General features: G+C 40.7%; 3 protein-coding genes across 4 annotated transcripts; 1 reads left to right on the top strand and 2 right to left on the bottom strand.

The window, feature by feature from the left end:
- The first annotated feature begins 33,267 nt into the window (after positions 1–33,267).
- On the top strand, positions 33,268–40,096 carry LOC146502426 (uncharacterized). The gene is made up of 2 exons (XM_085133352.1): positions 33,268–34,860; positions 37,179–40,096. Exons 1-2 carry the CDS (start codon positions 33,892–33,894, stop codon positions 38,160–38,162), a joined length of 1,953 nt encoding a protein of 650 aa, XP_084989478.1. The 5' UTR covers positions 33,268–33,891; the 3' UTR covers positions 38,163–40,096.
- Positions 40,097–45,453: 5,357 nt separating this feature from the next.
- On the bottom strand, positions 45,454–54,233 carry ptger3 (prostaglandin E receptor 3 (subtype EP3)). The gene is made up of 2 exons (XM_085133493.1): positions 51,068–54,233; positions 45,454–50,454 (listed from the first exon to the last, which is right to left on the bottom strand). The coding sequence occupies exons 1-2, from the start codon at positions 51,863–51,865 to the stop codon at positions 50,158–50,160; spliced, it is 1,095 nt and encodes a 364-aa protein (XP_084989619.1). The 5' UTR covers positions 51,866–54,233; the 3' UTR covers positions 45,454–50,157.
- Positions 54,234–54,354: 121 nt separating this feature from the next.
- zranb2 (zinc finger, RAN-binding domain containing 2) lies at positions 54,355–59,154 on the bottom strand. Of its 2 annotated transcripts, XM_085133495.1 has the most exons (10): positions 58,997–59,153; positions 58,320–58,372; positions 58,092–58,200; positions 57,255–57,337; positions 57,089–57,165; positions 56,809–56,961; positions 56,544–56,707; positions 56,117–56,176; positions 55,427–55,576; positions 54,355–55,205 (listed from the first exon to the last, which is right to left on the bottom strand). In XM_085133495.1, exons 1-10 carry the CDS (start codon positions 59,050–59,052, stop codon positions 55,148–55,150), a joined length of 963 nt encoding a protein of 320 aa, XP_084989621.1. In that variant the 5' UTR covers positions 59,053–59,153; the 3' UTR covers positions 54,355–55,147. The 2 variants fall into 2 exon arrangements, with proteins under 2 accessions (XP_084989621.1, XP_084989620.1); XM_085133494.1 differs by having other exon boundaries at positions 54,355–55,576; positions 58,997–59,154.
- Positions 59,155–72,089: the final 12,935 nt, after the last annotated feature.

The following is a 72,089-nucleotide window of genomic DNA, read 5'->3' as shown; positions in this document are numbered from 1 at the left end:
GAAATAAAAATGATCTCATGGGAATTTAGAAAGGCTACATTAAACTGCTTGCATTGATTTACTTGGTTAGAGGCTAAAATCAATGCACATTATCTTTCTGCTCTTGGCATTATTAATATTTTATCTAAAAGTTGCATCTTTATGGATGTAAACCTTTGACCTGCCACCTTTCATTCATTTACATATATCTTGCCTGGCTTGTCTTCTTGTAATAAACATGTTGACAGCTTTTGTTTTAATTAATAAACTGCCCACGTTTGTCTTTAAACCAATGTGCTTTTAGTCTTAAACTATGTGTTTTATTTAGTTCTAAATACTCAAATGACTGTAATCAGTTTTTGCTCATTTCACTTGTGCACGGTCGTTTTAGTGTCTGTATTACTGGTTGGTAAATTACATAAACACAGAGAAATTAATAAACACAGAGAACTTGTGAGAAAGAGCTCTGTAGTAACAACAGAACAGATCACTAACAATCACTAAGAATGCAGCGACCTTATGAGGTAACTGCTTTAGATGAATAATTGTGTCAAAGCTCAATAGAAACATTTCATCCTTTTTGTCTAAAAAACACGTTCCTTATTCTCCAAGCTCTCAAACAGGCTTGCTGTGTAACATATGCAACAAGCTATCTGCTCTGACATATCGAGAACACAATTTTTAATGGGAATTGATTGAAAAAGCTAATAAATATGAAGTGAGTCATCACCTCGCCTCAGTTTAGCCTTCAAATGTCAGTGTGCTTCTACTGTACTTCAGCCCGTAGGATAAAAACAACTGACCTGCAAGAATCCAACTGGATACGTTATTTGAGATTTTAGAGTTTTTGAAATGTGACCTGCAATAAAAGCTCCTCTCAAACTCACATTTAAAATTCAATGACACAATCCTCCCAAAAAACGAGTCAGCATACTCTGCTACGTTTGTTTTGATAACAGCCGAGACAGTTTCGGGAATAAATGCTCTCGGGAGCCACTAGACACTCTTGGCAGGGGTAATAGGATGGACTTTGATGCTGACTGCCAGACAGAGTGATGCGTTTGTGGCTTGAGATTAGATTCTTACATCGTGTACTTGAAAGGAATAAAAATGCACCGCTGATGTTTGAGGGCATGGTTCGGAAATCGCAAGGGGAAAACTCATCGGCATCATTTTGTGCGAGTGAAAAAACAAAAAGACAGATGTGACAGTTTTATGGACAAGAAGCCAAGACATATGTGTTGTGTTTACAAGTTTCCATAGACCGAAACTGAATGTTTATGTGCCTCTATGACTACTTCAGGCCAGAGGAGCCCCAGAACCAAAAAAACGAGCCACCGTCACCAACATGTAACTTCCTTTGTATAACTGAACACAGATAGTGACTGTTATTCAATTCAATTCAATTTTATTTATATAGCGCCAAATCACAACAAAAGTCGCCTCAAAGCGCTTCATAGATACAGAGAAAAACCCAACAATCATATGACCCCCTATGAGCAAGCACTTTGGCGACAGTGGGAAGGAAAAACTCCCTTTTAACAGGAAGAAACCTCTGGCAGAACCAGGCTCAGGGAGGGGCGGGGCCATCTGCTGCCACCGGTTGGGGTGAGAAAAGGAAGACAGGATAAAGACATGCTGTGGAAGAGAGACAGAGGTTAATAACAGATATGATTCAATGCTGAGAGGTCTGTTAACACATATTATGTATTTAGCCAAAGCAATATATTGTTTAGTGGGACTACTTTCACTAATAAGCAAGAGAACACCAAGTGTGTTGTATATGCGCTTTGATATGCCTGTGCCCTTCCACAAAATGTTTAATAAGGTAAGTTACTTTCAACAAAAAGGTGTTGTTACCTTACCAGTTAAGTTAAAAGAGAGAACATAACAGTGACCATGAGCATTTCGGAAGATTCTGGGTCATTACAGTACAATACAACTTTATTTAGAGAGCACATTTAAAAAGCAACGGTATACCAAAGTGCTTCACAAAAAAGACAGAAAATAAATCATAAATATTATAAACATTATAGGACATTACTGCCAAATCAGCAAATTCTTAGAATGTTTTCTGCTTGACAGTTTCTGGTCTGCATAAAAATGAGTGGTGTCAGCATTAATCTCGTCAAAATGACGTTAACGGCATAACCGCATTAACGCGGTAAATCTTCGTTAGGGAGTTAACACTGATCACCCCGTGCAAGGGGCTGCACGGTGCTAATGCGTTAACAAGCTAACTGCACTAACGCATTAACGCGTTGTTGCCGTTGAACTCACTGATTCATTTTGCTGGTCTTTCTTACCAGAAAAATGAAAATGAATGAAAATGAATTAGTCTTGCAATCAGAAGGTTGCCGGTTCGAGCCCCGGCTCGGACAGTCTTGGTCGTTGTGTCCTTGGGCAAGACACTTCACCCGTTGCCTGCTGGTGGTGGTCAGAGGGCCCGGTGGCGCCAGTGTCCGGCAGCCTCGCCTCTGTCAGTGCGCCCCAGGGTGGCTGTGGCTACAATGTAGCTGCCATCACCAGTGTGTGAATGTGTGTGTGACTGGATATGTAAAGCGCTTTGGGGTCCTTAGGGACTAGTAAAGCGCTATACAAATACAGGCCATTTACCATTAAAGTAAAACAGGAAGCACGACACATAGACAAAGACAGACTCAAAGACACCAGCTTAACGCTGAGATATGACTGACTCTGGAACAGAAGGAACAGCGACACGGCTAACTAGACATGAGATGTGTGACCAGGAGAGGCACAGAGAAAACATGAGAACAGAGACTAAACAGAGACTAAGAAACATCCAAAAGAAGGAAGAATTAAGATCACTAAGCACAAATAAAAGAAGAACTAGTGAAAGTTCTGGATGCCACATAGTTGAAGTTCACAATATTGCAGAAAAACGCATGTAGAAAACTTTTAAACGTGAAATTCTTAATAAAAAAAAAAGAAGAAGATAATACCATTTTAATTAAGTTTATTACTAAAAAAAATAACTTAAATATGTGAATATTGTTTCATTATAAGGATGGGCTCATTAATCATCAACTTTTCACAGTATTTTCTTTATAAGGTTTTTATGCAAATCAGACAGTTGAGCAGAATGATGTTTCTTTTTATTGCTCTTCATCTACTTGAGTTTGCATCTTTAAATGACATGTGTCCTGTGTGTATTTACTGCTGAGCTAAAGCTATAGACGAACATCACTCTTCAGTAGAAGATGATGTTTAGATCAGATTGTCAGTGCACATCTGTTGTTTTTCCCCATCCTATTTTACCACCGTGCAAACATTGATTTGAATTCATTAAATAAGAGATGAGTGGATTATTTATCCAGCAGGTAAATCTAATGCAACAGTACGGCACAACACCAGAAAAGCCTGGTGAAACTGGTCAAGCTTGACAGAAATTCAGTGTCTCACTCTTTTGAAGCTGGCTGGCTTTGTGTCGCCACACAACAGCTGTTCCACTTAAGCAGCTGTTTTTTACGTATCATTTTTAATATAAAAAATAAATGAATAGGTGAAAACTAAACATGTCTACATTGCATTTTCTCTTGTGCCATGTTGTGTTTAGGGAGACGCACACAGATGTTGTTTGGATTTGTGAAACAGCCTTCAGTTTCTGACTGCGTGCTTCTCAGGACGTTCATGTTGTTGAAGGAAGACAGAAGTTTAAAAACGAAGTAAACATCTCCCGTCCACATGAAGACATTTGAGACGCTTGACCCAAAAACAGAACTTTGTGCAAATCTAAGTTCTTGTTGTTGTGAAATCAAGTACAGGCCTTTTATTATCTGTGTAACCCCATGAAATTATGAGTTATTAATTGTAATCCTTTTTTCCTTTACTTCCTTTTTAGCTTTACATTTATAGTTTGCAGTGTAAAATCCAACGTGCACACTGACCAGAACATGGATTATGAGTCCAGGCGACTGAGCCCACGAGGTTCTGTCTCGATTGATTCATTTCAAAAGTCATTAAGTTACTCAAACCTTCCATGACACTTTGCAGTCTACTCTAGCTGTTGAAACAGCATCTTACATGCAGAAGAACAGGCTGATTAGCACTTCTAATCACTACATGAAATAACACCAACAACACCATGCAGTACTTTACTGTTGCATGATAGCGGTGTCTCCTCCTCACAGGAATTCCCTTTATTCTAGGACTACACCTTCATTTGACCTAGTTTCTGCACCAGCAGTGCTAATGCATAAGGTAGAGGTGAGCTTAATCTAACATTCACAGATGGTGTGATGATGGTGTTTGAGGAAACTCAGGTGGGGACTTAGGTGTACCTAAGTAAATCCACTGCTGCTCCAGGCAGGACAGTGTTTGCTTAAGTGAATCCTGGTGAAGTGACCCATTTGCTGCAGCTCCAAAATGTTCCAGACTGTATCAGGACCTGAGATATTTGCATTTTGCATTTTCAAATGAGGCGTATTTGCATTTTATTTTGAGATCTGTTTTAATTGCAGTGCAGGGTCGGCGAGATCACAGTGGGGATTTTACTGAGTGATTTTAGTTTATATTATTCATAAATATTTAGCTTGGATTCAGTGTACATTCGTTTTTGTGTTAGCTGTACTTTTATTAACTATTATAATATGGAGAGTATTTGTCAGGGGAAACATTTAAGAATTGATATTGCAATAAAAAAACAGCACTTAACTAAAATGAAAAACATTTCCTGCATAATTTATTTTATTCGAAAAATATTTTCAAAAGTCTAGTTTTTATTTTTAATTTCAGTTAACTAAGATGTATTTGTTTTACTTCAGTTTTAGTTAACTATAATAATCTTGATCAGAACAGAAGAGACACCTTACAAGGGAGGGCTAGTCGAGCACATTAATAGCTCAGCGCACTAAGTGATAATCTCACAGCAGTGATAATATTAAAACAGCTCATCTTGGTAATCAGCCTGCTTCTTGTTTCTACCAGTCTCATTATGTCATTGCATCTCTTTTTTCCAACCTCGTTCCAGTCATGCTGGTGCTGAGGTGGAACACATCCACACGTCCGCTTGTCCAGTTCAGGGTCTCTGGAGGCTGAAGCCTATAGCTGGGATAAGCTGCGATAGATGGGTCACCAGGCCGTCATTGGAAGAACACAAAGAGACAGACGTGTATGCTTACATTCACACCCAGCGCATCACGGTGCTAACCAGTAAACCAGTGTTGCCTCTTTCAACCTGAAATTGAAGAATTTTCTGTCTGTAGAGATACATGCACTAGACTAAGGCCTCTAATCAGAAGTACCTGACCCCGTGGTATAATTCTCAAACACGTACCCTAAAGCAGATGACTCGTAATCTGGAGAGGAAATGGCGTGTCACAAATTTAGAGGATCATCATTTAACCTGGAGAAATAGTTTGTTGCTTTATAAGAAAGCCCTCCGCAAAGCCAGAACAGCTTACTACTCATCACTGATTGAAGAAAATAAGAACAACCCCAGGTTTCTCTTCAGCACTGTAGCCAGGCTGACAAAAAGTCAGAGCTCTTTTGAGCCAACCATCTCTTTAACGTTAACTAGTGATGACTTCATGAACTTCTTCACAAATAAAATTTTTATCATTAGAGAAAAAATTACCAATAATCATCCCACAAATGTAATATTATCTACAGCTACTCTTAGTACCATTGATGTTAAGTTAGACTCTTTTTTTCCAATCGATCTTTCTGAGTTAACTTCAATAATTACTTCCTCCAAACCATCAACGTGTCTTTTAGACCCCATTCCTACAAAACTGCTCAAAGAAGTCCTGCCATTGATTAATTCTTCGATCTTATATATGATCAACCTATCTCTAATAATCGGCTATGTACCACAGGCCTTCAAGGTGGCTGCAGTTAAACCTTTACTCAAAAAGCCATCTCTAGACCCAGCAGTCTTAGCTAATTATAGGCCAATCTCCAACCTTCCTTTCATATCAAAATCCTTGAAAGAGTAGTTGTCAAACAGCTAACAGATCATCTGCAGAGGAATGGTTTATTTGAAGAGTTTCAGTCAGGTTTCAGAGTTCATCACAGCACAGAAACAGCTTTATTGAAGGTTACAAATGATCTTCTTATGGCCTCTGACAGTGGACTCATCTCTGTGCTTGTCCTTCTTGACCTTAGTGCAGCATTCGATACTGTTGACCATAATATCCTATTAGAGCGATTAGAACATGCTGTAGGTATTACAGGTATTGCACTGCAGTGGTTTGTATCATATCTATCTAATAGTCTCCAATTTGTGCATGTAAATGGAGAGTCCTCTTCACACACTGAGGTTAATTATGGAGTTCCACAGGGTTCAGTGCTAGGACCAATTCTGTTTACATTATACATGCTTCCCCTAGGCAGCATCATTAGAAGACATAGCATACATTTTCACTGCTATGCAGATGACACCCAGCTCTATCTGTCCATAAAGCCAGATAACACACACCAATTAGTTAAACTGCAGGAATGTCTTAAAGACATAAAGACTTGGATGGCCACTAACTTTCTGCTTCTTAACTCAGATAAAACTGAGGTCATTGTACTCGGCGCTGAAAAGCTTAGAAATATGGTATCTAACCAGATTTTTACTCTGGATGGCATTACCTTGGCCTCCAGTAACACTGTGAGGAACCTTGGAGTCATTTTTGACCAGGATATGTCCTTCAACACACATATTAAACAAATATGTAAGACTGCGTTCTTCCATTTGCGCAACATCTCTAAAATTAGAAATATCCTGTCTCAGAGTGACGCTGAAAAACTAGTTCATGCATTTATTACTTCCAGGCTAGACTACTGCAATTCATTATTATCAGGATGTCCAAAAAACTCACTGAAAAGCCTTCAGCTAATCCAAAATGCTGCAGCAAGAGTACTGACAGGGACTAGAAAGAGAGAGCATATTTCTCCTGTTTTGGCTTCCCTTCATTGGCTTCCTGTTAAATCCAGAATTGAATTCAAAATCCTGCTCCTCACATACAAGGTCTTAAATAATCAGGCCCCATCTTATCTTAATGACCTTGTAGTACCATATCACCCTATTAGAGCACTTCGCTCTCGCTCTGCAGGCCTACTTGTTGTTCCTAGAGTATTTAAAAGTAGAATGGGAGGCAGAGCCTTCAGTTTTCAGGCCCCTCTTCTGTGGAACCAGCTTCCAGTTTGGATTCAGGAGACAGACACTATCTCTACTTTTAAGATTAGGCTTCAAACTTTCCTTTTTGCTAAAGCATATAGTTAGGGCTGGACCAGGTGACCCTGAATCCTCCCTTAGTTATGCTGCAATAGATGTAGGCTGCCGGGGGATTCCCATGATGCATTGAGTTTTTCCTTTCCAGTCACCTTTCTCACTCACTATGTGTTAACAGACCTCTCTGTATTGAATCGTATCTGTTATTAATCTCTGTCTCTCTTCCACAGCATGTCTTTTATCCTGTCTTCCTTCTCTCACCCCAACCGGTCGCAGCAGATGGCCCCGCCCCTCCCTGAGCCTGGTTCTGCCGGAGGTTTCTTCCTGTTAAAAGGGAGTTTTTCCTTCCCACTGTCGCCAAAGTGCTGCTCATAGGGGGTCATATGATTGTTGGGCTTTTCTCTGTATCTATGAAGCGCCTTGAGGCGACATTTGTTGTGATTTGGCGCTATATAAATAAAATTGAATTGAATTGAACTAATGCAGGAAGTTTAGTGCACTATATAAATATTAGAAGCCAGGTTCCTAATGAACTGATTAACTCATAGACAGATGGAGATTACTGCATCTCAGAAACAGTTTTTCACTTTAAATGAAAACATTACCATAATGAGAGATTGTTAATGTCTTTTCTCTGCTTCTATAATTCTCAGCAATGGCACAGTGAGTTCAATGGAAATGACTTTCCTGTAAGGAGCTCATTTCTATTCCTAACTTAGTTTCAGGATATTGTATTAGGCTCTGGTGTAAAACAGCCATTATGAAATAAATAAGTTGGGACTCTGATGATAATTTGTCAGATTTTTGTCCCCAAATGCACAAGATGCATGCAAAGCTCACATTGATGTCACGCTGATGTTTTTGTGACCCCAGACAGTGACCTCGTTCCAGTGAAGACGTGAAGATGGCTGAACAAACAACAGGAGGACATTATTAAAACTGTCACGGAGAGCAGATTCCAAAGAGTAATAACTGTGAATAGAACATCTGATTTCTCAAACATTACTGCCTTTATTATCCACCCACTCTCAGGGATTAGATGAATGTCTTAGAGAATGAAACCTTCCTGTGACCTCTTTGAGTTTTGGAAAAATGCCTTTCACTTGACCTTATTTGAGTGAGTCTGAGTGTCTTTGCTGCAACACAACCACAGCAAATAAAAAATCTTGTTGGGAAACAAATAATTAAAATACGTGAATGTGGCAGAATGTGTGTTCTTTTTCTGAGGGATCAAAGCAGAGAGTTTACTGGGTGGAGCTCTCCCCAAGTCTTCGATTGACATTATTGTTTTTGTCTGTAACAAATCTGAAGTCTTCTTCTGGATTCATTGAACTCTCTTAACTGGACAAATATGTAAATCATGTGTTTCAGCCTTATGAAAGCCAGATGTTCTTCAAGAGATGTGATCATTACCACGTCCAGTGCTGCATAATCGAGGTGTATCACTAACATGTGCTGCTCTTCTTTCCCTTTTTTTTGTAATTTCATTACTATGAGGAATACCATCCATCTATCCATCCTTCCATTTATTGAACCATCCTGGAGCTTATCCCAGCTGTCACTGGATGTCACTCGATATATGATCCACTGTTGATCTGCACACAGCTGTTGTCACGAACGTCGCACTCGCTTATGTCACTGTCATGAGACATTCTCGCAAAATAAATCACGATTTTAGTAACGCAGTAACGCAGCGTTCCTACGGGAAAGTAACGGTAATCTAATTACCGTTTTTGCAATAGTAATCCCTTACTTTACTCGTTACTTGAAAAAAGTAATCGGATTACGCGTTACTGCCCATCTCTGGTGGTGACCAGTACAGCATTGTGCTGAAATACCCAAGAAGAAAAACAGGAATTCCACATGGCAGGAATTCAAGTTTTGTAGTGAAATGTTGTTGCAGAGCAAAATGAGGCAACTCTGAAATGAATTGGGGCATCTACAATAACCCTGTTTCACTAATATCGACTCAGCTGGGGATACAAACGATCTGATTCGATCCAAGACTGGCTAACCACTCGATGGGTCATGAGGGCGGATGAAAAGCTCCATTTTGAAACCTGGCAACGAGGGAAATGGCTACACAAAAACCCTCATTGAGTTTGACCAAAGGTCGAACACCGAGGGTCAGTTATACCAACTCAACGTCCTCCATTGTTGCGTTGTGTTTGCATCACATACAAATGACATTAGTGGTAGTAGCCACCAAACTCGAGCAAAACCACTAAACACTAACCATTTTCACAATTATTAAATGCAAAGCTGAGGTTTTCCAATAGCTTTGGTCAGTGGCATAAGTGAAGCTTCTCAGACTGACATGAGTCAGCAAAGGTGACCAATTCTAATTGCTACTTCACCAAGTGCATTGCATAACAGACTAACTATCATGCAATGCACTCAGTCCATACTCACAATAAATGGTAAAACAGCGAGAATCTAATAGAACTAAGTCAGCAGTTTCTTGATGCCTGCTCAATCATCCAGCCCATTGTTCCTTCAGTGGGCTGGTTTCAGTCATTATGCAATGTACTGTTTATAAGGTTGGGGAAACCTGCAGTCAGCTGAGACTGAAGAAGTCACTTGGATGAGTGAAAAACAAAACGCTACGTCCAGATGAGCAGAACCAACTTTTGGAGATAAGTCAGCAGTGCTCATTATCCCTACAGCAAAATCCATCGAACACCTCCTGATCAAGCAGAATGTAAACTTTCCTTTTCCCCATACACCGAGCTCATGCTTGCACACTTGTGCTTATCATATTTAGTTTAGCCATGTGTCTAAAATGTAGCTAGATTTTGGTTAGCCTCTCTTGCAAATGCCAAGCACTTCTCTACTTCATGCCATCCAAGGGATAAATAAATGCACAATGAATGGAGGGTTCAAAAGTTCAGTGCTGAGGCTCTGCGAGCAATGGGAAGAGAGAGAGTAAGGATTAGAGAGTGTTACAGTCACAATCCAGGATGAAACAAGGAGCTTCCACAAATACATGGGAAAGCTGCTTCCACAGGATCTGTTACAGCTGTGCCTCGGGCCGCTGACAAAATGTGATGAGTAAGAGAAGTAGGGAATAATGTGAAGAGCATAGCCCTCCATAAGGGATAGAAGAAGTGGCTGAAATCAAGAAATTCCACCAATGGATTGAAAAGTCTGTCCAACAGGAGAGCACAGAGGCTCTGATCATGGCAGCACATGAGCTGACAAGAGCTATAGGCACCAGGTCCATCGAGGCACAGCTGACAGGACTAAGTGGCAGGATGTGCAGAGGTGCTGATGTAGTCCAGTGCAGAGCAGCAGGATGTAAGTTGCAAGCTGGGATGGTGTACAGTGTTAAACTGCCTGGGACAGTGAATAGAAGCACTTGTGACACATATAGAGAGAAGTTGAGAAGAAACAGCTAAGATCCTGTCAGATTTCATGTCCCAGACAGTCACACAGCTGCTTGCCAACTAACCTGACATGGTGACGGGTAACAAGAAGCAGAATCCTACTGCGCTTCATTGTTCCAGCGGGATTTATGTGGAAGGTGGTCCACAGTCAAACTGACCAGACAATACTAACCGGTGCATTTGGAAGGACAGAGACATTGGCCAGTGTCTGTATAAGTCTGGAAATTTAGACTCTTCTTTACACTGGATATCAGTGTTTAACCAAAATTAATCAGATCTAAATGTCACTTTTCTGATGTTTTCCCACTGTGACCAGAAACTGAAGCAGTTTTCCATTTGGTCAAAAATATTACAGCCTCGATCCTTTCAGTTGCAATTAAACCGCAAAGGCAGTTGTAGCCTGATTAGAGCAAGACGGGAATCTGACGTTGTACTCTGGCACGAACTGGCAGCATGCTGAACACTCACAAACGTTGAGGACTACATCAGAGTTAAAATGCATATGAGGCTAAACTGTAGCCTTTATACACCCTTGACCTTCCCTTTAAAAGCATCCTGTCCATGCACAGGCCTCTTTTAGAGTCACACACACACACACACACACACACACAAAAACACTGGACTGAGGATATTATTCCATAACCTCCATTAGAGTTCATTTTGTTTGCATTCATTATTTTCCTTTTTTCCGGAATATTCTGATTTACATTCAGTGTAGCTTAACAGTGAGCTCATTTACTTTGTGCTTAGATCCATTACCTGGTCGATTAAATACTCACATTCATTAAGCACCAATGCTAATGAATTCCTTATTGAGCAGCTCAAACTGTACACCATGCTGTCTCTTTTGTTAACATTTTCTTCACGTGTCCATTTTCATGAAAAACAGGTCTTTTCATCGTATATCAAAGTCATCTGGACGGGTAAGTCTTTACAGTAAGACAGTAAAACTTTGTTATGTAGCGCGTGGATCAACCTACACATCTACTTAAACCACTGATCTTGGTAGCTTAGCATGTTGCACTCTGTGGCATTACAGACATGAACACCAAGAAGATTAAGACACTTGTCTTGTCATTTTGTTCAACTCTAACTCTTGTCTTAAATCTCAGTTTTTAACTAGATATTCACAAAAATAGATTTTTATTAAGAGTAAAAAAAAAAATTAGCTACTTCTATGGTTTGGATTTTGTTTGGACTGTTTTTTCTGTGATACATGAATCTGCAAGTTGCTAAAATACACTTCCTTCAAGCTTTAAAAAAAAGAAAGAAAAAACTAAAAACTCCACATTGCAAATTCTGCAAGTACTCTCAAATTGATAATGATGCCACGTTTGATATTGATTCGTTTATTCTATCAGAACAAAGCTTGCACAACCTGTTCTCTTTGTCACAATGAGGAGAAATTAAGCATCAGACCTCACATCACATTCACTGCAGCGCAGATGAGAAATTAATAAGAAGAACTGTAGCTGAAAAACAAATAAGGCTCGACTGTTGTGGAACAATGAGACTGAATCCCAAATGATTTCTGCCTGTGGAACTAAATACGAAATGGAGAAAAAGGTCCTCTAAAGACAATAAAGGCCATATTCGTTTTTTCTTTACAAAGAAAAAAGAGACAAAAACAAATTGTTTTACAAAGAACGAGATGGTGTGTCCTCAACCTGTGTGTGTCGGTGAGTGGGTGTAAGTTTGTTCACACCCACTGGGGCAAAGGGTTGTGTTTGACTACTTATATCTCAGGGTGAATTTCTGCCACCTTTTAGTCTGCCTCATTTAGCTCCTCCCACTCACTTTCTCCTTTATTTGCTCATTTTCAAAGTGTGGGGCTGATGTTGCTTCCAGACAGAGCAGCTTGCTAAGCAGACAATTTTTCTGTTTTCACTTCACCTTCCCCAAACTCCTCAGGGGGTTAGACAAATTTGGACACTTTGTATTTCACTTTCTTGTGCTTGCAGGCTGTGAGATTGTGACACGACCACAGCTGAAGGATTCACTAATTTACTTTCCCTGATGAGTCACCTGACAAAGGAAAAAAGAGCTTTCAAGCAGGTAAACCCAAAAAACACAAATGGTAGGATGTTATCAGTCTTTTGTGACAGCAAACACAATATCTTCAGGTTTGTAATTGTCTTTTAGCCAAAATTGTATCACCGTAGGCTGAAACCGGTCTCGGCACTTCTAACGCTGACGTCTCTGAACACTGTAAAGGCTAAAGCCAAAAAGTGAAAGCAGTCATTAACCGATTTACATCCTGACTCCTACCACGGGATCTTTAACATTTGGAAGGTTTATTAATAGCTGGTTGCAAGAAGGCAATACAGCCTTTGAAATGACTATCTCTGTGCACATGAAAGGATATTGAGCATTAGCATGAAGTCCTAGTTTTGAGAAAGACACAGTGCACCTTGCTTTGGGATCATTTTTCAGAACTTACAATCTATGTTTTTTTAATCATTAAGCTGGTTTAAAAATTACATTTCAGTACTGGGCTTATTAAAATCCCTGTGGTATCAAAGTCAACTGTGATATATGCTTCACTGGGCAAGCACAATGGTGCTGTGGTTAGGCGTGTCACCCCACAGAAAGAAGGTCCTGGGTTCGAACCCACGGGCTGTGGCTGCTTTCTAGGTACTCTGGCTTCCTCCCACAGTCGAAAACACACGTTGTTTGGTTAACTGGTGTAAATCTAATTGTAAGCGAGTCTTTGTTAGCGATAGACTGGATAGATATTAGGATATATCCTAACCTAGCTCTCATGACTAGGGATGGGTACCGGTATCCGGTGCCATGATGGCACCGGTTCTGACATAAACGGTAGTAACCAGACCGAAAAGCAGCGCACATTTCGGTGCTTTATTTCGGTGCTTTTTTTCCTGAGCTGTGATACACTTTCTTCTTCCTTACATTTGTATTGGCGGTTGGCAAACAACTGAAAGGTGCATTAGCGCCACCAACTGGTATGGAATGATACACTTTAGATTCTAGCCAATCATTTTACGTTCCGAGGATAGTAGGCGGGTCCAGGTACGTACGTTCTTTTAGAGCAAAGCTACAGATTAAAAATGCCCAAGGCGAAGCGGTCAAAAGTCTGGCTGTACTTCTCAGCAAAATATGCAAACTCAGCAGCCTGCAACAAGTGCTTTAAGCTGATACTGTGATACTGTCAAAGGAGGTAACACCTCAAATCTGATGAAACACCTGGCGCCGCATAGCGTTCTTTTTTAAAGCCGAGAAATGCGCCGTATTTGATAACTTGTTGCGAGACCTCATACCGTGCACATCTACTGCTTGTGGGTTGCCTGTTATCGGACCTGGAGTTAGCAATATCCCCCAAAAAACCCGAAGAGGAGAGTCCTGGCCCCTAGCCCTGCCAGTGTAGCAGAAATGATGACGGATGATGATGCAGCAGCAGCCGTTCTTCTCTGCATCAGTAGCTTAATGTTGTTCGTGTGTAATTACGTTGAGTAGGCTAACCACGTTATTACATTAATGCATGTAAGGTGAACTAGCAAACACCATCATAGCTACATGTGGCTGTCTTCTTGTTTGATGGCAGATACTCCCTTCACCCTGGCCAAAAAGGCTAAAATGACCAAAGAAAAAGTGGAAAACAGCTAAACATAAGAGGATTTTGGACAAAGTTTGTGTTTTTTCCATTGTTTAAGCACTGCTTCCAGCCAAGAGTGATACCATATATGCCCTATAGCTGCAGAAAAGGCTAACATTGTTATCTTTTTTACAAAAAAACAGCTGAACATGAGACGTTTTTGGACCAATTTTGTGTTTTCCATTCTTTAAGCACCGGTTTGAGCACCGTTTAAGCACCGGCACTGTTTCAAAAGTACCGGTTTGGCACCGGTATCGGATAAAACCTAAACGATACCCATCCCTACTCATGACAGCTGGGATGGGTCCCAGCCTCCCCAGGAATTAGATAAGCCGTATGAGTGTCTGATGTTACCTTACTGGCTGACAAGTACAAAAAACAGACTTACTCTCTGCCCATGGCTGCAACAGATAATTAATAATTGACTGTTTTCACCACCGACTGATTAAGCATTGTATGTTAAAAAAAGAGAGTAATAGACAGCTGGATATCTGAAAAAGAAGATTGTTATTGCTGTATAGGCACAGATAGAGAAACATTTGTATTAATGATCTGTCCACGAAGCTTTTGGAAAACAACATGATTTTTTGCTATTCAGCCAACTTTTGCCCAAGGATGTGATTTTATTGCTTGGCAGAATAACACTGTGCTACTGTGACTAAAAATATGAGACAAGACACATTAATCCAGAATGCACAAACCATCAGAGTTAAATTAAAGGCTCTGCCATTATATTTAGCTTCACAACACAAGATGAGCCCTCTTGCATATCGCTGCAAGAGGGCTCATCTTACGATGCACTCTCATAATTGCATTAGCATCAGATGTCTTATAGCTGCTGTTTCATTTTCAGTCCTCAGTGGCCTGTGTTGTGTTTACTGACACAGAAAGTTTAAAGTTGAGTGGTAAAAACACACCTTAGGTTAGAAATACACAATAATAAAAATGACACTTCACGTGAAAACCTTGTTGTCCGTCTGATTTAATGCTCGTACAGACAATTCACTTTTATTCCTGCACACTTAAGCTACAAGCTCTTAATTTCTTGTTTAAAGCCACACATTTCCAGGTCTCATTAGGACAATACCTCTCAGTTAGAAGGGAATTTGTTTGAGAAATTACAGGCTAAATGAGCCTGTGTTGTTAAGCTCCCAGGTTAATGAAACAGGAGGAAAAGCGAATGAGGTGTCGCTCTGATTCATGCATGTGCAGAAAAAGAAGCGTCCTTTAGTTAGACAGCTACAGCGTACTTTACTGTCACCACAGCTTTCACTTGGGTCATGAACAGATAATTAGTCGATGAAATCAATTTACTGATGCAGTCATTTAGTGAGGTTTCTTGTAGCTCAGCTTTAAACTTTGATGCCAGTTTGATGCTGCTCTGCACTGAACAGCAGGCAGAAGCAGTTAAGGATGTTTAGCGAACACATTGGAGCAACAGAGACAGACATATCACTCCACAGAGACCTGAAATGGATACATTAGATGACAAACACTTAGCATTCATTCATCAGAAGCTCATAAATGTGTCCAAAGTAATGAAGCTGCTCCATAGACATTGCATTCTAACTAGTTTCCTTTGACCACTGATTTTAATTAATTCTATTTTTATCATATACTTATTTCAGCATCATCTTCTTGCAATGTATGTTACTCTTCCAAAGTGACAAAAAACATACTTTTGTTGCTTGCCTTCTGTTTTCTTTGTGGTTGTCTGACACACCCCAATTAGATTCTCTGGCTTTCCCCCCCTGATTAGTGCCTTTGACCCCACAACCGTGGTCAAGGTGGAGACCTGGGCTCCTGCAGAAAGCAGATATCAATTTCAGGAGGGGGACCACTCCTCCTTCACGCCCCCTCCGGCCTCACGCTATAAATGCCCCCTTCACCAACACCCACTGTTCTCATTTTCATGCCCCACCGTTCCCCCCATTTTCCCATTATTCTCCTCTTCTCCTCTCTTCCTTTTCCTTCATTCACTTCTCGTTAGTACATGGGGATCAGCCCGGCCCGGGAGCCGTCGCCAGTCCGCTTCGAGGCCTTCCCCAAACGCAGCACCAGTTCATACGTCCTCATCCCTCATCGTTACCGAGGATGTGGTGCCAGCTAGTGAAATAAGCAGAAGAAGATGGATGTATGAATGGATACTTTCCTTTGAATATGCAGGCCAACCCCTAGTGCTCTGGGTCACTCCTAATGATGACCTAATATATGAACCTAAATATAACCTAAATATTCTGAAGGCTGATAAGTGTGTGCAGGTCCCTGAATCTGATCAGTGCTCGGTCTTTGTACTGGGACCTGTGCTATCAAGGAAAATCACCATAACCAGGATACTTACATCTATCTGGCTTACAGATAAGTGAAGATTTAGCAGTCACGTGAAGAAGGATTATCAACTTGATAAGGGGTGGCACTGCCTGCATCCGACCAATGAGACACATTTGATTGCAGCAGAGTGTGTGATTTTATAGATAGGTGAAACTATATTATTATAAAAATATTAAGTGGTTAAACATAATTTATGATGACAGTAAGGGTGTAACGCTCTGTATGAACTGTGTGTGCACCAGCGTTGGGGAGTAACGGAATACATGTACCGCCGTTACGTATTTAAAATACAAAATTTGAGTAACTGTATTCTGTTACAGTTACAGTTTAAAAGGGTGGTATTTAGAATACAGTTACTTTGTTGAAATAAATCCAGTTTCCAGTTTCATATATTAGGCTATGCCCTCTCTATTTTTGGTAATTCCGCACTGGTGGAAACTAGAGATGGCACAATACCACTTTTTTTATGTCCGATACCGATATCATAAATTTGGATATCTGCCAATACCGATATGAATCCGATATAGTGTTTTTTAAATCAATAAAACTGTTTTTCAATATCTTACTGCATTTTGTATAAGGTCATACTCAAGTTTTAAAAAACAAAACACTAAAGCTATTCTGTTACACCTGCATGCAAAAAATACATTGCACCCAAAATATTTCATAGTTCAGCAAAACTGATCAATCTAATAAACTTAAACCTGCACCATCCTCCCTATTCTGGTATTTTAAAGAGTACTTAGCAGAAATATTAAACAACCTAACTAATAGGGTTGCCAACTCCCAGCAAAGAAAATAGGGAACCACCCCCCACCTCGTGATGCTTAATTGACATAATCAATTTTTTTTTAAAAATGCACAGAAAATACATAATACGTATACGTAATATCGGATTGGTCCATCCCTGGTGGAAACCCCAACAAAACGCACATTAAGAGGCTCTAAGGCCTGGGTCTCAATCGCGGCCCATGTCGCCTCTATTTGCGGCCGCGAAATGGTGCGAAGAAATATTTTTAAAAATTATTCACAAAAATGATTTAATATGAAGGCAACAGGCAGAATGCTACAGGTATAGCTCTAAAGAATGTAGCATCATAGGCAGTGTAGTCCGTGCTGCAGGGAGAATGGACTGCCATACACGTTATGTGTCTGTGAGCGAGGGAGGGAGAAAAAGGAAAAGTACGAGTTGTCATCGAGCAAAAACGGGAGCTGGAAGCATGTAAATATAATAATAACCACTGCAGCCAAGAAGAGAGCCTGACGAGCCCAGTTGTACTGTTAAGACTCGACTGTACGCTGTGTTCGTGTTTTCCTCCGAAACAATAAGTTCTGTTGGAGCAGCCTTTCAACGCCTCTCTCTGTCTCTCGCTAGCAAAGTTGACCCAGACAACAAAGTAAAGCTAGTTTTCAGCTACGAGCCCGACACGAACCCGACGTATTAGCCAGAGGTCCCTTTACGGTTTTACGCCTTTACGGTTCGGAGCCACGGACCTGTTTTATATAGTTTTATTATATCGTTTTCTTTACGAGGTCGCTATAAAAAGTGCAGCCTTACCTAATGTCAACCTACTGTTGCTCATTTTATATTAAGATTTAAAAATCTAGTTGGTATTGGTTTGGCGAGTAGCCTTCAGTAATAGTAAATAAATAAAACTAGTACATTCATGTAGTTGTAAAAAGCATGATACTATATTAAGTAATCTGAAGTATTCAGAATATGTTACACTCATTGAGTAACGTAACGGAATACGTTACAAAATACATTAACTTAATGTTTAGACAGTTTTTATTCTTTCAGCCTTGGCGTCAGCAGTGTTTAATCTGAAAGCAAGCAACAACAAAAAAGCTGCTTTTGGCTGCTCCCTTGTCATAAAGTGTTAGCACAACAATTAGCTCCACATGTTTGATTTGAGTTTTTACACCAGATGTCCTTCCTGACACAAATCCCTCATAGAGGTGTGTCACAAAGGGCACTCAACAAGCGAGCTTTCTCTTGCCAAGCAAACATGAAAACCTCTACAGTGTGGAGCCACACTGAGAGCAGGCAAAAAATAAATATAACAACAGAATTCCAATATAGGCCCAGTCTGCAAATTTAAATATAAATTATTGTAAAATGATTTGCAGCCAGCAAGAAAACATTGGAGAAAAGCTGTATCTCATCAGGGTAAAACAAAGACTCCAGATTCCATTAAAAACCTTTTTAGACCGTCTTACTGTCTGTGCACCGAGATCCAAGAGATCTTCTGGGAATGATGGTCCTATTTTCCAGAGAATTGATTGATCAGTAGTTGCGATTTGATTCCTGTTGATGTCTAATCTTGAGTAAAAGCTGCCGTGGGGATATACCCCAGTTACAAACGAACTGGTAATAAGTAAAACCAAAGACTAACCCCGAAGTTACTTGGTTTGCTTTCCTCAAATGTCTCCTCCTTTGTGTCCTCCTCCTGCTGCCAGCTCTGACAGGACCAGAGCCCTGGGCTCCTGCACAAAGCAGAGCCCGACTAATAATGTCAGATTCATTGGGCCTGGGATTGATTTATTTTAATTAATTGGAACAGTCGAGCGTTGCTCCTACACTTCTGCTTTTTGTTTCATTTATTCCTTTGTGTTGAGTGGCATCTACCCACACACACTTCTGTTTTCTTATTTTTTGTCTTTTCTTTTCAATGTTATGGTTTGTCCATAATTTCCTCTCCTGCTTGCATTTTATTAAAGTCTCACTAAAGTTTTCTTTTGTTTGCCTTCCCCACCTGGCATGTGTCTTCATTCGTGTCTTTTATGTGAAATAAGTGGAGCAGCCGCAGCACGGTGGCACGGTGGTTAGCACTGTTGCCGCACAGCAAGAAGGTCCTGAGTTCAATTCCACCATCAGGCCGGCGTCTTTCTGTGTGGAGTTTGCATGTTCTCCCCGTGTTTGCGTGGGTTCCCTCCGGGTACTCCGGCTTCTTCCCACCGTCCAAAGACATGCAGCTTGTGGGGATAGGTTAATTGGATAATCCAAATTGTCACTAGGTGTGAATGTCCGAATGAATGTGAGTGCGAATGGTTGTCTGTCCCTGTGTGTTAGCCCTGCGACGGACTGGCGACCTGTCCAGTGTGTACCCCGCCTCTCGCCCTATGACAGCTGGGATAGGCTCCAGCGCACCCCGTGACCCTGAAAAGGATAAGCGGAAGCGAATGGATGGATGGAAGTGGAGCAGCCATTTTTAACTGCACACTTACGCTGTGTCCCATTTCAGGGTCTGCACGCTTGAAGTATGCATTTTAAGTGCGATTACGTCACCGCCACGCGACGACGGCTGTCCCAATTCGAAGTGTACTTGAAATGCATACTCCAAATGCGCCGTCGATTTCCCCAAATATCAAGCGTGGTCCAGTGCACGCTTCGTGGTCCCATATATCCCACAATTCATAGTGCGGCGGTGGGTGTGGATAATTTTGCTGCAAAATACGGCAGAAGGGAGCGGCCAAAAGTGAACTGTCAAAAGTAAGTACTGAACATGACGTCACTTAATTATGTGCGAATGTTTAATAATGAAGAACATTAAAACATTGCTGTTGGCCACATGTTGGCAAAGTTATGTGACACTAGTGATGTTTGTACTGTCAGCGTTAACTTGGTTTTAAAGCATATATATATATATATATATATATATATATATATATATATATATATATATATATATATATATATATATATATATATATATATATATATATATATATATATATATCATAAGAATCTGACAATAATATTATATTGGCCATATTATATTTACATTACCACAGTGAGATGATTTTAGTCTCGTGACCAACATTAGCTAATTGTTATTTACTAACTAATCTTAAATGACTGTTCAGTACAGAAATGAAGCCCAACAATCATGTTTTACAGTCCTGTGGCCTCAGCCTCAGATACTCAACTAATCAAAGTGATGTCATAACAAAACATTTTTCTCCTTCATTTCTGTCACACAAAGCTGTATGTAACGTTTCTCGCGGTTAGTATCATGGTTGCTAGGCAACCTGAACAGCACAACGAAGGGCTAGACCGTCCCATTTCACAAGCCTCTCACTTCCGCACTTCTCTACAGCCACTGCTCTTACAGCAAGCAACTTATTTTACATCAGCAGCCTGATGATGATAATTCAATTCAATTCAATTCAATTTTATTTATATAGCGCCAAATCACAACAAATGTCGCCTCAAGGCGCTTCATAGATACAGAGAAAAGCCCAACAATCATATGACCCCCTATGAGCAAGCACTTTGGCGACAGTGGGAAGGAAAAACTCCCTTTTAACAGGAAGAAACCTCCGGCAGAACCAGGCTCAGGGAGGGGCGGGGCCATCTGCTGTGATTGGTTGGGGTGAGAGAAGGAAGACAGGATAAAGACATGCTGTGGAAGAGAGACAGAGGTTAATAACAGATATGATTCAATGCAGAGAGGTCTGTTAACACATAGTGAGTGAGAAAGGTGACTGGAAAGGAAAAACTCAATGCATCATGGGAATCCCCCGGCAGCCTACATCTATTGCAGCATAACTAAGGGAGGATTCAGGGTCACCTGGTCCAGCCCTAACTATATGCTTTAGCAAAAAGGAAAGTTTTAAGCCTAATCTTAAAAGTAGAGATAGTGTCTGTCTCCCGAATCCAAACTGGAAGCTGGTTCCACAGAAGAGGGGCCTGAAAACTGAAGGCTCTCCCTCCCATTCTACTTTTAAATACTCTAGGAACAACAAGTAGGCCTGCAGAGCGAGAGTGAAGTGCTCTAATAGGGTGATATGGTACTACAAGGTCATTAAGATAAGATGGGGCCTGATTATTTAAGACCTTGTATGTGAGGAGCAGGATTTTGAATTCAATTCTGGATTTAACAGGAAGCCAATGAAGGGAAGCCAAAACAGGAGAAATATGCTCTCTCTTTCTAGTCCATGTCAGTACTCTTGCTGCAGCATTTTGGATTAACTGAAGGCTTTTCAGTGAGTTTTTTGGACATCCTGATAATAATGAATTACAGTCGTCCAGCCTGGAAGTAATAAATGCATGAACTAGTTTTTCAGCGTCACTCTGAGACAGGATATTTCTAATTTTAGAGATGTTGCGCAAATGGAAGAACGCAGTCTTACATATTTGTTTAATATGTGCGTTGAAGGACATATCCTGGTCAAAAATGACTCCAAGGTTCCTCACAGTGTTACTGGAGGCCAAGGTAATGTCATCCAGAGTAAGAATCTGGTTAGATACCATATTTCTAAGCTTTTCAGCGCCGAGTACAATGACCTCAGTTTTATCTGAGTTAAGAAGCAGAAAGTTAGTGGCCATCCAAGTCTTTATGTCTTTAAGACATTCCTGCAGTTTAACTAATTGGTGTGTGTTATCTGGCTTCATGGACAGATAGAGCTGGGTGTCATCTGCATAGCAGTGAAAATATATGCTATGTCTTCTAATGATGCTGCCTAGGGGAAGCATGTATAATGTAAACAGAATTGGTCCTAGCACTGAACCCTGTGGAACTCCATAATTAACCTCAGTGTGTGAAGAGGACTCTCCATTTACATGCACAAATTGGAGTCTATTAGATAGATATGATACAAACCACTGCAGTGCAATACCTGTAATACCTACAGCATGTTCTAATCGCTCTAATAGAATATTATGGTCAACAGTATCGAATGCTGCACTAAGGTCAAGAAGGACAAGCACAGAGATGAGTCCACTGTCAGAGGCCATAAGAAGATCATTTGTAACCTTCACTAAAGCTGTTTCTGTGCTGTGATGAGCTCTGAAACCTGACTGAAACTCTTCAAATAAACCATTCCTCTGCAGATGATCTGTTAGCTGTTTGACAACTACTCTTTCAATGTCATGGTCCTGGGTCGGTGACCCAGCGCTTTCAGTTGATGATTATCACTTTCTAGTTTATTCTGATCTTGTATTGGTTGTTGGTGTTTGGTTGTGTTTATCTTCCCTACCTGCATCTCCCTCGGTGCTCTGTTCATGTCCCCGTGTTGTTATGTAAAACAGTCTGTGTGTTTCCTGTTTGACTTTGTAGGGTTGTGTCTCGTTATGTCCATTGGTTCCAGCTGTGTCCCCGCCTGTCTGCCATTACCCGTTTACCGTGTGTGTGTATATATAGTGGGTGTTGGTCTGTGTTCGTTGTCGGCTCGTCTGTGTTTCATGGTGTCTGTGTCTCTCTGCCTCCCACCCCATTTGTATGATCCGGTTTGTTATTTAGCTCACCCAGTTTAGGTTTATGTTCTGTCCTGCCCTCAGTTCTGTTATTTGTACACTGTAAATTAAACCCTCACTCTTATCATCATATCGGCTGTCTGCATTTTGGGTCCTCCGTTTCCTCCACACCACACGGCTCACCCCGCCAGCCGTGACATTCAAGGATTTTTGATATGAAAGGAAGGTTGGAGATTGGCCTATAATTAGCTAAGACTGCTGGGTCTAGAGATGGCTTTTTGAGTAAAGGTTTAACTGCAGCCACCTTGAAGGCCTGTGGTACATAGCCGATTATTAGAGATAGGTTGATCATATATAAGATCGAAGAATTAATCAATGGCAGGACTTCTTTGAGCAGTTTTGTAGGAATGGGGTCTAAAAGACACGTTGATGGTTTGGAGGAAGTAATTATTGAGGTTAACTCAGAAAGATCGATTGGAAAAAAAGAGTCTAACTTAACATCAATGGAACTACGAGTAGCTGTAGATAATAATAACTGGTCAGTGTGAAATCTTCAACCTGCTTCAAATAAGAGGTAAAAAGCAGGGTCATGAGAAAGTTGTAGTTTCTCCGTAACCCTGATTAAACCATGATTGTTCTCCGGTTTGTCCTTGCACTTTGCACTTCATTGGATTTACTGAAACATTGCCACAGGGTTCTGAGGATGACTTTGTCTTTGTGACAAATGTTTGTTTGGCTTTAGTAAGAACAAAGAAACTCATATTATCTTACTTCAGACGTTTATAGGAAGACCAGAAATGCATTTGGTGCAGAGACAATGTAATTTACTACTAAAACTCATTAACTCCCAATCTCCCATGGGGAAAAACCAGTGCTGCTGTTGCTGCTTGGGCAGTTTTTTTTCTTCTGGTAAGACTGTGATATTGGGAAACTCATCACTTCTTGAAGAGAAGTCAGTTATTGAGGCCATTACAGAAGGAAAAACCTTTTTAAAATGAACAAAGTGAAATTAATGAGTTTCTTGATCTGCAGGCCTCAACTTAAAGAGTATGAGCCACAAGTCGATAACATATGGATTTGTGTCGTTCACCTTGTCATTGGGTCTGTCACTCTGTTTTCAGAGTAAAATCTCATAAGCCAAAATTTGAACTGATCTGTAATGTTTAAACAAGGTGTGGTATACCTGAAAATCACATTAAAATCCATCAGCGTACCTTAATATAATGCACAAACCTCTCCTGGACCATTAGGAGTTTAACAATCAAATTTAGCACACAAGTACATCTTAGGCTCCTGGAGGCTCTTATCTGTATCACATCCTAAAATGTTGCCACATTACATAGAAACCGCCTACTCAGTGGCTGATGACCCATTTTTAACATTTATACCATTATAACAACGTATAAAATCACTTATCATTTTAATTTTATGATAGTAACAAAACACCTACAAAGACAATAACACAATAAAAGTTGTTGCGAACAGATGTGGCACATTAGTTCAAGGCTGGGAGTGTTAATGAAGCAGTGCTATAATGCATACTGTGTTTTATGAAGCAAATATTCATAGACGCAGTTCTTGATACTCAAAGTAAAAAACAAAGTAATGTAGAGTATACCAGCAGGTGAGCACCACGGTTAACCTCCCTCACATACATGGACAGACATCTGCTGAGGAGGTAAAACAGTATTAAACCGTATGTTCTCTACAGATATTCTCAAGGCACTCAGCCAAATGCCTCATTGCTATGACTTCAGGGCAGCCAGTTTAAGCAGATTAAAAAGGGGGCATATTTTCACTAGTAGCAGAACTGGATGTGCCAATATGGCAAAACAAGCTACCTTCAACCCTCATTCCCTAAGTGAACCAAACAGGGATATTTGTCTTGCACTTGTATTACTGCCTTTATTGCATTCTTCCCCTGAACAATATGGCAGCAGTAAAATCTAGCCATGATTACTGTGTTATGTTGAGTCTTTATTTTACTGCGTTTGTGTATAATAGTCAACAGGGAACTATTGCCACAGTGTTACCAAGATTTACTATTTTTTATTACCAAATACAAATAAGGTCTCTGCCATGAGTAAACAGCAGTCACAGCTGCTACATCCTTCAACGTTTTGCATCGTATTTGCATGCATGCAGGAACTGCGCCATCACGAAAATGCAAATTAAGTTCAGTGTGGCTTATTGACCACAAGCAGAGTCAAGTCCTTAAATCAATCAAGATGAGGTCACTGATTATTGATGACTTGATCTCATTAATATACGGTAGGTGTGTAGTCAGCCAGAAAGCAGTGGGCCATGCTCGTGTTTAAATAGTGCTCACATTCAGTTCAGTTCTATTTACACAGATACATATTACAACAACAGTCTCCTTAAAGCACGTCACATAGGGAGAGACCCAGAGTTATTTATCATTATCTCTGATTCAGGACACAACTCTTCCCATTTATCCAACCATCTGTCCTCTCTGTCCAAAATGTGAACATTGGCATCCTCGAAAGAGTGACCTTTGACCTTTAGATGCAGATGGACAGCTGAGTCTTGTGCTGTGGAGGTGGCTCTTCTATGTTGTGCCATGCGCTTGTGAAGTGGCTGTTTGGTCTCTCCAATGTAGAGGTCTGGGCCCAGACCTCTACATTGGACAGATGGTTTGAAAGAGGAGTGAAAGAAGCCATCTATGTCCACTGTGAGCGACCATCTTTGAACAGAGGCGGTGGTTTACGACACCAACTCTCTGCCATCTATAATCCAGTTTTGAGTTCCCTCCCCAGACGCCTTAACGCCCACTCACATCCTGGGCCATCTGACCTCAGGAATTCGCATGATAAGGTGGGGCCAGGTTTCACAAAGAGCTCACCCAAAACTCTGGCTGATTGGGACCCACACCCAGTTCCACACCTTGGCTCAGGCGATTAGAGGATCATCAGGGGGTCCTTTTGTCCCTCTGTGGGGGGAAACTCCCACTAGGTTTAAATCTGGGACTCCCCACCATTTGACCTTAGAACTGAAGAAGCTTCTCGGATGAGAGGTGAAATGTCTTCAAGTAACTTAAAGAAGTCCAGACGCTTTTCTTTGCAAGCGCCTTTAACTACAATGACCTGGATGACTGAGAACCTTCACAGACATGTTAGCCTAACTATTAGCCTAAAAATCCGTCATCAGTATTACATGAATCATGAGATTAAAACACACTTACCTAGCATGTTTTGGTTCCTGCAACTGGTCCGTCGAGAAGACCAGAGTTATAATACACCAAGAGGTTCTTTTTGCACTGAAGTGAAACGAAGTGTTAAAAACAACGGAAAGTAACCACTGCAGCCATTATCTGTGCTTTACATGCTTCTTTTTTCTCGTTAATATTTCATGTCCCTTAACTGCTTAAGCTACTTTCCCATCGGCATTCTGCATTTGCACAGTCATCAGGCTACGCTTCATCACTTTTCTGGAGGATTACGCACAATCACGTCTGAGTTGTTGCATATGTTGCATATTCCAAATTTTTCTTTCTGCATAGTCAAACATGCAAACTGACACCAACACAGTACCATTCCACTTTTCACTAGAATTTCACTTTAGCCTGAAGCCAGCCGTGTCTATTTGCACTTCCAGTGGCTAAAGCCTCTACAACTCTGGTCTTCACCTTGTGAGTGGTGTCTCGAGACTTGACATAATAAAAAATCTAATAAATCCATAGCATGTGTGTGTCTCTGTGTGTATGCGCCCATAAACACAACCTCTGTTAACAAAAAACCCCAAAACCTCCTTGTAACAGCTCCCTGAAAGGCAAAGTAGAACATAGAGATGTTTGAATTGAGACATTTTGCTGTTTCATGACAAACGTGAACAAACCGCAAACATGCTGAACTGATCCGCCTGCAGTCCAGATTTTTTACTACTTGAAAACATTCGTCGGGTCGTAAAACAGAAAGACAAGAGTGGGACAAACATACCTCCGTCCCAAATTTCTTAGAAAATGACTTTGTTGATTTCTTGAAATGGTACATTTTCTCAATTTGATTGGATTGTGTTCTATTGTCAGTAATATGGATTATGAGATTTTTAGATTATTCTTTTAACATTGTTTTTATTTACATTTGACATAGCAGTCCGACTTTTTTTTCAGAATTGGGTATGTAAGTTTAAAACCTAGAACTCTGTGCAGAAAAAAGGTGATTCTTGGTACATTTGTTACATTGTAGCTGTGTTTGTAGGAATACTTCTGTATCTGGCCAATCAGGAACTGTCTTTCTGTGAGCCATCTTTGTCAACAGACACAAAAGGAATTCCTATCTTTTGTTGTCCTGAAGTGCTTCATTAAGCTCAACAGCTCTCACAAGGTGTAGTAAAGGTAATGAACAATCTCAGATAAAAGCTTTGTGTCAGCCAGCATAATGTTTGAAGCTGTGTTACAGGGATTAATTTGGGCAATAATGGCCTGCGCCTCCACAGACCTCTCACCACTGCAGATATGCTGTCCATCACATTATAGCAGACAAATTAGCTGCAGTACCAGCGCCCTCATATTCTGTCATTAGGCATCTGAAGCTTTCTGCTCTTTTGCAGTGAAAGACATAGGCTGTAGCTTCTCTGGCAAAAGCTGAAACATGCTAAGAAAAACAAAAACAACGCCTTAAGATCAGTAAAATCTCATTTGCTTTTTCGAGTCAGGCACTGGAGTCGCCCTTTTTCATCCATCCCGAGCTCAGACTCAAGGATTATATTTTGTGTGACAACATTTCTAGGTTCAGTATTTCAGCTGTCGGGTCACATTGGGTTTTGCTACTTGTCACGGTCAGTTGCCCGTTACACTACTGACTACACTGACTCATAGCGGCCTCTTTGGTGAATATTTCGTGTTGCGCTAAGCAGTAAAACATCTGTCACAGTTTTTTTTAATATAGTTCCAATTCTCTGTGACTCTTTTTACACTGATTGCAACAAATTTTTGTTATTCCCACCTTCTGACTTGCACTCAGAACATATCACATTTTGAGCTGTTTCACATGATCTCCAGAAAATATGAGGCTATTGTTGCCCTTTGTCTCATGTCCCACTCTCAGGGGTCCGCTTCAGATTTTGCTGTATCATGTCCTATAATGTTGTCATTATCGTAGATTGACTTTCTCATATTATTGCAATGTAGAACAAACAGTCCGCACATTTAAAAATATAAAATTTAGTTTTTGCAGTGTTAAACTGGTGCTCTGTGCAGGGTGTACCCTCGGAAGACAATAGATAGCTAGATAATAATAATAATAATAATAATAATAATAATAATAATAATAATAATAATAATAAGAGCAGAGAGAATTCATATGACAGCTGGAAGACAAAGTGAACATGTCTTTTCAAAGAGGTGAGTTTTGAGACAGAATTTGAAAGTAGTATGAGAGTCAGAGTTACAAATGTTTGGTGGGAGGGAATGTTTGCACACAGCTTTATTCATTTTATCGATTAGATCTGGTACTAAAATAGTTGCCGTGCAGTGGATAAGCAGTAAAATGTTGTAATCACAACCCCTAAATGTCAGCTGAATTATTGAATATTCAATTCTTCGGTTTTCCAAGTCCTCCTTTGCTTGTTGTTTAGGTTAGAAAAAAAGAATTGCGGTATAAATGATTCTCCATGAAAATTCACAATAACACAGACTAGCAGAGACAGGATAAAGACATGATACAAAGTTCTATGGATGTGGCAAAAGCAAAAAGAGAGCACCAATGACAAAAATAGAGTGAAATTAGTGTTGTGTGTTAAATTTGACATGTGTGTTTGGTCCATTTGCTTAGGCTGAGTAAACAAAGTTCTCATATTTTTGTCTTTCAACTTTATTGTATTTTAGTGACAGATCTCCACACAAGCACTGAGATTTTACACCAGCTGCTATGTTTTAGGTCACAGTGATCCATTGCCTGAGGAAACAGTAATAAAGGTAATTTTGTTCAGGCGCACGGATGCTGTTAGATCTTCCATGCACTCAGCAGGTGACCTTTTGACTACTCCGAGGTTGTTTATGCGACCATACTTTTTCCTCACACTAATCACAGATGCACTGTTATGTCCGATTCACTGATCACGCAGTCTGCTAACAAATCCTTAATCCCTCAATATTTAAAATATACAGTAAAAGCATAAGCTAGGTAAAGTAGAGGCATCTATCAACCCCTAATTAATTAAATTAAAGTTGTGGCTCTGCTCCTTGAGAGGCCCAGGAGGAACAATTATGTCATTTAGAGCAAATGCACATTTATCTGTCTCAGCATAATGGTCTTTTGGAAGTAGAGCACTGTCTAACAGTAGCAGCAGTGGTGTACATCCAGTATGTGCACACACAAAACAGCAGGAAGTGAAAAATGTGTCTCACCTTTTGCAATATATTTCCATCAAGCTACTTTTGAAGAGGACAAAATTAACAATGCTGACGTGATTCTGACAACGCTGCGCTGCTGCCGGCCCCTTGAGCTCACCTGAAACAGGAAATATGGAACTACAAACAACAATCAAATCAACACCGCCTCACCGTCATTATGTTCTGGACCTGTATTTATAGAAATAACCTCTATGATTTACCGTTTCCATTTCCTTTTTAAAACACTTGCTGGTAATGGGTGAAACATTTTGTTGTATCCAGGCTTTGAACATTACTTGTTTGTCGTAAAGAGACACTTAAAGCACAATAAAGAAAGGCCGTAATTTAAAAAGGCAAACGAATCTAAAATTGCCTTTCATTTGCTAACAAGATTTGTGATTTTCTGTGTTAAGATGAGTGTTTGTTCTTGTTTTCACCACTTTTTAGTGATTTTTATATAAAGTGCTAAAAAACAAATTAAATGAAAACTTTAAAAACACATCAGCTCTCAGTGGGGAGAAAATCAGGCTGGATTTCTATTCTTGTTCAGACTCTACATAACTACATAATATGCATAAAGTCTAGTTATACACACACACACACACACACATCTAGATATAGATATATATCTAGATATATATTGTTTGTATAGTGCACTGTACTCTTTGTACAGTTTTTATTTAGCTGCTTTTGTCTTGCACTGTCCACTTTTCTGCAATGACAATGCAGATTTTCCACTTGTGGGACAAATAAATGCAGATTTGCTGCGTGTGTGCGTGTGTGTGTGTGCAACATTGGCATTTATTTACTCAGATCCAAGGCAGGTCTGTGTTACAGCCTACATACAAAAGACACACATTCACAATATATGGGTACACAAGTCTGTTTTATTTCAAAGAATTTCAAACTTTACAGCATTTGCAGACCCAGTGTCCATCATCCCTGGATTTGGCACATGTGAATTTGTGACATGTTGCCATCATGTCACAAATGTCACAAGTCCTTGGCCATCCAGAACTTGATTCCAAATCTCTCTGGCTTGGTTGCGATATACTGTGTGAATGGACTGTTCCCTTGGTAGGGAACAGCTGTTCATCTATGGTCATGTGTTCTTCTGGAGTGAAACTCTTAGCACAGTTCTTGTTGAAGCGTGTCCAGATGTCGGAGATCGCCGCAAATTTGTCTGTTTTCACCCGTTCTGCCCGCGTGTCCTTGTCATCAAATCGAAGGTGTTGCATAATTGAAATGAATCTATCTCGGGGCATTGTCTCTTTGATTACTGGCACCAGAAATCTTTCTGACCAGCAATCTAGAATGGCACCAACAGGACACATGATTGCTCTTACAAACAGGATTGAAATGAATGCCATCAGTTCATGAACTGACAAATTCCAGTCCGGCTCTGTTCTGCGGGCTTGATGTACCGTGCACTCTCTGATGGTCTGCAGCATTCCCACGTCTAACAGGCAAAGGAAGCTTTGGAGCACACTTGTAATTTTATGCTGTCAGAAGATAAACAAATAGAGAATGGTAAATTTACATGAACCTCACTCTAAATGGGTTTATATAAATCTCATATCTACTATGGCAGTGACAAACGTTAGCAGACTCTGTGGGTCCAGCTTGTGCAGTGAAGCACGAGCGATTTGCTACTGCACTGGGCATTTCAATGTCCTCCTCTACCCACGCAGTGCCGTCTTTTGCCATGTGACTCTGGCTGGGCTTCCCAGTACCACGGGGCCTCTTCCGTGGAGGCATGTTGGGTTCTTGTTCCGTCTCCTTTTCAGATTCTTCTGAGGAGGTATCAGTGGCCTGCTGGACAAATGAAACCTCTCCTCCATCAGAATCTGCTTCGTCCATTTCCTGAAGCAGGGCCAAAGCCTGTTGCGCAGAGAGGTTCTTCCTGCGTGGCAGTGATACGGAGGCCATCCTGATGTGCGTTCTCAGAAATGCGAACAAGAAATGATTCTCCTGCCTGGGTCGATCTGCTTTTATGCACAGCACTGTGCTGTAGTCAAGCAATGCCACTCCCTCACATACACAGTGACAATGGAACAATGGAAGATCTGTGCTGAGAGTCAAGGAAGGTGTGAATGTGTGTCTTTCATATTTGCAGGTCAGTCAAATGTGCCAGGCCTCAAGGATAATGGGTGGTTTGCACAACAAAAGCTGGAGGAGAAACGAGCTGACGACCTGTGAAAATCTCAGCAGGGGTGATTAACACCTCGGGACTTGCACCAGAAAATAAAAAACCCAGTAATTCTAGTAGGTGTTGGGTTGAGGGAAGTTACGCAAATTTGCGCAGGTTTAGTAAATCTAGTGTTAAAACAACACATCTCCCCTCTCTGGTTCTGAACTCCCCTTTCTTAAAAACCCAGAAAGATTGTAGTTGCCCTACGTTGAAGAACACCAAACCCTCTTCCTATTTTAATGCTTATTTTCATCAACAATTCTGCTCATTTTGTGTGTGTGTGTCCACCCTAGGGGAGCTGGTGTACCACTTTCTCCCGCTAGTTGGAAACAACTTTTACACACATTTCTACACTCCTCTCTTTTTTTCTTTTCTTGTTTTTGTTCCCAATTTTCAACATTTTTAACCCCATTTTCACAGTTTTTCCACACACATCAACTTTTCCCACACAACCATTCTCTTTCATCTCACAACATACTTGCACTCACATTTCTTACCATACAGTCAAATATTGAGTTTTATCTCTGGCCGCTGGGTGAAACGTCCACCGCTACTGGATCCCATATTTACATTCAGAGCGTCCCCTGCAATGGCCTTCTTCCCTTCTCGGCAGAAAAGTGCTAAAATACCGTCACTCTGCACACTGTATTGTGCAGACGTGATTATCAACAGTGAACTCGAACCACCGTTCCCTGTGATGGACTGGTGTTTTTGCAATTACTTTCTGGCAGACGACTGCTTTTCTTTGCACAACACCGGAACCGAACACAATCCTGGAGACTCGAACTCCGGAGCAGCAAGCACTTCACGGCTCGGCCAGACAAAAAACTCCTCATGACTGTATACAAAGTTAGCTACAACTCACCCATCTGCAGGAGTCCCCTCAAAGTTGATGGTCTCGGTGGTGACTGAAACACACGGTTCTGTGACTCCTCCATTTCCTTCGCTTCAACAGCTGGTAGGACAAAGGTACCTTTTCCCTCAGGGGTGATCAGCCCGTCCACAAAACCGTTGTTCAGCGACCACACGGACTATCCTGTCGACAACGCCATTTTGTTGTGGAAGTTTTCCATTCAAATAAAGCCTGCAGACGAGCGGTGAGCGGTAGCTAACATTCTTTAATCAAAACACACAAAGAACAGACAACCAAGCTTGATGAAGTCCCTGCATGACCGCAGGACAGACGGTCAGCAGAGTCACTGAGCCTAGCATGGCTCTCAGTTAAATACCTTCTCCAGGAACAAAAGGCAGTACACAGCTGTTTCACACCTTAAGGTTCACACTCCCTTGCTACCTCCCAGAGTCCTCGAAGAGACAAAAGATTCTTCCTGTGGAGTCGTCTGCTTCCCCCAACTTCCTTACTAGACCCCCACCATTTGTCTTAGAGTGTGAGACATGTTAAAATCCAGTGGCACCAAGGTATCATACAATAAAATAATGTGATTAATACATAAGTAAAAGAAATTCCTATACATGCCCCTTCCTGATTTCTTATGTTTTAACATGTTTGTTACACTCACATGTTTCCAATTTCAAACGTTAACACAGATGTTCAGAGTAAATACAGATTGTAGTTTTTTAAATGATGATTTCATGTAGTTTGGGGAAACAGCTCTCCAACTTTACCTCATGTAGAAAAAGTCATTTCCTTCTAAACCTAATAAGTGGTTTTGTCATCTAGCAAGAACTGCAATCAAGCATTTGCAATAACTAATAAAAAAAAGCACTTGGGACAATTGTGTTGGTGACAGCTTTTGTTATAATATCAATAATATTTATATGAATATGGGATACTGTTACATGTTTGCATAGACTTTTGTGAAATATGGAGACACTCCTGGCATTATATGAGCAAAGTGAGACTCATTTTTTAGGGTTCGTGGAGATGAGTGTGAAGATCCAAACAATCCCTGTCAGTGATGGAGAAGCTTTGATGAAAATATTTGGTAAAAAGTTCACCAGCATGAAGGAAATGAAGTTTCAAATTTTCCTTAGGAGGACCCCAGCACACCTGCTTAAAGAAAAGTAAGTGTGCCGATGTGGATGCTTGCAGCGACTGCTGTATAGAGGCCATCCTGCTACACATGAAACACATCAGAGTCATAATTGTTATTTTAGTCACGTGTTTGTTTATTATCCTTATTGTTTTATCTGGGACTGTTTGCAGACATCTCAGAGAGAGGAGACACCAGCATCTGAACAGAGACTCAAACCAGCAACCTGCAGCTCCCTGCTTGGCTGCTCCAGTTTTCTCCTCACTCATGTTGCCCACCAGTGATTTCTAGCTGCCCACCCACACAGCAGGCTAGAATATGCGCTGAGCCTCAGCACCCAATACTTGGACATGTTTTCTTTATTAAATAATGAACCAGACCCCAAAAAGTAAACAGCTGTTATTGCTAGGCAACGGGAGCAGCATTTGGTGATGCAGCACCTGACATTCCTGACCATGTGGGCGGAGCTTGCATGGAATGGAATGTTTAGTAGAACTGTGCAACACAAGCACTTAGTTACAGCATTTTTCATTGTATCCAGACACAGCTAGAGACACATCTACAGCAGCATCTCTGTGCAGGACAAACGACAGTTGACGAAGAAAACATCGAAAACTTCACTTCACTCCTCTACAGTACGTTGGCTCCTTTGTTTAAAAGGCCAAAATGAATCAAGGGAGAACAAGAAGAGGATCGGCGAGTGCTTCACCATATAATACAGTACAGCTGATTAACCTGCAAGAAGAATTTCAAATGATACAGGCTGAAAATGTCAAATTAAAAGAAGAGGCAGAAAAATCAAGAGGAGAAGCTAAAAATTCAAAGTTTGAAACTGAAGTAGTATTGCAGGAATTACTGCATGTGGGTCTCAAACTTAAAGGAGAGAAAATGGAAAAACAACAGGCAGAAAACAAGAATGAAAACATGAAGAAAGAACTGTTGGAAGCTCAAAAAGCATTGGAGGAAGAGAAAACCACAGCACAAGAAGCCAGAAATAAATATGAAACTGCAAAGAAGGAGGCAGGAAATGTGATACAGGAATTACAGGAGGTGCAGGAAGCTTTTGAAGAGGAAAAAAGAAAAATGCAGTTGGCAACACAAGAAGCTGCAAATGTAATCGCTGAAGCTGAAATATTAAGGAAGGAATTACTGAATGTAAAGCAACAACTTGAAGAGGAGAAAAAACGTAAACATGAGGCAGAAAATGAGATTGAAAATCTGACGAAAGAATTGTTGGAAGCTCAAAAAGTGTTGGAGGAAGAGAAAATTAAAATACAGGAAGCAAAGAAAGAAATGGAAGATACAAAGCGTTACACTCAAAACATGAAGAAGGAACTGATGAAAGTGCAAGAAGAACTTGCAGAAGAGAAAATTGAGGTGAAGGTATTCAAGAAAGAAATGACCGGCTCTGCGCTGACCAAGAAAGACTGCAAAGACGCACTTAGAGAAATACGAAAGCACAAAAAGGAAGCTAAAGAGCTCCTCAAACACAAAGTGAAACTGGCCAAACAGCAGCTGAAAGAGAAATTTAAAGATGCCGAGGAGCAGCTCAACAAAACCTTAAACGGACTGAAGGCAAAAGAAAAAGAAAAGAAAGGCGAGGACAGGAGGGGATTCTGGAGCAGACTGCTGAGAAAGAACTGAGCCAGCAGCATCAAGTTTGAGGAGATCAATAGTTTCTTCCTCCTTCCCCCTCTCTCCACCTTTCTTTCACCCCATCCTTCTTCTTGGGACGTTTGTTTGTTTTTTAAAAACTCTAATCTAAATACATGTACTGAAATACACAAATAAAATTGCCATAACTTGACCTCATGTTGCCTGCTTCTTTTCTTGTGTGTCTGTGGATGTAAAACAGTAACACACTTTCTGCTTTGTGTCTTTAATTGTAAATAAATGCAATGTTTTCATTTTAAAATGCAGTGCAAAAAACTTCTGCTCTAAATCTCTTTTTTTTTTTTTTTTAGCAAAAAGCTTTTTTTTTTTTTGCCTTTCTTCCTTTTCCTTTTGCTTTTCTTTGCACAACACCGGAACCGAACACAAGCCTGGGGACTCGAACCCCAGGATTATCCTTCTGGAGACTCCGGAGCAGCAAGCACTTCACGGCTCGGCCAGACAAAGAACTCCACATGACTGTATACAAAGTTAGCTACAACTCACCCATCTGCAGGAGTCCCCTCAAAGTTGATGGTCTCGGTGGGGACTGAAACACACGGTTCTGTGACTCCTCCATTTCCTTCGCTTCAACAGCTGGTAGGACAAAGGTAAGTTTTCCCTCAGGGGTGATCAGCCCGTCCACGAAGCCGTTGTTCAGCGACCACACGGACTATCCTGTCGACAACGCCATTTTGTTGTGGAAGTTTTCCAATAAATAAAGCCTGCAGACGAGCGGTGAGCGGTAGCTAACATTCTTTAATCAAAACACACAAAGGACAGACAACCAAGCTTGATGGAGTCCCTGCATGACCGCGGGACAGACGGTCAGCAGAGTCTCCCTGAGCCTAGCATGGCTCTCAGTTAAATACCTTCTCCAGGAACAAAAGGCAGTACACAGCTGTTTCACACATTAAGGTTCACACTCCCTTGCTACCTCCCAGAGTCCTCAAAGAGACAAAAGATTCTTCCTGTGGAGTCGTCTGCTTCCCCCAACTTCCTTACTAGACCCCCATCATTTGTCTTACTGTATGAGTGTGAGACATGTTAAAATCCAGTGGTACCAAGGTATCATACAATAAAATAATGTGATTAATACATAAGTAAAAGAAATTCCTATACATGCCCCTTCCTGATTTCTTATGTTTTAACATGTTTGTTACACTCACATGTTTCCAATTTCAAATGTTAACACAGATGTTCAGAGTAAATACAGATTGTAGTTTTTTAAATGATGATTTCATGTAGTTTGGGGAAACAGCTCTCCAACTTTACCTCATGTAGAAAAAGTCATTTCCTTCTAAACCTAATAAGTGGTTTTGTCATCTAGCAAGAACTGCAATCAAGCATTTGCAATAACTAATAATAAAAAGCACTTGGGACAATTGTGTTGGTGACAGCTTTTGTTATAATATCAATAATATTTATATGAATATGGGATACTGTTACATGTTTGCATAGACTTTTGTGAAATATGGAGACACTCCTGGCATTATATGAGCAAAGTGAGACTCATTTTTTAGGGTTCGTGGAGATGAGTGTGAAGATCCAAACAATCCCTGTCAGTGATGGAGAAGCTTTGATGAAAATATTTGGTAAAAAGTTCACCAGCATGAAGGAAATGAAGTTTCAAACTTTCTTTAGGAGGACCCCAGCACGCCTGCTTAAAGAAAAGTAAGTGTGCCGATGTGGATGCTTGCAGCGACTGCTGTATAGAGGCCATCCTGCTACACATGAAACACATCAGAGTCATAATTGTTCTTTTAGTCACGTGTTTGTTTATTATCCTTATTGTTTTATCTGGGACTGTTTGCAGACATCTCAGAGAGAGGAGACACCAGCATCTGAACAGAGACTCAAACCAGCAACCTGCAGCTCCCTGCTTGGCTGCTCCAGTTTTCTCCTCACTCATGTTGCCAACCAGTGATTTCTAGCTGCCCACCCACACAGCAGGCTAGAATATGCGCTGAGCCTCAGCACCCAATACTTGGACATGTTTTCTTTATTAAATAATGAACCAGACCCCAAAAAGTAAACAGCTGTTATTGCTAGGCAACGGGAGCAGCATTTGGTGATGCAGCACCTGACATTCCTGACCATGTGGGCGGAGCATGCATGAAATGGAATGTTTAGTAGAACTGTGCAACACAAGCACTTAGTTACAGCATTTTTCATTGTATCCAGACACAGCTAGAGACACATCTACAGCAGCATCTCTGTGAAGGACAAACGACAGTTGACGAAGAAAACATCGAAAACTTCACTTCACTCCTCTACAATACGTTGGTTCCTTTGTTTAAAAGGCCAAAATGAATCAAGGGAGAATGAGAAGAGGATCGGCGAGTGCTTCACCATATAATACAGTACAGCTGATTAACCTGCAAGAGGAATTTCAAATGATACAGGCTGAAAATGTCAAATTAAAAGAAGAGGCAGAAAAATCAAGAGAAGAAGCTAAAAATTCAAAGTTTGAAACTGAAGTAGTATTGCAGGAATTACTGCATGTGGGTCTCAAACTTAAAGGAGAGAAAATGGGAAAACAACAGGCAGAAAACAAGAATGAAAACATGAAGAAAGAACTGTTGGAAGCTCAAAAAGCATTGGAGGAAGAGAAAACCACAGCACAAGAAGCCAAAAATAAATATGAAACTGCAAAGAAGGAGGCAGGAAATGTGATACAGGAATTACAGGAGGTGCAGGAAGCTTTTGAAGAGGAAAAAAGGAAAATGCAGTTGGCAACACAAGAAGCTGCAAATGTAATCGCTGAAGCTGAAATATTAAGGAAGGAATTACTGCATGTAAAGCAACAACTTGAAGAGGAGAAAAAACGTAAACATGAGGCAGAAAATGAGATTGAAAATATGAAGAAAGAATTGTTGGAAGCTCAAAAAGTGTTGGAGGAAGAGAAAATTAAAATACAGGAAGCAAAGAAAGAAATGGAAGATACAAAGAGTTACACTCAAAACATAAAGAAGGAACTGATGAAAGTGCAAGAAGAACTTGCAGAAGAGAAAATTGAGGTGAAGGTATTCAAGAAAGAAATGACCGGCTCTGCGCTGACCAAGAAAGACTGCAAAGACGCACTTACAGAAATACGAAAGCACAAAATGGAAGCTAAAGAGCTCCTCAAACACAAAGTGAAACTGGCCAAACAGCAGCTGAAAGAGAAATTTAAAGATGCCGAGGAGCAGCTCAACAAAACCTTAAACGAACTGAAGGCAAAAGAAAAAGAAAAGAAAGCCGAGGACAGGAGGGGATTCTGGAGCAGACTGCTGAGAAAGAACTGAGCCAGCAGCATCAAGTTTGAGGAGATCAATAGTTTCTTCCTCCTTCCCCCTCTCTCCACCTTTCTTTCACCCCATCCTTCTTCTTGGGACGTTTGTTTGTTTTTTAAAAACTCTAATCTAAATACATGTACTGAAATACACAAATAAAATTGCCATAACTTGACCTCATGTTGCCTGCTTCTTTTCTTGTGTGTCTGTGGATGTAAAACAGTAACACACTTTCTGCTCTGTGTCTTTAATTGTAAATAAATGCAATATGTTTTCATTTTAAAATGCAGTGCAAAAAACTTCTGCTCTAAATCTTTTTTTCTTTAGCAAAAAGCTTTTTTTTTGCCTGTTGGGGAGGTTTTCCATTAAATAAAGCCTGCAGACGAGCAGTGAGCGGTAGCTAACATTCTTTAATCAAAACACACAAAGAACAGACAACCTTTCTAGTGCATCTGTTATTATAACACCAAAGCACTGATTAACAACTCTCCTCTAATACTTAAATGAGCAGATCAATATTCCACAAGTCTGACTGACTTTATGCTATACCCTGACTAAAATGTTTTCCTTTGAGTTTTTTGAGCAGTGTGTGTATAAAATTCATATCACACACCAGTGTGGCACTAGTGTTATCTTTTATGTGTCTCCCTCATAAAAATCCTATTATACTCTCTGTATTGAGCTTAACAGAGATGAATAATGGGCAGCTAAGACCACTAGAATCCATTAAATGCAGTAAGTCTTCTTACTCAGCAATAAAAGAAATATACACCATGCATATCAGATTGATTTACATAATTCATGACTGATTGAATTTCAACCTCTAAAATAGTCCCAGATGCCACTAATGTCAATGTGAGGTGATGAAAAGGTCTTGTAGCTTACATTTATGGCAGGCATATCGAACGGAAACTCCGGGCTCTTTTTCTGTGCACCTCTTGACAACTTGGCCTTTGGGTTATTTTTACACCTTGAAACAACCCAAGTACTACAGATCAGACTTGTGATGTGTTTTACTAATTGTAGCCTAGACAGTGTCCTCTCATAACCTCATTACAAGCAGTCTAAGTTACTGAAGCTAGAGTTACAGTATATTCCATCCATTCATCCATCCATCAATCCTTCCATCATCCATCCATCGAATGATCCATCCATCCATCCATCCATTCATCCATCCATCATCCATCCATCCGTCCGACCTTCCATCCATCCATCCATCCATCCATCCATCCATCCATCCGTTCATCATTCCATCAATCCTTCCATCATCCATCCATCGAATGATCCATCCATCCATCCATCATCCATCCGTCCGTCCGACCTTCCATCCATCCATCCATCCATCATCCATCCGTCCGTCCGTCCGACCTTCCATCCATCCATCCATCCATCCATCCATCCATCCATCGAATGATCAATCCATTCATCCATCCATCATCCATCCGTGCGTCTATCTGACCATCCATTCGTCCATCCACCCGTCCATCCATCCATCCATCCTCCTCTGCTTATCCTTATCACATTCGCACACTGGACAGGTTACCAGTCTGTCGCAGGGCTAACACATAGACAGACAACCATTCGCACTCACTTTCTTTTTTTTGTTTTGCTTGTGCCATTTGGTTCTTTAGCCGTCAGAATTGTTGTCTGAAGACCAACAAGGATACCCAATGGATTTACTTTGCCAAATGGATCATCACGGCCTTGCCGTATTGGTCCATTTGATCAACCTTTGTTGTTAGTATTTATTTTATTTTATTTTCAGTTATTACAGACGGGACAGACATGACTGAGGGATAGGAAAAGGAGAAAGAAAGATGAAGGAAAAGAAAAACTGAAGGGAAGAGGGACAGTGAGAAAGGGCACTTAAAAAGAGAAAGAAGAGAAAAAAAATGTCCTGGATCACCTGTTGAGAGAAAAAGAAGAGAAAACAAGCAAAAAAAACATAGCAACATACTAAACACAACACCATCACGTTAATCTAGCTAAGTGTAAACAGCAGTAAATACTAAATATTGAATGTTATTGTGTAGCAAGCAGGACAGACAGCGCACAATGTGCTTGGAAATAGCAGCCAATAAAGGGTCAGTTTATGTCTATGAACAGTGAACACCCGTGTGCACACCTGTGTGGATCAGCCCGCTTGTATTCAAAAGGTTTCCCCATGTAATGGTCTGCAAGAGGATGTAGAGAGCCATAGCCCCGTCCCCCAGGGCATGAAGCAGGCATGGAGAAGATCCAGGCTCCAGACACCCAGAGGGCCAGGTCCCATTTAAAACACGGGAGAGCATGGTGTTGCTGCCAGAGAGCAGGCCCCTCCCGAGAACCCTCAATGTCTACATGGATTTAAAATTGAGAGGTGGGCACCGGCGCCAGAGGTGGGGTTGAATACACAGACCGTCCACTGGACACCGTTAACGTGCCCACCCCAAGGTTATTATCGTTAACGAAAACTAACGAAATAACGAAAACTAGAAGTGAAAAAACATTTTCGTTAACGGAAATAAAAATAAAAACAAAAAAAGGAAAACTAACTAAAACTGGAATGAGTGTTCACAAAACTAACTAAAATTAACTGAATTTATAGCAGAAATGTGTTTAGTTTTCGTTGATGTGTGCGTGTCATACAATAGTCAAGGGTGAAAATGAAGTTTAGTTTACAGATTTTTTTCTTGCTGTGTCTCATTATGCCAGCAGGTGGCAGTACGTTAGTCGAGTCGTCTGTGTTGCTGCTCCGTCCACGCGCAGAATCATGTCAGGAAAAGTCGGGAGAAAGCGCCAGAGTCCAATTTGGGATTACTTTGAATATGACTGTGTTTTGGATAAAGCAAGTGTCTTGTAGTGGAAAGAGACAAATTATGAGGGACATTTCTAAAGGGAAAAAAAATCCCACAAACCTTAAAGTGCACTTGAAAAGCTCACACAAGAAGGCTAACCTAGCTTACCTTGAGAAGGTAAGGGAGCACACTCAACCCTCATCCCCAGAAAACAGAAGCTAACCCCAGGCAAGGCAGCGTGATGCATCCCGAGACAACAGGACGGGGATATCTACATAACTGTGAGTCAATTACCTTCAAAAAGTTTATCAATTCACTTGAACCACAATTATGAACACCCGGTGCTGCGAGAGTTAATAGTCTCATTGGGGCCAAGATATACATTTTATAGTTGCCTGGTATCAATGGTTGTTCATCTGCCTTTATTTATTTATTTAAAGAACCCATAGGTGGGAATGTGAGTTGTCTGTCTCTGCATGTTAGCCCTGCGACAGACAGGCAACCTGTCCAGGGTGCAGTATGGTAGCTGGAATAGCAACATACCCAAGGATGAGCAGAATGACTGATATGATGAAACTGGGATTTTGTTACACTTAATTATTGCAAACACAACTAAAACTATAACTGAAACTAATCAAAACTAAACTGAAACTAAGGATTTTCAAAAAATAAAAACTAAACTAAACTAGCAAACAATTGGTAAAAACTAATTAAAACTGATATAAAATTGAAAATCTGAAGTCAAAACTAAATAAAAATAAAAACTAATGAAAATTGCAAAACTATTAAAACCCTGGCCCACCCTCAAGGAATGCCTCCCCTGCACCCTGGTGACACACCCGCACCCCAAGGCCCTACTTGAGTGGGTCTGTGTGTTAGAGCGGGAAGAGGGAGGCAGCCGGGGATGGGGAGGAAAAGAAGGGAGGAGCAAGATGCCCCTCCCTGGGGTTTTCCGGCTGAGAACCATGGCCTCAGATTTGGAGGTGCTGATCCTCATTCCCGCTGCTTCACACTCGGCTGCAAACCGTTCCAGTGCAAGCTGGAGGTCCCCACCCGATGAAGCCAACAGAACCACATCATCCGCAAAAAGCAGAGATGAGATTCTGAGGCCACCATTCTGAGGTGGTTTAATTTAGTTAAGTCTAAAAGCTTAGGAGAGACATTAATACCTAAATATTTAATATTTCCAGATTGTAGTGGGGCAGAAGAAGAATTATGGAAGGAGCAGTTAATTGGAAGAACTGTAGATTTTGACCAGTTAATTGAATAATCGGAAACTTATGAAAACCAGTTTATTAGAGTAATTACCTCAGAAAGGTTGGTTTGTGATTTTTGGAGAAAAAGCAACACATCATCCGCATAGAGACTGATTTTATGTTCTTCGTTCTTACATTTTATGCCCTTAATTGTTGTAGCCTGTCTAAATGCTGCTGCTAGTGGTTCGATAAAAATAGCAAACAGTGAAGGGGAGAGTGGGCATCCCTGCCTGGTGACCCTCAGGAGACAGAAGCTGGAGGATGTCTGGTCATTTGTTCTGACACAAGCTGTTGGGAAATTATATAATATTCTTAGCCAGTTTATGAGAGTTTCCAAAACCAAATTTGTGTAAAGTTGCAAATAAAAATTTCCAGTTAACTCTGTCAAACACTTTTTCTGCATCTAGAGATAATATTGTGGTTTCAATGTTTTTACTGTATGAGTAGTCTATTAAATTAAGTGATCTACGTGCGTTTGTTGTTGAGTGCCTACCTTTTATGAAGCCAGTTTGGTCAGGATGAATCAAGAGGGGGTTATTTTCTCTAATCTTTTTGAGAGGGCTTTGCATATTATTTTGAGGTCTGCATTTATAAGGGATATTGGACGATAGCTTGAGGCACTCACTTTCACACTTATGGGCAATTTAGAATCACCAATTAACCTAACCCCACTAACTGCATAACCTGCCTATTATTTTTACATTAGCACCATCTAAGTAAGCATTTTACTATATTAGGGTTTCATATTAATCTGAAATGCTTTTGTCCACACCAGAATAACCTTGCAGGTTAAGTTCAGTAATAAAGCAAACACTGATAAAAAGGCAGTCATAAATAATTAGGGTCACCGAGATCAAATCTATAAAAGAGGTTAAGGGTGGAAGTATTTTAATGTGGGAACTACGGCACATAATTCAGCATGGTGCTGAAAGTATGCTACCAAAACTACACACAGAATAAACATCTTTTAGACACCCAGGAAAGAACTGAAAGGATATTACCACAAAGTAAACTCGACCACTCTCGTGGCTGGGGACTGACACCAGCTACAGCACTGCAAACAAACAGGGTAGATAAGCAGTGCACACTCAGTGTAGCAGATATGAAATAAAACAGTGCAAACAGCACTTTTCCGCATGATAACTGCAACAAAAATGAAGCAAACATACCAGCTTTTCAGGAGCTTTTTAACAGTTTATAAATTGTGCCTCGGTCATAATGTCCCCTTCTCAATGAAGAACTCTGATGTACACTTTTGATCAATAAAGTATAGTGATTATAATCTAAGCTCCTGTCCTCTTTTTTCACTCTGTCTGTGTCCGTTCAGAGGAGGTTAATGGAGCTGAGTTAGACGATGGCTGAAGTAACTTTGGACAAGACTCTTAGGACATTAAGGAGGAGACGGGGAGTACGGGAAGCAGAAAGACAGAATGCTGTTCTTGCAGTGAGCTTTAAAACATGAGGGTCAGACTGAGTGGCTCAGATAAATCACCTTTTCAGTCACTTGATGGGAGTTGTGACAAAAAACTTGAGAATGAGGAGAGCTTGACGTCATGACAGCACAAGTTTTGGAAAGCTAAAGTGTCAGGAATGACTCATTAACAGAACATAGATCTATTAAGGTCATGTAAAAGCTACTGAGAAAGTCAGACCACGTTTGACATATATTGGTGTATTTATAGTTACACAGATAGCTTGCGTTTAGTTCTAGTGCAAGTACTTAGCGATGAGAGCAGGCTCTTAGTGACCCAGTGCTTTTCTCAGATACCAGCAATAGTGTTGTGTGGCTTCCAGAAATAAGGCATCCTGCATTCTTTTTTTCTTACACAATAAAATTATTGTGTAAGATAATTATATATATATATATATATATATATATATATATATATATATATATATATATATATATATATATATATATATATATTTATTTATTTATTTATTGGCAAATGTGAGACGAGCCTTTGTATTCTTTTTGGTCAAAAGTGTTTTTCCCCTTGGAAATCTTCCATGGATGCCATTTTTGTTTAATCTCTTTGTTATTGTTGAATCATGAACTCAGATCTTAACCAAGGCCTGTAGTTCTTTTGAATATTGTTCTGGATTCTTTTGTGACTTCCTGGTTGACTGTTTGATGCGCTCTTTGAAATAGCTTCATAACTGTTTTCTAGCACCCCCACCCGCCACCTACCCAGTCCTAGTAGCCTCTAATATAAATGTGAGGCGATAAAAAAAGTCTCATAGCTTGTATTTATGGCAGGCATATCAAACAGAAACTCCAGGCTCTTTTTCTGTGCATCTCTTGACAACTTGGCCTTTGGGTTATTTTCAATTCAATTCAATTCAATTTTATTTATATAGCGCCAAATCACAACAAATGTCGCCTCAAGGCGCTTCATAGATACAGAGAAAAGCCCAACAATCATATGACCCCCTATGAGCAAGCACTTTGGCGACAGTGGGAAGGAAAAACTCCCTTTTAACAGGAAGAAACCTCCGGCAGAACCAGGCTCAGGGAGGGGCGGCCATCTGCTGCGACCGGTTGGGGTGAGAGAAGGAAGACAGGATAAAGACATGCTGTGGAAGAGAGACAGAGATTAATAACAGATACGATTCAATACAGAGAGGTCTGTTAATACATAGTGAGTGAGAAAGGTGACTGGAAAGGAAAAACTCAATGCATCATGGGAATCCCCCGGCAGCCTACATCTATTGCAGCATAACTAAGGGAGGATTCAGGGTCACCTGGTCCAGCCCTAACTATATGCTTTAGCAAAAAGGAAGGTTTTAAGCCTAATCTTAAAAGTAGAGACAGTGTCTGTCTCCCGAATCCAAACTGGAAGCTGGTTCCACAGAAGAGGGGCCTGAAAACTAAAGGCTCTCCCTCCCATTCTACTTTTAAATACTCTAGGAACAACAAGTAGGCCTGCAGAGCGAGAGCGAAGTGCTCTAATAGGGTGATATGGTACTACAAGGTCATTAAGATAAGATGGGGCCTGATTATTTAAGACCTTGTATGTGAGGAGCAGGATTTTGAATTCAATTCTGGATTTAACAGGAAGCCAATGAATGGAAGCCAAAACAGGAGAAATATGCTCTCTCTTTCTAGTCCCTGTCAGGACTCTTGCTGCAGCATTTTGGATTAACTGAAGGCTTTTCAGTGAGTTTTTTGGACATCCTGATAATAATGAATTGCAGTAGTCCAGCCTGGAAGTAATAAATGCATGAACTAGTTTTTCAGCGTCACTCTGAGACAGGATATTTCTAATTTTACACCTTGAAACAACCCAAGTATTTATGCAACAGATCAGACTTGTGATGTGTTTTACTAATTGTAGCCTAGACAGTGTCCTCTCATAACCTCATTACAAGCAGTCTAAGTTACTGAAGCTAGAGCTATAATCCATCCATCCATCCATCCATCCTAACCCCCTTATTAAATGAAATTATCACTTAAAAATTGCCTTTTGTATTTACTTGGGTTATTTTTGTTTATCTGACGAACTGAAATATGTAAGGGAAAATATGCAAAACACTAAGAAGTCAGGAAGGAGGGTAAGCACTTTTCATGTACTTCAAACGATGCAAACATGTGAATTAAAATCCTTTTATGCAATGAATGATCAGTACAGTGTTTAGTGCAGCATTGTTCTTTTTATTGGTCCATTGGAAACACATTGCACAAGTTCAAGAAGCGCAAGAAGCATACACATGCTTTAGAGTTGTTAACAGCGTTCAAAAGATTTACAATGTCCAAAACATTCACCGTCAAGCAACAATCATCTTACTCTCAAATCATCGTTCTCATAACTCCAACAAAATCTCAGCAGGCCGAGATGTAAAATAGTTACGAGTCCACACGTGACATTTAAAATAGTTCATGTCTTTTGTCTTTTTCATGTAAAGAAAGTTAACAGTTTCATTGTTTCTTGATTGATTTCATACACAAGGGGTGAAATTCTAAAATTCAAAGCACAGTTCATGTGTGATATTCAAATAGGGTGAAAGCAAACGCAGCAAAGATCCGTCGTCAGACTCAAATTGGCAGCACATGATTTTTTTTTTTTTCCAGTGGGTACCAGAATGCCCCGGTTCCTCAGTTTAAAAAAGAAAATGTTGCGTTTGGCTCAGACTAACTGCAGTTTATTACCACTTCACATTTCACAGGCTGCTTTAATTGGTGTGACAATGAATGACTTATTATTTAAAATCGAAATATGCTTATTAGACAGCCAAAAAAATAATGTCAATAACACAATTATATTCAGCCAGAAGCAGTGAAACAGAATGATTTGAAAGTGCATTAAAAGCTGAACTGATACAAATCAAGTACATATTGTTGCATAACTTTATCTTTGATAGAAAAAACAACAAAAGCACAAAGCTGTAGAGGTCACAGCATTCCCCACCTGACCCCAGGATGAAAATCACAAGAGCACTGCCGACGTCGCTGTGTTTTGCAGATAGCCCTCGTCTGAGAATCGGGTCCCAGAGTTTGTAAGAATTTAGTGAAACTTCAGTGAAAGCGCACAGAGTTCTCATATAACATTCAAAAGCAGCAGCATGGGAGGAAAATATGAGGACGTGTACCTTTAACGGACATCGGGTATTTATTTACATTCCTTAGAGAAACCTGGCTGGTGGGCCTGACCTCTTTCTATTGAACTGTGCACACACACGACACCACTGTGTGCTCGGTTTAAAAGACTCGAGGAACATTTTCCTCACGTACCTCTTGTTTCTTCCCTTTTAACAGTAAGTAATTTACGTCACCAGTGACCTGCTCTTTACATCTTTACATGAAATCTGCCATTTCTTCATACAAACAAAAACAAGAAAATCAAGAAAGTCTTATCAAAGTCACAAACATGGAAAAATAAAAAACCCAGTTGACTTTTACAGGATGACTAAACGTGATTCTCGAGGAGATTTATATTTGTTTCCGAAAGGAGGGGAAAGAAAATGATTACCACAATGATAAAAAGTGATCCTTAACGATTTCCAAAGAAACATTGCAATTCCAAGCAAGTTTAAGTGCAAAATGTCAATCAAGCAAACAACTTTAGAGACAGCCTCTTCTTATCTTGAAATCACAGACATAGACATAAAGCTCGAGTCGCAATCAGTAAATCACTTCCAAGCTTTATCGACTCGGCTAAGTGGAGTCGCTGGCATCGCTGTGTTCTGCAGGTTTCTCTTTTTCTTTTTTTTAAGTCACCGCGTAACCATAGCTTCCCTTAGATGCTAGTGGCGGTTACACCGTGTGCTCAAAACGACACAGATGAATGCAGTTTAAGTAAATGACTAAAACTAAATTCAATAGTCCTTAATCCCTGGGTTTAATAGCATTGGTAGTGGGTTCGTCTTAATGTGCACACCTCTTTATAAATCCAAACATTTGCTGTTATTGGCTTCAAATATTAGATCTTGGAGACCTCATATTACTTTGTACCATCCTGGAAACTAATGAACATTCATATTTCATAGGACACAGCTACCATCCAGAAAGCCAGAGAGCACTCCTTGTAAATATTGCTTAGGCTTTTACTGGGCCCATTAGGTCGGGAGAAAATTGTGTTTAAATAAATTATTATTATTACATTTTGTTTTATGTTGTGGGGGTGCAAATTTAATACCCTGATAAATTCTTGACAGCATGTGCAGCCTGTCAGCTCTACGCTATTTTCCTTTGTGTGATTATTTTGCATGTAGAGCCTGAAGCGTCCTGGATAGAAGCCTGGCACAATTACAAGATGTAGATTTAAGTAGCTGCTAAATGAGTCAGTTTATTCCAGAGCAACTTGTAAATAGCTGCATTCACTGTATAAGTGCATGAATGAAACCACAGCGATGATTCAAATGAATATCAACTAAGGCATAATGAGGGCACTTGTTGCGACTAATACTTTCTCAGTTTGTGAAGTCTTCGTTAAAATAAAACCTGCTTGTGTCTGTGTAATAACACTTAGGTGTTATATGTGAAATTCAGCCAAATGTAGCCACCAGCTCTCTGTGTAACACTCTCCTGAAAGAGGTTTTGTTTCCCGTAACACCTTTTTCACACAACAAACGAGGTTAATCCTTTGAGTGTAAGGCACTCAGCCTTCACAGCCGACACAAGATAAACTCTGTCTCAGATGAGCGGATACGAGCAAAGAGAAAAAGCTCATTTTTCACATGGCTTTTTGCAGACAACAATTTCCGATCGGATCATTACCACAGAGCCCGTGAGCATTCTCACAGCTGAAAGGCAAAGGCAAAACCAGACATGGCAGAGATGAGAGTACATCAGACTAATCTTGTTGGCTGATATGCTGAGAAGGCAGAGTTGTGACAAGAATTTGCCCCGTAACCTGAAGGTTACCATGACAGCAAATGAGTCGGCCCTCGAGGTTGTCAAACATTAAAAATATGTACAAAAACAAGTACAAAAAATAACATAAATATGGTGGCGTAAGACAATTGCACCGCCATGCCCGTGGTTTTCTAACAGCAGCATCAACATTTATTCTGGTGGCACTAGAAGCAAACCACCTCATTAGAAATGACATTGACTTCATCTGAGACCTTAGAGGAAAAATGCACTATACACATTAAAAGGAATTAATAATTAATACCTATTTAGGGGCAGGATTGAGGCTGTAATGACAAAATATAGCGGGTACTAAGAAACAATGGTGGAATACAAATGGGGCTGTCCACAATATCCCAGAAAACCACCAGTGAATGAGAGGCATATATCACAAGGCTAAAAACATGTCAAAATCATGCGCCTGCAGCAGAACTTCACAAGCAGCAGCAAAGGTGCATTAATGTGACCGACTCACATCATTATCGACTGATGGCCGCCTGCTGTACAAGCAGCTTCAAATAAACTGTTTATGAGTTTGTTACACTTTGTGGTGTTTTGGACATTTTGACATTGACTGTGTTCATTGCACCACTGTCCTTGATTATGATCACCAGTCTATACTTTCATTGATGTAACTGGTTAAAATCTATACCAATCTTTTCTTTTTTGTCCAAACAGGTTTGGCTGGTGAAATTAGGCACATTCGTCGTTACACCTTGTGTTCTCGCAGATCATTAAAACCCTTTGATCCAGTGAAATGCCTCCAGATGTGGGCATTTGTTTCACATGACTTGCCTTCAACATATTTTAAAAGGATGGTTGCCGACAATGACAAACTGTCTCCGTGTGCATTTCATATACAGGAGAAGAAAACTTTAAAACTTCACATTTTCGTAGTCCCAGCTGTTCCCCTAGGAACACCGTGTACAGCTTAACTATACAATAAACTTTACAAGGTATAGTCTATACAACAGATGCCAGGCAGGTAGCATTATTGGCATTCAGCACAGAAACAGCAAATATGATAGAGACTAATAAATAATGTTATTTACAACTGCCTCCAGTTTTGAATTTTCCTTTAGTTGCTCCTTTGAGTTTTAAATCAAGTGGTTACATTTCATGTAAGAGATGCTAAAGATATGCACAACCTAATTTAAGCAAGTTACAGTACCTTCACTCACAGACGTTCACAAGAAACATTTGTCTTTTAGTTAGCTTATGGCTTCAAGTTACAGAAAGCAGTGAGCATGAGATTCAGCACTTCCGTGTGAGTCAGTTTGAATGCCCCAATACTGAAATATTGAGTTTGTTTTTAAAAAAGAAAACGGGTGACAATAGAGTTCCTGGTAACTGCACAGCAGATGTTGCATGAGATGACACGCTCATGCGTCCGCATGCTGGTTAGGTGGCTTTGAATGGAGTGTGTTTTATGCAAAACGAATGCTCAGAAGATATTTTTCATTTCATTATCAGTGCAACAGAGGCTGCACTTGCTCCTGCTGCACAATATCCTTTCATGGGCAGAAATCCATTCCCACTCTTTTGCCTGTTTCATTATCCTGATAGAAAGCTCACAAGATAGGAATTACTGTGCAAGGCTGGATTCATTTTAGAGGAGGGCATTATGAAGGTTTTGTTTCTTGGTTCTGTTTGTTAAGAGCTGTCTGCGTCTCTTTCTGATCCTCTGAAGAGCAGTTGGAGACAGCATTAGCCATGATGCAGAACTTGCGCAGGAAGATCTCCCTGAGGAGCAAATAGACCCACGGGTCCAGGATCTGGTTGAGGGAGGCCAAGCGTATCGCTGTCAGAAAGAAGTTACAATCTAGATGGAAATCCTGATTGGAGGTGTGGTTTGATGCTCCCTTTGGATTACACTGATCGGACAAGACCTGGGTGGAGAGCATCCTCAGCATCAGCACCTGAGGGGAAGATGTTTGGGCAGAACTTTATTTTTTTTTCACACTAAGAGAATGAGGAGAAAGCATGCCATTAAGTGACAAAAGCTTTAATTTACTGAAGAAACAATCGCTGGTTGGAAAATAGTTTCTGATTTTGTGTACAGAAGCCTATATTTTACGTTCACTAAATCATATAACGGAAACACACTCTAACAACAGTCCTGTCGGGGAACGAGCAAAAACTGATTTTCACGGTTGGTCTCTGCTATCACAGAGCTGTGCCTTCTATTAATATCTCACTGGGACTGTTAAATATGTGACTGACAATGCATGATCTCATTGCGCACTATGCAGATCCCTAAACAGGACCCCTAAGTGGATTACCTCTTAATGGCAAAAGGCAGCAGCCTTTCAGAGAAAACGTGCATGACATCATTTATGTGATGGATAAAGATTTAAAGCTGTTTGTGACAAGTACTGACACAAACACGTTAAAATCAATCAGTGTTTATTTTTAACATTAATTTAAGGGACATAACTATATGAAACTATGACAGCACATTGTTATAAAATATGCTTACGCAAGTACACTGTAAGAAAATATATATCCTGCAGTCGCACGTGAAAAACATACCAGCAGAGGAGTCCAGCATATAAGCAGGACGCACATAATCCCTAACAACTGGATGACGGTCTCCGTGGTGAGCCGTTCCCACTGCTTTGAAGACTGAGAAGTGCCTGATTTTGTTTTACACCGGGTAACTACGCCCCGGATCGTCACCACATTGCAGAAAAGTGTTATAAGTAGAGCCGAGATCCCGAGTATGGCAAAAGTGGTGGAGAAGAATCCATTTCCTGGGACTTGGGCATCAACCGTGCTGATGAAGCACCAGGTGCCCGGCCACTGCTGCGTGTATTCCCCGACCCCTGCTACGGGCAGCAGAGCAAACAGCAAAACAAGACCCCATATAACAGCTAAAATCTGCTTTGTCACACTTGTCTTCATGTGATTCGAGTACCAGTGCGGGTTAGTTATAGCCAAGGCCCTTTCGATCGCCATGGCACTCGCCATGAAGAGAGCGCACAGGCCAAAAGTTGTCATGCACACGCCAAAAAAGGCGCATAACTTGCCAGATTGGTCGATGTCACTCAAATTCCTACCAGATTGGTAAACTGAAATCACAATTGGACTTGTCAAAAGCTGCCCAAACAGGTCTGTCAGCGCCAGAGATCCAATGCAAAGCAAGAAGGACCTTTTCCTTTTATTTTCCTTCTTTCTGTAGGAGATGAACACCAGGATAAGAGCTAGCGAGTTTCCCACCATTCCGGTGATCATCATAGTTATTGGAAATCCAACTGATGCGTATCCACAACTGGAATTATTTGTGCAATTGTTGTGGCGCAGTGTCTTGGAGACGTTGGCGTCCAGCATATCTTCTTCACTGGTGGTGTGCAAGCCCTCTAGAGAATCAAAGCTGAATCCAGTTATTGTTTCTAAAAGTGTACACTTATATACAGCGGTTACCCTGTGCGTATCGGTCTGCCATCATCCTGCGCTCCAAAGTGCTCCAACTGAATGCGATGCGTAAAGCGCGAGGTGTCCTTTAGGCGCTGGAGGCGGGACTACTTCGGGTCCGGAGGAAGCCCATATTCTCACTGTGTTGTAATAACCACTGTCCTTATGTGTCTGGAATAAGGGCACCGGTAAGTAGGGACCAGACATCGACCCTCGGGTGTTCTGCTAAAAAGCGATCGATGTTTCTGTGCAGTTTTACATGTTTGCTTGTATTGGTAAACAGGCTTCAGGCGAAAGGATTTACAGGGGGTTATAACAAAGATAAAGAAATTAACTATCTTACAAGTATCTTTATGACGTTATGACAATGTACCCGCGTTATAATCCATCCGGTCCTTTTTAGCCAATTAAAATATCTTTTCAGACACAAGTTATGTTTATTGCCTTTTTCTGTTTCCAGGTTGGCCAGACTCTCTTGAAAAATATATTTAATGACAATGAGAACTTTTACCTCGATAAATACAAGTCACTTTGCCAAAAACTGATTGGAGCTTATATGTCTGATAGCCATGTTTGCCCTATTGTAGGCCAGAAAGTTATTTACAGCATTTTAAATACCGGTGTTGTGATCCTCTGCCAAAAAGTGGTTTCCTGCATTTGCCAACAATTGATTGCCGGTATTTGAACTGTTGTAAATGAGTTGTTGGACTGCAATCTGTCAACCAACTCCCATGAATGATATCAAATCATTTTCAGGCAGAAATAACGTCACAAGATAGAAGCTGCAATCAGTTTTTGGCAAGTTGACTTTTATATGCCCTTTATTTATCTGGATAAAAAGTGTTTGTGGCATTAAACATGTCTCTCCCCCCCAGTCCTTTCAGGTTATTTTAAGTAACCTGAAAGGACTGTTTTGATTATAATGTACATAAAGAAAGTTGCATACAAAACTCTTGTGACGAGGAATTAGTCAGTCAAAATGTTGTTATTAACTTACATATGGATTTTTTCACCCCAGGGGTGAAAATCTTCCACAAAGAACTCTTTACAATGTAACAGTTACATTGTAAAGAGTTCTTTGTCACAATGGTACAAATGTGTTACATTGTAACATATTTGATAGTAGATATTCTATCAGTAGAATGATCTATTCCCCCATCAAAACAATTGATATCAACTCTGCACTGTCACCATTATGTGCCTATACTAAGAGACTTCACACTTTGCTAAACTGTATTTCAAAATAGACTAAGCAATTTTATCTTGTTAATTTATTTTAAAAAGCCATTTTATTGTGACATAAACAGCCTATTACATATAATTTCAGTATACTCACAATTCAAATTTTACAGTTTTATTTGGATTTTGTAACTCCTGAGCTCCCAGCTTCCTCTCTCACCTCTGTGGGCTGTCTATCCTTCAAGCTCCTCTACCAGAGGCCTGGGAGCTTGAGGAGCCTGCGCTCTTCTGGACCGAGATCTCAGATGTTGTTCCTGTGATCTGCTGGAGCCACTCGCCTAGCTTGGGAGTCACTGCAGAGTGCTCCAATTACCACTGGGACCACTTTTACCCTCCACATCCCTCTCACCTCCTTTTTGAACATAAGATTTTAAAACCTGAGCTTTTTGTGTAGTCAGCACCCTATTATTTATATTGCATTTCTTCAGCCATTTACTTTGAACGATCGTGTTATAGTTCGTGTTTGGTTCTTTAGTATGAATCTCGCAAAATTTGAAATTAAATGTACTTTAATAATTGTAAAGAAGTTGACTATGTGGCCCAAATTCCTCTTTCCGGTTGTTTATTGCATTTAATATAATCTGTGAAGCCAATAAATGTTAACTAGACCAGTGGGTTTATTTTCCCGCTACTGCACCCTTTGATAAATCTGTGGACTTTATCAACACAGACCATGACAGTGGCAAACAGCTTCACTTCCAAGGCGATCGTTAATTTAAAGGGTATAACTTAGAGCTATAATGAGTTTTAATGAAGCAGCACTGCCCTTGCTTCAGCTCAGGCAACAACTGCCATCTGTTGACCACACTGAGAACAGTTCAGTGGAAAGACCTTATTAACGGTACAGAAAAAGTTATTGTAGATTGTTTTTTAGATTCACAGTAGTGTAGATTAGGATGAAATTTGGCGTTACTATTTGAAAACATGAAAACTTTCAGCCCATAGCCGAAGATCACAAAAGTTAAGATCACTTACTGTTAAGATGAGCTTCGCAAAGTGGCGACACAAAACAGAACCAGACCAAATACAACCCCAACCTCAAAAACATGTATATTTCCCCTCGTGACGAACTTCTACACATTTTCTCAAATACTCAAGTTTAGAATTAAGACAGCTTGACTTGACAACCCCAACCCCTCAACAAAACCTTCATATTAAACACAGCATTAACAGGAAGCAATGTTGACAGGATTTTATTTACACAAGTACATTTCAGGTATTTTAATCAGTAAAGACTGTTCTGCCATGTTACCAGAAATGTTACTTTTTCTGCACTAATCTGGAGCAAAAAGGAAAAAAAAGTGGATTAATTTGTTTCAAATTTAAAGAAATAATCAGTAGCATGGAGTCCAAATATGCCACAATTACGTAAAAGGAAAAAAAAAATTAAACCTAAACTGAGAAACCGAGAACGTACTTAAAACAAGCATTATCAAAAAGTAAAATACTTACCTTGAAAACACAAAATACAGGACATTTATCATCAAAATCAAACAAACAGGCCAAAATTCATAGCTAAATCACAAGTAGTCTAAATTGGTGCTGAAGAACTTCACCCTTACTTAAAAAAACAAACCATTTAGTTGTTAGAAAAACCATTGGTGTCTCTTAGGGCCCCAAAATTAAAAAAGGACAGATTTTGCTCCGATTTCTTCAGAAACTAAGTGTACTGCCATGAAGATATTAAGTGGGTTTAAAATGGAATACAGCCTCTTGACACTATATTTAATTTTCATATAGGACCAAACATTTATGTTTATTGGAAACCTATACAAACACTCGTCACATATCGGGATGAATGTGGTTTTAAAAAGGAGCTGCTGCCTCTCTTTCGCTGGGAGGGGTTTAAGACTTTTAATGAAAGTATACTGAAAGGAGGGTTTTTTGTCTTTGTTTTTTGGCAACACAACATGCACTTCCACTAGGATTCCTTTTCTTGTATTAAAGACAGTAATAAAGTTATTTCTTTTTTGAACTGGAGCCAGAATGGGATGATCCTGAAGAGTGGCCACGCCGCCTGAAATCAAACAAAACACCATGGGAAGAACAAACAGGTTAGCACGCTTTACCATTAACACTCAGTTTATGCATAACCAAGTACAAGGTCAGAATAAATAAAGCGCGTTATAAACATGGCAAAAGTGTGAACGTATTTCTGTAAAACTGAATTCCCATAAGCCAGGCGACACATGGCTAACAACAATCAGTGCCATTGTGGTATTCCACAGAAACCCAAACCTTTCGGACGAACGCGATCTAGAACGCCTCCGTTTTCTCCCTCCAGATGATGACCTGGAGCGACTGCGCTTCTGTCTCCTCTCAGGTGAGGAGGAGGGGGAGCGGGACCTCTTCCGGGGAGAGGAGCCCTTTCCAGACCTGGAGCTGGATCTTTATGAGGAATAAACCAAGCAGTGAGGTCAGTAAGGTACAACAGGGTCTCACCAATGTGGGTATCTCTATCAAGCTTCTCTGATAAGGAGGGGATTAGGAGCACTTTGCTACGGATCACTGGTACTGAGAACATTTCACTCAAGATGCTGCATTGGTTGAGTGTACGTGGAATTACTTTAAATGTAAATAAAGAAAAATGTGCTTCTTTTTAATATAGTCCCAAAGCAGGAGTAACTCCCGAGAGATGCTTGATAAAGACCCGAGATCTCTATTTACACGTACAAGCTAAAGTAAGCTTTAAACTCAATGCTAATTGCACTCTCAGGCCTAATTGAAATGTAAGCCCACATAAAGTGACTGAAAACGATTTACTACATTAAACTTCCACCCTGACTTTTAATTTTTTCCCCTCTCAGCAGATAATTTCGGAAAAAAAAAATCTCTGCCAAGTAAGAGCTAAGTAAAAGGACTGCTGTGGACCTTTCTGCCCCACACATACACTCCCTAACGGGAGAGAGTGCATGTCACCTCATTCACCTGGAGCGGGACCTCGAGCGAGATCCAGATCTGGAACTGGATGAGCTTCTAGAGCGGGATCTGAAAGACAAAAAACACAAAACCTTTCCAATATTTTCAACACAAGGACAGAGCTATGCACGGTGGTTATGTGGAGGCACAATTAACAGCAAGCTACTCTTAGGAAATACCTAAAACTGCCTCAAAGCATCGGCGAGTATTCAATATACCTACAGGGTGGCTGGAATTAAAGTAATGAAAACAGGAAAAACAACAATATCCTACACACACGGATCCCATATGAGTGAATACAAGGTAAGGGTTTAGAAGAGGGAGGACAACAAATGAGCACAACAGGACATTTAATTGATGTTGATCAGTAAATCAGAAGAAGATTGAGCCGATACTGACATTTTGCCCGGAGTTACCCTTGACCTGTACCCTTTACCTGGACCTAGACCGTGAACTGGAGCTGGAGGAGCGCGAGGAGGAGCGGGATGAACCGGAGCGGCTGCCCTTTTTCTTAGCCGGCTTATCGTCATCGTCGTCACTGGCAATCAGGTCGTACTTTGACAGGTCGCCATCTTCATCATCATCTTCCTCCTCATCATCCTGCAAAGGAAGTGCTTTTTTGTTGTTGTGCTTTTTTGTTTTTAATAAAATCATTTTATACTATTCAGCATTTTGTTTTAATTTACAATCATCAATCTTACATCCAATTTGTATTTGGACAGGTCACCATCTTCATCCTCCTCTTCATCATCTTCCTCCTCCTCTTCCTCTTTTGGCACTTCCTTCTTTTCACTTTCTTTTGAGGAAGACGTGCTGTTGCTCTTCCCACGGTATTTTTTCTTTTTCCTACCAAACTGGTGGAATAAGAAACAGCACATCTCTATAAATCTGAACATCGCCAATGCCAACTTCCTCTGAAGCCAAAATCTTTCACATGTCAAACATCAGAGCAGCAATCTTCGGGTACCAGATGACACTTACCTCATCATATTCACCGTCAGATTCCTCCCGTTCGATATATTCCACATTTTCTCTTTCATTGAACCCTCCACCGTAACCTGAAAGCATTACATAAGAAAAACAACCATCAATAACCGATGATCAAAGTAACAAACAAAAAAAATATTTACAGAATATATTGAGTTACCTGTTCTTTCTTCAAGCTTGGCATATTTGGGGGTGTTGCACATGTTGCACTCCGACCGTCTCGCCCAATTCACATTTCCACATCTTTACACACACAAGGTGGTGGAGAAAATGCTGGTTAGAGTACTATTATATCCCAAAATCAGCAACATTATTTGTTACAACAATATCCCAGATGAAGGTGTCCACAAACAGCATCTAGTTTACAGCAAAGGTAGGCAAGTTAACTTCTAACTCGTGTGTGACATGTGTCTCATATTTCTGTGTCATATTGCCCGTAGCTTGTCAACCAAGTAAACTGGAGCCTGCAGTGTTACAAACTGTGGTTGCTCTCATTTATCTGCAACAATGCAAACCATAAAATGTTGAGTGGTACTTTGCATATTCGAATTGCAAGTGTCAAATTTCTTGCAAATGTGTTACACCACAGACTCCTGTACAAAAACTCCTCCTTTATTATATCCGACATGGGACTCATTGTAAGTTCTTCTTAAATAACTTAGATTTATGGAAAGTGTACATGGGATTTTTGCATATATGCAAAAGTGCCAAAGAAGACAGAGTCTTTTCTAACATTTTTTTTAAAAAAGTACCAAACTTTTATCCGATGCTGGAGGTACAAGTTACGAATATAAATGAGAAAAAATATTTTTCTGGTATTTATCAGAACTTTTTGCACATTTTCAGCAATAATAGTGATTGGTAATTTGGACCCTGCCTCACTCGCGAATTATGAAATCTTTATTTCTTGCACTTTATAATGTACAAGTGAAAAACACGAATACCAAAGAGACCTATCTGACATGGTGCCAAGACGTTTTTTGTGATGATATCATACGTTTTGCATTGCCAGTCATTCGCACTGAAGAGGCCTCGACTCTTTTCAGCGAGCGTTTTTCCAATCTCCGTCCCTCCCGCCTTCATCATCTTCGCTTCTGTAGTTTTTTCTGCATTAAAAAATAAAGTAAATTAAACCAACCTATTTTAAATGATTATGCAAAGGATAAAGATTATTTGCATTCTTAAGCTTTATATAACAGCAATAAGAGACAGAAGGGGGACTCACCTCTACCACATCTGTTGCAACTTGTCCTTCTGGCAAAGTTCACATTTCCACATCTGCAAAAGCAAAATGTTATATGCAGGTAAGGCTTGAGCTCGTTCCTCACTCGCTTTGACATGTGTGAGTATGCTGCAGGCTGGTGCAGTTTATTCATCTTTCTATTAGCCTGTGCTCCTTCCTCACACACCCTCTGCCACAAACCTGAGCCGCGACAAATGCAGCAACTGTATCCGTACGCATTTAACGGAGTTCACTGGAAACACGATACTGCTGACTCCGGATAAAGACTCTTCACTCATGACCACTTGGCCTCTACAACATCATAAACACCACCCATAACAGCAGCGAGTGCAAACACTCAACCCAACCCACGTTAGCTAACCACGGCTAGCGTGCTAAATAGCATTTCTGCGCCCAGGAGAAACTAGCACGCAATATCCCCCCTTTGCATTGATATTCTCCAGCATGTAAGCTTGAACCGTGTTCATTCTGTTCTGTTCTAGGCCGAAATTGTGAGTGAAAGTGCTCCATTTTATTGAGCTGCTGAACGTTAGCATGAGTCACATGCTAAAAGGCCTACACTTGCTAACCTTGCTGTTAACAGCTGCACACTAAGCACCAGTCTATTGCTACACAGAGCCCCAAAAACTGTGATTTATTCACTGTGTTGGAGTACGTACTTTTTATCCGGACATATCCAGTCCCCGTCGCTGACTCGAAAACTCTTTCCTGACATTTTAGCGCCTTTAAGCTCTACCTACCCTCGCTGGCAGACTACGCTGCGTTCACCACTGTGTCCATGCAGCACAAGCTATCTCCACCCTCCCTACACTGCCACCTTCAGGCGCCTGCCGGTACTTATTTAAAGCCACTTCCTGCTCTGAAAGTGGAAATTTATATAATGACAAACACTTTGCATTATAAAGTCGAGTGTCATTTATGTTTTGATACTCTGAGCAGCAGTTCACAAACACATAGAGCCTGTTGGCCATTATTACCTAACATGACCTGACCTCCTAGTGCCACACATGAACTTAAATAAGCAGCCAGCAGTCAGTTCAGGTGTCCAGTCGTGTTTTATTTATGCAGCTTAGGAGTCTCTGTAAGCTCAGATCACTTTTAAATAAAAGAGATATAGAGGTGGTTCTAACTACATACTTTTATCTCCTCTGGGTTAGCCTATTAGACTATTGTTATAGCCAAAGTTTACACAAACTGCAGCTGGTCCAAAATTCAGCAGCAGAACTCGTGCTTCCCTTCATAGGTTGCCTATTATTATTAGAATTGATCTCAACATTTTATTTGCCTTTGGGCGTCTCCGTCTGCCCCTGGTCACAACCCTAGGTCCTCAGTCAAGGCTCTGCTGGCCATCTCAAAGCCGTGACTGACAACTGAGGATGATTGGGCTTTTTCTGTGAGAACACTCACTCGTTTGAACAATCCCCCTGAGGCCATCGGAGTGGGGAGCTCATTATCATCATCTTTTAAATCTCTCTTAAAATATTTTTTTTATAAGCAGGCCTTTTCTGTGCCTCCTCTTTCAGTTATGTCTTCATGGCAGTTTTCTCTTCTTCTCCTAGCGATCATTTTTAATTAAATTTTTCTCATAGTTACTTTTAATTTTACCCAAATTTCATGTGTATTGATTTTTTAAACGTATTCCTTTTATCTTTGTGTGCCGGCAGTATTGATCTAGTTTATGTTGTTTCACCTGTTATCTCTTTGTAAATGTTTTATTTTGTTTTCCGTCTCATCCTGTGAAGTACTGCGTAACTTTGTTTTGAAAGTTGCTTTTAAAAAAATAAAGTTATTATTATCATTGTTCTGTAAATAAAACCTTCAAACGAGGATCTCACTACAGGCATGCTTTGTTTTCTGTGACAGAAAAAGGGAACAGTTTCATTTGTTCCACTTTTTTTTTTACAAAAGAGTTACCCGACTGAAATATTACTTTTCCATGAAAAAAAATACTACATTAACCTATTGTTATGCAAGTTAATGCAGTAGAGTCCATTTTAAGATCCTGGTCTTGACTTACAGAGCTGTGCACGGACTGGCACCAGCCTACATCTTTGATCTGCTACAGCCCGATGTCCCCAGCAGGTCCCTGAGATCATCTGATCATCTGATCAAGGCTTACTTGCTATAAAAAATACTAAGAGGAGAACTAAGGGTGACAGAGCTTTTGCCACTGTGGCCCCGAGACTGTGGAACTTTCTCCCCCAAACACTAAGACCTGCGGATCAGTAGCTGTTTTTAAAAAACAATTGTGATTCTGTCTTGAAAGGTGCTATATAAGGTATATATAAGGTGCTTGAAAGTACATAAACACAGTAGTATAGCACTTCTCTGTAAATGTAATGGTGATTAAGCTCACAGGGACTTTTCACCCTTTTTTTAGTCAGCAAATGACGATTGAAGTGTAAAGTGTTAAATGTCAGATAAATATTACACAAAACATACAAATGAACTGGAAGACAAGTATGCTGCTGTGCAACAGGCACACTTGACATCACATGTCATATTTTGCGGTGCGTTTTGCACTGAAGCCTACAGCTACGTTTAAACTGATGCCTGAGATGATTGTTTGTGCATTAGTACTTAAGCTTAAGCTGTTCTGAGTGATGGGCATTGCTGAATCAATACATGCTTCTTTAAAAATTCCAAATTTCGCAGTTTTAAAATCATTATCTTACAATTTCTGTCTTTTGGCAATGCAAAAGCTGACCACTAGATGGCGGTTAACACCAACGTTTAACCTTCACCTACATCCTGTTCAAATATTCTCAATGACTTTGCATGTTTATTTATATCAGGGCTGTGTAAGAAAAAGACACTTTTTTTCTTTTTTTTTTAAAAAAATTTAATACCTACATAGTCTTTTCTACAGTAGCAGATATAATTATGATTTAAACAACAGTATGTAACTGTTATTCTTCCTGTTTAGTGTCCCTGTCACAATTATTTTAGTACTGTGTAGGTATAATCAAACACACTGGACTTGCTGTTTGCACTTTTTTTTTTTAGTAGTTCAGCCTTACCTTAATTTCACTTATATGTGACACTTTCTAAATTGCTGTGGCAGGGTGATGCACAAAAGTGACAATGGAAATGTGGCAAAAACCACCCTGTTATACCCAATTCAAAATGCTGGTTTGGAAATATTGCATTGGTAGTGCCTGCCAGAATCATGAATTGATCCCTCGCATATTAGCTTAAAACACAATAGATAGCATGGTGGGCTGCCTTCTGTGACTCTCAGCTGGTCCCTGATGAAATTATACAGGTATAAGAATAAATTCATAGACAGCAGGTGTCTGGAGGAGGATCAAACTGTAATATGTTATCAGTGTTAAGCTGTAATTATCTCGACTCCTACAGCTCCTTACATTTCTGCTGTATATTATTCTTAGAATCGGAGCTATCAGTCAGTGTTAAAGCCAGTCTAGTGACACTGACTTAACACGAGTGATAATTATATCTCCAATCAGGTAAATATCAGGGTGGTTAACATGCAGAAAGTAGCTGGTCATATGCTGCTAGCAGATAAATGCCATTGATTTGGGTAAAGAAAGGCCAAGCTGCAGTGGTTTTTCATGTTGAGGAGATTTATAGTTAAGCTTCAGCTGTGCTAGAATAGCCTTTGACCACCCTCTCGGTCAAAATGAAACTCCCTCGGAGGTCGCTGTCACAGCTGTTGCGTGACCCTGAAGCCATGCCAGAAGCCATTTTAGTATTTCAGCTGAAGTCTTGCAGTTTCTTTTCTTTATCGCCTTTTCTTTTTTGTTGACAGGGCTGAAATGACTCAGACATGCCCCTAATGTCTTGGCCAAGATGGGTTTATTTAATTGACTGCACTGGAGATGAACCGAGCAAGATTTCTTTTTAATTACACATTGTTTTAATCATCATGTATCTGGTCTCCAACCCAGGACATGCCTGGGTTGGAGACCAGCGGAAGAAAATGGATGGATGTATCTGTTAGGCAGACATGCACTTGATTTATGAGCCCCACACAAGCTTTATTAGGACTTGGGGCCAGCAAAGATAAGGACCAGAGGCGAGGGACGTGTTTTTTATTTAGCCTCATGCTGTTAAAGGAAATGATTCTTGGCGCTTCATCAGTATAACTCGTGATATAATACACAGGGGCTAGAAGTTTGATATTGCATGGAAAAAGACATCCTGTACACGCAAGGCTTGGTCTCTGTGCTGTTTGAGGTCTGTTTACTTCATCCAAATCATTTTTCATGTAGAAAGCTTCTTTTCTTCTTCTCAATAGCGTGCAGGAGCCATCGCCGCTCGCAGGTTTCGGCTGAGGATGTGCTTTTGCTGGCTTTCAGTGTTGCTCACAAAGAATAAGGGGAGATATGAAGAAAATGAAGCCATGAATAACTAATAAGGAAACATTGCTAATACTGTGCTATGTTTATCTGCGGCACAGAGTTGCATGAAAGATTCAAAGAGGAGTCGGGCAATTAAATAGCACTTAGGTAAACAGCTTTCAATTACATTAAATTGGCTTCACTGGCGGTAAGGCTTTCTTAACTTTACTATGTCCTTTTCTGGCCATTGTACAGCCTGCCATCTGATTATGTCCTGGGTCAATAACGCTACTAAGAGAGATTTTTCAAGGGTGTCAATGAGGCTTGGGCTTGACTTCCACTGTTTTCTAGCCCAGTGACTGGTTACGGCTGAGGGTTCATGCACAGCAGAGTCTGACAGGGTGAGGCAGCCATGTATGGAGGTTTGGAAAAACCTGCTGCAAGCCACCAGGGCTTTCCAGTCCTGACAGATGGCAGCGAGCTGCTCCACAGAAAAAAGCAGAAGGGTGAGGCTGAAGAGTTGGAAGCTGGTGGACATTGGCAAACTCCATCCACCGTTCTTATCTCAGTATCATGATTCAGCATTAATCAGAGGGGGACACATGCCAAAGTCTGTTGACGTGGTATCATTGTCACAATCGTGTGTCTCTTTGTTTCTTCACCTGTGGCCCTATGTTCAGACTAGGTGTTAGGTGAACTGTAAGATGCCAGAGAACCACGTGAGAATTGTATAACGCAGACTGCTGCACAGCGAAACAGCTCGCGCTGGGAGATGTGCCACTGCATTGTGCCGTATCTCCTGTCCTCTCATCCACTCCTTATCACTAAAGCACTTTCATTTTTGGAGGCAGAGAGCATGCATTTTACAATCCAGTCCCTCCACTTCCTGTAAAAGCAAACCTGTAAAGCATGATATGATGTGTAAAATCTGAAAGTAATACATCTAGTGTTTAGCAGTAATAAAACGCAAGATGGGACAACTTCCACTGGATCATCAGTTTTGATTGTGCAAGTGCATTAAAAGCACTTTATGCTCAGCATTCATCTACTTAAGGTTTTCATATTGATATTTTTTTCAGCTAATTTTTTTTCCAGCTGTGTTGTTATTCATTGTAAAGAAACTGCACAAAGAGATCGATAAGAAAACAACTGCTCCAATGCTGTGTTCTTGTAAAAGAAGAGCGGTCTTGTGTGGAGGCAACCATAATACTTTACAGGTGATCTTCATTCCTGGCTGACAATATCAATGTGTCAAGTCTGGCAGATCTCGACAGGCCAGACAATTGGAGGAGTGATGTTGGTGCAAAGTTTGAGACCAGCGACTGCTCTTTAAATGGAATCAGAGAAAACGCCCTGTAAACAGGGCGAGGGGCGATCTCGCCTGATGATTCCCGTGTGACGGAACAGAGCGCAATATCTGAAAACCCGCTTCCATTAAGGCGAGGCCAGCGGGACGTTCTCCGGTGTCATTTCTCAGATGCTTTTGTCAGGTCTGTCACGCAGGCTCCTGTTTAATTGCTGTGCATCACTTTTTGGGGACAGCTCGTTGAGGAAAGAAATCAATGTCCCTCCTGCTGCAGCCCCATGCACAACTCTGAGCGAAGCCGTATTAAGTACAATTAAAAGTTTGGGGCTTTTTTTCTCTGCTAGTGCTGCTTGTAGTCGTTTTTATAATTATAACAGAATAAGAAAAATGCTTCACCCTGGGTTAGTTTTGATCAGTTATGAAGTATAACTCATTCACAGTTCTGTACAGCTGATATGTTTGACAGTAATTCGCTAACCGCATTGTGCTTTTACCCCCCGTATGTTTTCTTGTATGTGTTCTTGTGGCAGGCGAGAGAAAATAAAAATGAGAAGGTTAGAGTGAGTCAAAAAAGACAGATGGACAGAATCAAAGGAAGGAGAGATGAGTTCACAGTAAACAATACTCATTCTATAATTAAGTGACCTGACGGCAATTAGAAGCATTATGTGGGGAAAATTGTTTTTGCGCTTTGACGCGCTGAACCGTGTCTTTGATCCCGCGGTCCTTCTCCACTTATCTATAACTCGCCCCCCTCCTTCAATCCATTCCTCTTTATTCAGTCCAACTAGCACATCATCACCTCACTGCTGGGCTGACAGTTACTAAGGAGGTAACAATGGCTAATGCAAGAAAATGGGAATCAGCTTCGGCGCAGCCTTGGCCTTTGCGTCATCTGGGCTCTGCTCGTGGCAAGCGACATAGTCCTGGCAGTGGGGTGATTAATGTGATAGGTGGAATTTGTCTCATTATGTTGACACCGGCTAATAAATGCCTTGTAAACAGCCAGTCACAGCTGTTAATGCATCATCATAATCCAGGATTAGGAGGTGCCAGGCATGGCCAATAAATGCAATTAGGCACTGACAAAATTAATTCGCCCGTACTCTGACTTTCCCGTGCCCTGTCCATTCTCAGGGAAATTCAAGTGTGTCGTGCGATTCTCCACAGAGGATAAGCGCGCTGGAAATCTCTCCCATTAAATAAAGAATATCGAACTCCATTTGTGGATGCTGCACAAAAAAAGAGAATTTGTAGAATATCAACTCCAAGTAAGATTGAAATGAAAGCAAATATCTCTGCTTTTCTCCTCTAATCTGCTTGGAATCATAGAATTGCGGACGCGAGAGCGCGAGTGTGGAAAGGTAGAGGAAGCAGCACATGTGAATAAATAAAAGCAACAAAAAACAAAGTGTGAAAGTGTCAGAAAGTTGAAACTCATCATGCAAATGTTGCATTTCAATACCTCTCGGAAGGAAGACGAGACAGGTGACTTTTAAATGTGACTGGTCATTAGAGAGGTCACCAAGGCAGCCATTAGCTTCCTGTCACTCATCTCCGTCATGCCTCATCGCTGAAAGTTGCGATGCATTTCTTCACGTTTTCACTCACCCAGCTTATTTTTAGCACCTGGGTGCTTTGGTGCAATGTTTTTTCTAAAGATTTTAAAAGACACACCTCCCCCACCGTCCTCAGCACTGTTCAGCCCGTCTTATTACCAAAGTGATGGTCAATTGAGATGATCAATTTGCATAATGGAGCATTAAATTGGGCCCATCACACCCACCTCTCGGCAGCTTGCTACCATGGAGGACTCACTGAAAATGGCAATTGCTCTTGAACGGGGGACATGTATCCTCCTTGCTGGAGTATCTTTGCAGGCAGAGGCATTTGGCTGGTGTATAAAAGCACCAGCCACTGAATAATGTAGGCTCTTATTCATGAGTAATCTGTTACCAGACTGAAAAGCTCTTGCTAAAGGTGAGTTCAAGAATGAGAGAGAATATTTAAGCTAAAATGTTACAGCTGTATCAAAACTCTGATTTAAATTTGGTACCTTTTATTATAGCTGCTTTGATACGGGACAAAAAGCTCTCATTAAAATTTCCTTTTACATAAATCCGGATTAAATCCTTTTCTTTTTTTTAAAGGAACATTTATATCAGTGTCAAAAATAGTTCCAGCCCCTGTGCCGCGTGTCCACATTAGCTTAACAACAGGCTTAATTCCGCCCAGTGACCAGTGGTCATTTCTCAGACACAGAGCAGATCGTTTTGATTAACACCCACCAAGGAAATTTAAGACCGTTATCACAGGCAGATTAGTTGAGCGTTTTAGAAGCATGTCAGCGCCTAAGGACCTGTGACAAATTGCATCCAAGGAGCTGCTCGGATCTGAGGCCGACAGATTGTGATTGATGTGTATGCTGCGTGAGTGGCAGGGAAGAATGAGATAGAGCCGTCATGGCCTCCCTCGCCACCATGTTGCCTTTGTTTGAGGGGTTTCCTCCAGGGGTTAGCACTGTGCACACAACAATGAGGCAGAAGCTCCTTGGTTTACAGGTTTTGTTAACTGGCCGTTTGTAAGTGCCCATTTGGCACGTTGAGATTTGGTAGCTGGCAGTTAAAGCAAATTTCATGAAACTGAGTGCACCACAAAAATGGACTCTGGTGTTTATGCTCTATCACACACACACCCACACACACTAATTCTTTATCATTTGATACAGGAGTGTATAACACTACATTTATCACATTGGAGAGGGCATCTGGCATATAAGTGATTTACTCGTGTCATGAATGCTAACCGGGAAACTTTAATTCCCATGTGCGAGTGCTACCTTTCTTCCCGCCACAGGCAGCCTGCTGGACCGCTGGCAACCTATCAGCCGTCACTTGACAGATGATTGACATTAAAGAACTGAGGGATTCAGAGGTAGTTGTGGGCAATGATCTGATGTGTTTTTATGAAGCTTTTGACGGATATTTTTGTGACATTGCTGTTGGATGAAAAAAGGCCGTGGAATGTAATTTGGCATTTTGACAAGAGGTTTTCTCAGAGGAACTGACTGAGGACAGGCTATTTACAAATATTTACAAAATAAATCGCTCTCCAAGAGGAGCTTCTTAAAAGATTTTGGGCCCTTTGATTGACTTGTTGTGACCATGACCATGAATAGTGGAGTATTTAAAAAAGTTTAAAATGATAAACCTGACTTGAATAAGTTATAGTCAGTTATTTAGTTATGAAAGAGAGAAGTGCACAGCATGATTCTGTGTGACTCTACATGTGCATGTTCTTGCATGTGGTTGTTTGGACTGTAGGTGTGTATGCAAATGTGCTCTTCAATTCTGCCCATATGTGTCTCTGTGGGTGAGCCGGCAAGCCTGTTTGGATCTGTTTTGTCTATGTGTGTCTCTGTTTAGAGCCGTACGCTGCCTGGTTGGTGGGGGGATTAATTGGTAAGGCTCTGCATGCATGAGTGCGATCTAATTTACTTCCATCAGTTGATACACAATAGTGAAGGTCCCTAAACAGGCAGTGATGAAACACATCTGAAGGTCTTATTCCCATCCAGTTTCTAGTCTGGTTAGAGCAAGTGCAACCTAGTGGCTCCACTCAAGGCTGTCACTGAAACCAGAGCCAAAAACATCCTGATATCTGACTGGAATGTAACACTTTCCTCATTTCATTTTAAATGTCAGGCCCGAAAGACAACATGGTTGAGTATTTGCTCCTCTACGCTCCAGATCCATACCATTAGCATAAATGGGGAATCAATTATTCCAGACCTGATGGAGCTGATTATGCAGGGACAATAAAGGCAGAAAGAAGGAGTCATAATTACAAGATGACCGTGTTGGTATTTCATGGCTGAATCGATAAAAACCCGATAAGAACGGCAGGAAACTTGGGGAAGCTGTCTGACCTGTTTTGCACATCTTTGTGAGCACACCATCCTCGCACTGCACGGCAACATGGACGAACTCAACAGCTCCCCAGCAACTGTTCCCCCACTCACATGCCCTCTCTCAAGGCACAAACGAGACACAGTCATCACGCGTGCACGCTAGAGAAATGTTGACTCCCCAATTTACATCCGATGTCAAACTTAACTGGTGTGTCAGACTCTTCGTGCTGCTGCCCATTTGATGATAATATCCAGCCCAACTCTCTGTGGGCTGAGGAATACAATTCAAATGGCTTTATCTCCTGAGGCAGAGGTGCTGTGATGTGCCAGGCACTTAGCAGCACAGCCCACAAACCGCTAGTGCACAGAAGTAGGGCTTACCACTTCCATGTCATGCCTGTCAGAATGAGAGAGGAGGTAACGGGGAGGCAGATAGAGTGAGGAAAGGAAATATGTGTGAAAGAAAAGGGGGTGGGGGAAAGGGTGCAGCTACAAGTTTTATCTGTAGTGTCACTGCTGAGTAAAAAAAAAAGAAAAAGAAGAAAACCTCACCTCACAAAATTGTCTGCTGGATGCCAGGGGAAATGCCACAGAGGTGGTATTAAAAAACACAAATGACTCCTGCTAAATGTTCACATCTTTTACACAAATGAGGAGCAGAAGCACCCTCCAAGCCATTAACCCTTTCACCAGAACCAGCCCTCATTCCTCATTTCCCATTTATGAATCCAACAGGCCACTAAGCAATTCAAGTAGAATCACACTTGTCCTTCACTTTAAGAGCCCGCTGGAGTTACGGTGGGAAAGAAACACAGGCGAGTCCGCTGAATTACTACCGAGTCATAAAAAAATCAAAAGAGTCCTAAGAAGTTATGACTTGTTTACATAGCTAAAAACAGCATCCTCTTTTGAGGGTGACTTTTAAGGCTTTCTTGTAGTACCAAGATAATAATGTTCACTGTATCGCCGCGAACAAGCAGCACGTATATGTACGGTCCAGTGTGAGCAGGAATCTGTGTGAGATCAGACACCACTTCGTCATTTCTGCACTGCCGTCCCACGGCTTCCTTTGAAGTGCCTGGCTGCAAAGAATAATGAGGATACAAGGTCATTTAGGATGCGCTGAGTACCAGCTACCAGCCCCCACGCACACACTCGCACACAGGAGAGAGAAAGTTCTCTGAAATCACTAAAGAAGATCTAGAGAAATGGTTAGAGTTAGAAGGAGAGAGTAAGACTGAAGAATTCAGGCAGAGATGTGAGTCGAGGAGGTAGTGAGAAGGAGAGCGATAGATGCGGCGCTTGATATTTCAAGAGCTGTGTCTATATTCAAGGTAGTTGAAGGGAGCAGACGGAGTCAAATGAAATGTGAAGCATTGTGACTGGGTGAAAATGCTCAAAGTTCAGGAAAACATGATGATGTGACTGCTTAAGAACTGGCTATCACTGCGAAATAAAATGTGAAAAAGCACGAGCTCGGTTGTTGACGCCAGCGGGACGAATACAAAGCACCGTCTAAGAAAAGCAGTACTTTATTATAAAACTGGTACCGGTTGTGCAAAAACGATGGTGGCATGCTTGTTTTCTTGATGGACATAAGAACGAATATGATCTAATGGTGTACCGTCCAGCTGCTGGAAACCTGAGTTTCCTCCACCACAGCAGCTCCAACCCCAACACTCCTTGTAAATCATGCCACATTGCTGCCACCTTTTGAGACAGCTGGGCACAATTGTCTCTGGCAGATGTCAAGGCATCCTGGCAAAGCAACATAAATCTGGGACATTTGGGGTCGAGAGACAGACAGGACAGCTTCTAAACAAACACCGCCACAAGAGGACACTGTTGATGTACCAGCCTGTGGTCTTGTTTATTAATATTGATGTCCCCACCTTTTTTTTAAATAATTTCAAACTACTTGAATTTAACATAACACGTTTTAGATGAAAAGGTAAGTGGGAATATGTTTTCATCATCACTGCTAAATTGGGTTATTAAATAGTTGAGAGGCCTCTTATTTCATACAGTGTCTGAGAGCGGATCTGTGCGTGGAATATAGTGAGGGGGGCTATATGGCTAGCTATTTCACTCTCTAATAACCTCTGTTGAAATGAGAGTTTTGGGGATTGAGATAACAAACGATTATCATTCTGCGTCATTGTGATAAGCACGCAAAGAAAACTACTGAGAGACACAGGGCATTGCCAATTATGAATATGAAAACCTATTCATTGAGCCAAGCCTCATTCTTTTCAGACTGTAACAGCCCGACACAATAGATATCCTCTACTGATTCCCAAATGACTTCCTGTCATGTTGATACAGATACAGGTTTCGCTGAAGTCCATGGGTGTGGTAAATTATAAATATGGATGTCTAATCACTGAGCACAAACTATCGGTGCATTATTCTCTCGCTCCCATAAATATCCAGCCACATTCATGCTCATACATGCAGCAAGCATGCCCGTGAGGGGGTATAATTATAAATGAAGGCACTAAAAGAAAGCCCGGACTGCTTCCTCGCTCTGAAAGTGTTGTGTAATATACGCACGCGCTGTCTCTCAGTATTGCAGTCAAACAGATGTCAGTATGGTGTATTTTACATGCCATTATACAAGCAATGAGCATATATTTCCATAAATATCCTATCATACTAATATAAAACGAGCTTTAGTGCACATGACTGCGATAGTTTATCAGTTTGGATGCTCAAATGCCGCGTTTCCTCCCAGCAGACCCATTTAACCCACTCTTTATGTACATGCACTCATGGGTTTATTGGAAATTCTGTGGGCAGGTGAAGTATCAGTTTATCAGCTCTTTTCTTCTTTATTTCTTGTTCATGCTCAGACACAAACAGCTTTGTGAGAGGGTTCGAAACCGCCGGGTCCTTGAACTGTTTATGAATCAGATAAAACATTTGGCATGCTCACTATAAATAAGTGCACGCTGTTTCAGCAGTGATGTACAATGAAAGAAAACTCTTTTTCACAGTTCGTATTCCAGAGGTCCGTGCCTTTACTGTTTGTGATTCACATGCATCCCTCAAGCAGCATACACCGATCAGTCTGCGATTTAGAAATTTCACTGACCCGTTCGAGTTAAAGCTGTGAAGCCAAGAAGTCCTGACCAAGCAAAAGTATCTGAGTGCAGGGGATGTCCTCATAGCTGTATTATAATACCAATTTGCTTACCACTAATCCATTAGAAACACTGTAATTTCTCCAAGCTTTAATGCCAATCCTGAAATTAAATATCAGGATTCAGCTGATATCTGCTGCTGCAGCCGCCCAGCTAAAATAGGAGTGTGTGTTACGCTCTTGCTTTCTGACCTCTGTATGTTTCTCCATATGCCTCCTATCCACTTTCCACCTGGGTTCAAGGCTTCTCCTCTCCATCACAGAGCAGGCTCCTGTGATTGCATGCTGAATGTGTCAGTGTATGTGTGTGTGTGTGTACTGGCATTACTTATGTTGTGGGGACATTTCTGTTGAGGGAAATAAAAAAAGCCCCTGATGACTTCTTATAATAATAATAATAATAATAATAATAATAATAATAATAATAATAATAATAATAATAATAATAATAATAATAATAATAATAATAATAATAATTAAAAAAAACAAATAAATGAGATTTTAAGGTGAAAAGTTTGTTTAAGGTTCGGGTGAAGGTTATAGTGATTATCAAAGAAAGTGTAAATCACTGTAATGTCCCCTGAAGTGATGGAAACACAGCTGTGTGTTTGCTGAAGTGTTTGTGTATGCACAGCTGTCAGGGCGGTGGAGCACAAATCGTGGTATATCTGGATGGGTGTTGATTTTTAAAAGCTTTTGGAAGGCCGATTCATGACAGGGATATTTTTAAGCTCAAGATGCTGCTGCTTGTGTTACACATTCATTTACTTGTTTCCTTTCCTTTATTAGTCTGTGTGCAAGAAGAAATACACAATTAGCACGATGCCATCTGAGCTGGTTACAGGCAGAATGAAGACCTTGTGGTGTTTTGTTGAAAGAATATAACTCCTGCTTTTATTTAGACATTCCTTGGAGTCTGATAGTAATGTACATGTAAAGATTCTCTGAAAGTTCACTGGGATTAGGCACAAATAGTCTAAGTGGTGCGTCCCTGTCCACTAGTTCAAGATTCCTTGTGTCAGTGGTTCCTAAACTCCACATCTGGGGGCTCCTTAAACAAACTGGACACTTCTTCAAGCCAACCAGATGC

This window comes from Neolamprologus multifasciatus, chromosome 15 (assembly GCF_963576455.1).
Source record: "Neolamprologus multifasciatus chromosome 15, fNeoMul1.2, whole genome shotgun sequence".
NCBI classification, from domain to species: Eukaryota; Metazoa; Chordata; class Actinopteri; order Cichliformes; family Cichlidae; genus Neolamprologus; species Neolamprologus multifasciatus.
This window is presented reverse-complemented; position numbering and strand designations above follow the sequence as displayed.

Coding starts and splice junctions, on each gene's coding strand:
- LOC146502426 (XM_085133352.1), top strand. CDS start 33,892: ATGAATCAAGGGAGAACAAGAAGAGGATCGGCGAGTGCTTCACCATAT. Junction 34,861..37,178: donor TCTGGAGCAGACTGCTGAGA/AAGAACTGAGCC, acceptor TTTGTTTAAAAG/GCCAAAATGAATCAAGGGAG.
- ptger3 (XM_085133493.1), bottom strand. CDS start 51,865: ATGCTGGACGCCAACGTCTCCAAGACACTGCGCCACAACAATTGCACA. Junction 50,455..51,067: donor TATGCTGGACTCCTCTGCTG/GTATGTTTTTCA, acceptor TCTTCCCCTCAG/GTGCTGATGCTGAGGATGCT.
- zranb2 (XM_085133494.1), bottom strand. CDS start 59,052: ATGTCAGGAAAGAGTTTTCGAGTCAGCGACGGGGACTGGATATGTCCG. Junction 58,201..58,319: donor TTGCAACAGATGTGGTAGAG/GTGAGTCCCCCT, acceptor TTTTTAATGCAG/AAAAAACTACAGAAGCGAAG. Junction 56,708..56,808: donor TGTCCAAATACAAATTGGAT/GTAAGATTGATG, acceptor CTTCCTTTGCAG/GATGATGAGGAGGAAGATGA.